Source organism: Anastrepha obliqua, chromosome 2 (genome assembly GCF_027943255.1).
Source record: "Anastrepha obliqua isolate idAnaObli1 chromosome 2, idAnaObli1_1.0, whole genome shotgun sequence".
Taxonomy (NCBI): Eukaryota; Metazoa; Arthropoda; class Insecta; order Diptera; family Tephritidae; genus Anastrepha; species Anastrepha obliqua.
Window position 1 is genome coordinate 25,948,007 of NC_072893.1, and position 72,089 is coordinate 26,020,095.

A 72,089-nucleotide genomic window follows, 5' to 3' on the forward strand; every position below is an offset into this window, starting at 1 on the left:
CGCCAAGATCATGTGATTTGACACCGTTGGACTTCTTTCTTTGGGGTTATTTGAAAGAAAAGGTGTACGTCGATAAGCCAGCAACAATTGAAGAGCTAAAGGATGAGATAATTCAGCGTCATCGAAAATTTGGACCATCCGATGGAGGTGTGCCGCCGACGGCCATTTGGCCGATATTTTGCTCTATACGTAATTGAGCTATACCAGTATTATCATAGCAAGGAGAAATGACAATAATTTCCTAAACAAGTTGTATTTTATTCAAAATCAACACCGGGCCTTGAAACTTAACCACCCTTTAGAAATCAGCTAATTTAGGATACGTATTGAAATAAAAATACCAGCTTTTAAATTACATTACTCGTTACGCGGGGTGGGAATAAAGGGAAGCGGCATAATGCAGATTTTCAAATTTTTTTAATATATGAGTCAAAAAGAATTTCCTGGGGTAGTTCATGAAATAATAAAATTTTCCATTTCTAACTTAGGGAAAATTAGTTGCCTACTTTTTATAAATTTTGAATATTTTTTGATTATTTCGCTTTTTAATTACAATTTTTAAAGGCTGGGACGAAGATTTTTGTTTACAATTTTCAAAGGTTGGGAAGAAGATTTGACCTTTTATTAGAGCAGAAAACTCGGCTGATTACTGCTTGACTAGAAGTTTAACTAATCATAGAGAAATCCAAATTTAGTGAGCAGGGGGTTGTTTAAAAAAACGTCTTAGAAGTCACTTTCCAAATGAGATACAGGGTTTGATTGAAAAGTAATAAGCCTTATTTTGTTTAAGCAGTTTTATTAAACCTTTTGTCTTATACAACTAATATTCTTCAAAATAGGACCCTTGAGCGTCAATACACCGCTGGTAGCGGTCCATTTTTTAAACTCATCTGCCGGAATCGCATTCAATTCGGCTGTGACAGTTTTTTGGATCGCCTCGATGGAGTCGAAACGCCTCCCCTACAGCTTTCGTTTCAGGCGCGGTAACAAGAAGAAGTCCGGAGGAGACAGGTCTGGGCTGTAGGGAGGGTGGAGAAGCACCGGAACTCCCATCTTGGCCAATGCAGAGGTGCAGAGGAAGGCGATGTGCGCCGGCGCATTGTCGTGATGAAGGGTCCAATTGTTGACGAGGTCGGGCCGAACCCGGGCGACGCGGTTTTTCAGCCGAAGGAGCACTTCTTTGTAAAATGCCGCAGTGCTTCCCGGAGGCCTAGATGTTCAAAAATTCACGAACCCGGTTCACATCTTTGTCTGTTTGCGTCGTCGAAGGCCTTCCAGATCACTGTTCGTCTTCTACGTCCTCCCGGCCTTCCTTGAACGACTTGTCCCACCGTTTTACCTAGGCACTGGACAGAGATTGGTCCCCGTAAGCCTCCTTGAGTAGCCCAATGGTTTCGGGACTCGTTTTGTTTAGCTTTAACGTTGCTCGAGTAACGTTGCTCCAAAGATCGCTGCATTTTCGCTACTGCAAAATCCTAACACATTTTTAAAACAGCTTTCACGCGCGGAGCGATTTTGACCGCACCGCTGTTGTCAGCGAACTGGGACCGGTTTCTAGTGGAAGGGGAAGGTCCAACGATCATTTTCCCCCACCAGCCGATTAGGTTGATCGCTTGGCAGACGCTCCGTCCGGGAAGGCTCATTACTTTTCAATCAAACCCTGTATGTTACAAAGTACTAAAATTTTCTTCATGTGAAGACGCGAATGCTAGCTGTCTAAAAGAAGAAACGGAATTGGCTCATGAGCCCTGTTTTTAACGATAACTTTCTACAAAAACCTACAAAAACAAAAATGTAACTAATCGCTGGTTTTTCAAAAACCTAACTCTCAAAAATCACTTCCTAAAGGTACTTTAGTTACGTTTGAACGCCCTTTAACTTCTCTGCTCAACAAAAATCTCCACAAAAAAAAAACCGCAGATTATCGAATGGACAAGCGGCACGAATCTATATTCAATACCCTACAATATCTTTCATCAAACCTTTGCTTTTGCTTACCTCACCACTACAGCGACATAGAGATTACGTACGTATTTACTTTCTCTTATGCTTTGCCGCTCCGGACTCAGCGAGCATTCACTGCTTAATGCGCTTAATAGATCACATTCAATGGTCAAATGTTAAATGAGAGTAAGAGAGAGAAGAGCGCTGCCTTCAGTGTTACCTGACTAAGTTTAATTCCGCGCCTCACATCTTACATAAACTCTTAAGTTTCGTCTTTCAAAATGGTTCGATTCAAGCTATTCTGGAACCAACTCCCAATAGAAACTAAATGCGCAGAGCCGGCTACTCGAATGCTGGATATTTTTTCTTTATTTCTGCTCCACACGCACCACCAAATGGAGTTTGATTCGTCTCATCATCGACTCAAACCTTTTTTACGCTTTTCGTTAAAATGTGACCTAAATCGTATGAAGGACTAAATATAATTAATTGCATCAGTCGAAAATGCCCCCTTCTATAGCTTAGGCATATAAAGTCCTAAATAATCAAAACAGAAGAGCTCTTGATTTCATAGCTGTCTCTAGATCTCTTGCCAAGCTCGACATTCAAGTAGTGCCCAAACAGAGATCTCGATTTCATAGCTGTCTCTAGATCTCTTTCCAAGCTCGACATTCAAGTAGTGCCCAAAAATAAGCGTTTTCCCCATTTCAGGTATTTTTCCCTCCCAAGGCTGATTTATCCAACAAATCCTATTTAAAAGTTACACTTACCTATCCTACTAAAACTGCTCGATCAGGACTTCCATTGTAGTTTACTCGTATATAAAAGGATTTCATCTGCCACTGTTCATACTAAAAAGCTAAAGCTTAATTCAAACCTTCGTTCGTTGCTCGTGTTACACTAATTAGACTGCTCGACCTTAGTGTCTAAACTATCCACCACTTGGCACACTCACCTCTTCACAGTTCGGCGAATATATTTTCCCTAAAGTCCAACTCTGGATGCGCCGAATGCGATGAACCGTGACTGTAGTCACGCGATTTCATTGAACTACGTGCCGAAGAAGAGAAACTAGCCGTGCGTCCACTACTACGCCGCATACGCCCCTCCACCACCGACATTTTAGATAACGGTTGTGTTGGATCGAGCTCGCCAAAAGCGCCCGCAATGAGATCGCTACCGTTAAGTGAATTAAAGCTGTCTCGCTTCGAGTTGCGATGCGAAGTAGAGCTTTGGCTGTGATGTGAAGATTTGCGGCTCAGTCGACGCGAGTACTGATACTGGTAGGCGGAAGTGGGCGTGATGGATGCTGCGCCGCCGCCGCCGCTGCTCGCATAAGGCACAGCATTGGCGGCACCCGGTGTATATTTGTCGAAGAAATCGGAGGGTACTTCCTCGTCCACATCGATGCCACTCTCACCCTCGTCGTCGCGTGGCAGCCGATGTGCTGCACTCTCTTCATTGAGCGTGGATGCGGCACTATAGCCATCATTCGTGCTACTAACACTGCCACCAGCACCGCTCGATTGTAGCGGGTCGCTGCAGATCAACGAGTTTGGTGTGCTATCTTTGGCTGTTGCCGTTGATGGTGTCGGCGTCGCTTGTGCGGATACATCATAATTGTACGGATCGACTTTGGGTTTCGGCGAACGCTGATAGATCTTATCAATATCGGGCAATTTACGCCGCTCGCCCACTGTCATGCGCACCGTCTCGCCATGTTGCTCACGCTCGATCATCTCCTGTATGTCCATGCTGCGTTCGCGCTCCAACATGTCGATTATCTCGAGATCGCGCTCCAACGTGCTAGCCGTGTCCATGTGTGAGAAACTACTGCAATCGCTAAATGATAAATCTTTGTTGGACAATAAGGGCTGACCACTGAGGCTCCACTTTTTGTGTTGCGTATAATTCACCGCATTTTGACCGCCGCCCGACACAATCATGCCACTCACTATGGAGGAATCTTCACCATCGCCAAAGTTGCTTGCACCACCGTCATCCTCCAGCAAACTACTGGCGCCATTGCAGTAGGTCGAGGAGGTCATGTTCGAGCAGGAATTATCCAATGAGCCAAGCGTCAATTTGCGCTCACCAACATTGCCGACACCGCCACCGCCACCGGCCACACTCTCACGTCGACTGCCGCTGCTCACACTGCCACTTTTTTGCGCTTGGCGCGCCTGCAGTTGACCAACATTGCCGACGCCTGCCAACGCTGACTTATTGCCTTTTCCACCATCCGATATTATCTTAATCTTCACATCATTCTTCTTCACACGCACATCCTTCGTCAATGTTTGCTTAACGTAGGCTTGCTGACCTGTCGCAACACCATTCGAAGTGTCTCTGCCCGCTAGCCGGCAGTTGTTGTGATGCTGCTGCTGCTGTTGTTGAAACTTGGCTGCTCTGTTGAGTTCGTGACGCGTCACCAGTGCAGTGCCGGTAATGCTGCCGCCGCCGTTCAAATACTCCTCGCCATTCACCAGTATCGAAGTGCCTTGGGTGGTATTTGTGTTGTCATCCTTCTCAATAGAACCCTCCCTGGAGCTGGGCGTGTTGGCACTGCCCGCTTGGCTGCCACAGCTGCGCGACTTGTGGAAACGTTTTGTTGTAAGACGAAAATAGCCGCGAATACGCTTCTGCTCATCTCTGTTGGATTCGAAAGCATAAAAACAGAAAGAGAAGAACGGAGATAAGTTAGTGTGTATGTACGTGGGTATGAGGATAGCAATGCGTATTTTTATAGCGAGACAACAGTTGAACGTAAATAGCAGGATTTAATTAAAATAAACATTCAACCAGGATCAGTGTAAATCCTCATGGCTCACTACTGATTACATAATTTCAGCCAAGCAGGTCGTAGTTAGTGATGCAATGTCCTTGTTTGCTTAATTGTCAGCCGAAGGGATGAAGTTTTGGAAGAAATAAACATTGAGAAATAAATCGCAGAGAGATTGAGGGTAGATAAATTGAGAGCAAAGTGAAGTAAATGAAAAAACTTAAGGGGTCCCGGTGGTCTAGAATTCTAAAAACATCATTTTTTTATCTCTATATTCCAAAAGTATAGACCTTGAAGAATATACTATAAAATTTTGGGACGGATATTCCCAGTATTTTCGAATCCACAGCCGTTTTAGCACGTAAAGTCAGATTCGACATGCAGCCACTCTTAAAACTTTAAACCCAAATATATACTTTTTTCTACCTGGTGTTGTTAAAAAAAAAACACAAAAATTACTCAACCCAATCGTCTAAAATTTTAATTTGAATCACCTTGAAAAAAAAACAACTCATTTGTATAAGTGAGGTATTTTATTTGGTTTGATTATTTACGATTTATTAAAACTATTTTTTGCCGCCATAGCCGAATGGGTTGGTGCGTGAATCCATTCGAAATTCACAGAGAGAACGTAGGTTCGAATCTCTGGGGGTGGTTGGGATAAAGTCAGGTGATCTGGGGGGCCAGTCGATGTCGTCGATTTTCGACACAAGACGTCCCGAAAAATTTCGTTGCAGAAATTCAATTGTTGCATTCGCAGTGTGGCATGGCGCACCGTCTTGTTGAAACCAGTAACCGTCTAAACCTTTCTCACGCATTTTCAGGCAGACATAATGAGCCAACATCCATCGATATTGGTTTCCATCGACCGTTTCATTTTCTCGGGTCCAATGGCCGAATGATGGTTTTTGCGCAAATGCCGGCCCAAAAAGTTACCTTCCCGGACATGCAATGGCGTTTCATGGATCTCGTGTGGATTCTCAGTTCCCCAAACGCGACAACTTTGTTCATTCACGCTGCCAGAGAGTTTAAAATGTGCCTCGTCAGTCATTAACATTTGCTTCCGAAAATTGGGTTCAGTGTCAACCATTCGAGCGACTGTTTGGCCATTCGAGCGACTGTCTGATTTTTATAATGTCAAAGTCAAAACCGCGCCATTTTTTCAATTTTTTTTTTTTTCTAGTACGGGACATACCTACTGATTAATAATTTTTTTGGTTTTCGAGTATAAATAGAAGAGAAAAAAGTACAACATCGTCCAGACCATATTTTTCGGGAGGGTCAACTTCAGCGCCATTTATAAAATTATTAAAATTTAAAAAAAAAAATTTTGGAGATGCTTTCCATTTCAATTCAACCGGGCTATTCGGGTCATGTTCTTCGATTTCGATGACACTTAAATATGTTGCTCTCTGGTCAAAATAATGAGACACGTATTTTTTTGTTCGCCCGAAAAAAAATTTTTTCAAGAGTTATCGGCAATTTTGTTTTTCGGCTCAAACTCGATTTTTTTTAATTATATAAGAAACAAAATTTTTTAAACGCCCATTACTTAGTCAAATATGAACCGATTTTAATAATTCTGGGTTCAAAATGATCGTAATTACTTACACGAGCGACTTCATGTAGAAAGAATTGCAAAAAAGTAGTTCAAATTTTTTTATTTAGCAAAACAGAAAAAAAATTGAAATTTTTTCGAAATTCAATATTTCAAAAAGTGTATTTTTGTTTTTTTTATAACTTTTTCCAAATCAAGAGGACACCTCAAACTTTAATTAAGCTGAATGCCCAGTAGCTAAAATGAGTTCTTATTTAGTAATGAGGTTTTGAGTAAAAAACCTGTTTCGCACTTTTTGTTTTTTGCAAAATAAAAAATTTTCAACTAATTTTTTGCAACTGTTTCTACATGAAATCGCTCATGTAAGTAATGACGATCATTTTGAACCCAAAATTATTAAAATCGGTCCATTTTTGACTACGTTATGAGCATTTAAAAAAAAAATGTCTTATATTATTAAAAAAAAATCGAGTTTGAGCCGAAAAACAAAATTACCGATAAAGCTTGAAAAAAACTTTTTTCGGGCGAACAAAAAAATACGTGTCTCATTATTTTGACGAGAGAGCAACATATTTCAGTTACATCGAAATCGAAGAACATGACCCGAATAGCCCGGTTGAATTGAAATGGAAAGAATCTGGAATATTTAATAATTTTTTTGGAATATTTAATAATTTTTTTGGAATATTACAAATTTTTTTTTTTTTGAATATTTAAACATTTTTTTCCATTTTTGTATGTAGAAGAAGTTAAATAAAAAGCCTAAAAAATTTAAATATCGTTTTTGATTTTTGTTATTGTAATATAAAAAAAAAATTCCTGCAAATACCCAAAATTTTCGAGCTCTAGGCCACCGGGACCCCTTAAGCAAAAATGCAGAGTGCCACAAATACATTTGTAGTTGTGTAGTAGTCGAAGGTTTTGGTGCATGACTACCATTCGGAAGAGCGTAGGTTCACATCTTCTTGCATGGAGCAGCAAAATGATAGAAACAGTTTTTTTAAATATCGGTTGCCCGTCGCCAGGCAATGGAAAACCTCCGAGTGTATTTCTGCTATGAAAACGCTCCTTATAAAAAAACCATTTGCCGTTCGGAGTCGGCTTAAAACTGTGGGTCCCTCCATTTGTGGCACAAAATCAAAACGCACACCACAAATAGGAGGAGGAGCTCGGCCAAACACCTAAGAGAAGTGTACGCGCCAATTATTTATTTACTTTTTATTGGAATATAAATAAAAAGGGTCTTTCAAAAGTGACGCCTAGTTGTCAGTTGTGAAAAATTTCTAGAAGGTACCTTTTCTTTGTGTTATCTTCGACATTTGTCAAGGAGACAGAAGTATTAAATTTATTAATTAAAAATTATTCAAATTGTTAAAAGTTCTCAATGCTTTTGGGATATATTTAGTGAGCCCTATTTCACGTTGTGGGCATAGAATCCGATAAGATTTCTAAATTACATCAATAAATCTTAAAACTCTTTGAAGCTTTCGTATTTTGGGAAACCAGTTATATGTTGCATGATCGACCTGGTTTCTGAACGAGGACAAACCGACGAAGCTCCTGCTATCAAACTAACAGGCGGCGCACTCACATAACCGCATCCACGTCAAATATGATTTCGAGGTTGTAAGAAACTTTGTTTCTCTAGGAACCAGCATTCAGCGGTCAGCCTTGGAATCCAACGGAAAATCTCGCTCGCCAACTAGTACAGTCCGGTCCTGACGAGCAAAACTAACACTTTATAAGGCTCTCAGCAAGCGCGTCCTATCGTATGGCTCAGAAGCTTGGACGAAGGCAACATCTGATGAGGCGTCCCTTGATGTGTTTAAGAGAAAGTTCGTGCGAAAAATATAAATATGAGCTTTAGGACGACATACTTATACATAGCGAAGCGAATAAAAATCCAACGACTTCGTTGGCTGGCTTACATTGTCCGAACGGCTGCAAACGCCTCGCTCTGAAAGTATTCGATGCGGTACCAGCTCGTGGTAGTAGAGGAAGTCCTTCTTTGCGCCTGGATGGACTTGGCTTCACTTGGAGTGACTGGCGCGCTTTGTTAAACTCGGCGAAAATCGCGTAAGATCAAGAAGAAAAAGAAGATGGCCAACGAAGACCGAGCCAACTTACTTATTGTTGTTTTTATTTTTTCCTTTTTTTAAGGGGTTAAGGGTCGTCAGAATTTTGAAAAAATTGGATTTGCTTATTTTTTGTATTTTCTTAAAGTATAATATCTTAAAAATATTGTGTGAAAATTTCAAGTGAATCCGGCAAATACTTTTCGAGTTTTTCAACAACTAAGGCGGTATTCTAGTCAAGAAATTTAAAAATATCGAAAAATTGTTTTTTTTTTTAAATTCGATAGTTTAAGTATTCAAAAATATCTCTCTTAAAGGATTTTTCAAAATTCGAATTATTTTCGAAGTTACAACTATTTTAGTGACAAGACAGCTAGACTGGTTTGAGTGGACGGCGAACTTTAACCGTGTTCTTCTCGAATCTACGTCTTTCGGCACGATATCTCAAGTTCTAATCAACCGATTTACGTGAAGTTTATCATGAATACTCTTTAAATATATCTCTATCGCATGAAGCGCGAAAAACTGGCAATTTCAATTTTTTAATATGTGTAAACAATTCGAGAAAGCGTAAAAATTAGGGGAAAATCGAGCTCAATTTTTGAGTAGCCGCCATTTTATGAAAACATTTTTTCCCCCTTTTTTTCTGCGTCATACGATAATGACATTCATATTAATTAAGAATTTGTCATCGATTTTTTTTTCAGATGACCACACGGGTAGAAATCGTGATGACGAGGACACTGCCTTTTGTTTTCCCCTTCCATTTCAAGGACGCATAATTCCATGAAAACTGTTTTTTTTTTAAATTCATTTTGTGTGCTCTTAATATATAAATAAATAAATGATTAGAAAAATGGATGGTAAAAATATCAATAGCTTTTTTTTATTCACCGTCAAAAAATGCTCGAAGTTCGGGCCTATAGACTACTAAGAAGAGCGCCCTCGGACCCCCGGAGCAGATAGCCAAACTTTAAACGCGTTTTTCTCAAAACTTTGTTTTTTGAAGTGATTATCACTGTAACTTAAAAACCGCGTGGTAGATTACAATAAAATGTATACTGCTTTTGAAAAACACAAAAAACTCGTGCCTGATAGAAAAAAAAATTTTATTTCAAAAATTTCAATTTTTTTTAACTATTAATTGTCGGTTTTTTTCTCGAAAATATGCAAAATATTTCCTGAAGCCGCCATATTAATAATTTTGACAAAAAAAAAACATAAAAAGCTTCGATCAGGCACAAGATTATCTATTAGTAAAACAAATTTCTTTTGTCCGATTGATTTTAGCTGAATCTCCAAGGACTTGTGATGATCACCGCAAGGGACTTCTGGAGAAACGGGCTCCACACAAACGGTGATAACTTTTACAATTATTAAGTTTTTTTTTTTAATTTGCTAAACTCAAGTCGAAACATGTTGTATTAATGCTATGTATTTATTTTTGTAAAATAAAGCAATTGACTAGCAAAAAAAAAAATGATTGAAAATCATCACTTTTTCGGGCCTCTGACTACCCCTAAACCCTTAATAAAAGCAACATTCTAATTTTAGTAAAAAAATATCTGAAGTGCATCTCTTTTCACTGTACACTATTTTAGTAGCTCCACTCAAATTTTTCTAAGATCAAATATTATTTTTGGGAATTGTGTACTTTTATTAGTCAGGCATTTCGCTTTAAAACTGCATCACCAGCTGTTTGCAATTCAGTAGTCCGAAAATTTGCTATCGTGCGTGGCACTTCACATTTACTTGTTTTTTCGAAAGAGGAAATATTTAGAAGTTAGGCAGCTGTTGAAAATTGCGGAAAATTTTTGCTACATATCATTCACTGTCACCCAAAGTAGCAGCAAGGATCATTACTCGGACCTGAGCTTTGGAATATAAGCTACGATGAAGTCCTTCGAATAGAAATGCCTGAGGATGTACATTTAGTGGGTAACGCAAATGTCATTGCAGCTGTAATAATCGCTCGAAACACTGACGAAGCCAAAAGGAAGTTAAATCAGGTGATGATCCGAGTTCAAACGTGGCTAGAAGACCATGGATTAAAGCAGGCCACAGAGAAAACAGAGCTAATCCTTCTAACCAATAGACGTATCCCATTAAAAGTAGATATACAAGTACTCGATGTCACTTTATCGACAAAAAGAGTGGTCAAGGAGTGGAATTAGACACGAGGCTAACTTACTGGGCGCACATAAATCAAGCTGCCACAAGAGCTGCCAAAGTAAGCGGCATGTTAAGTAAGCTCATGGCAAGCCGTGGAGGTCCAACGCAGAACAAGCGAAAACTTTTAATGGACACGACGAACTCGATTCTCTTATACGGATGCGAAATATGGGCAGATTCGCTAAGAGTGCAATGCCGGCGGAAAACTCTGCAATCTGTGGCACGCACCTGCGCTCTCGAAGTGGCTTCGTCATACAGAACAGTATCTGAAGCAGCGGTTTTAGTTATCAGCGGAACCGCCCCTACAGATCTTCTAACAGAAGAGCGCCAACGGAGATGGGAGGCAAAAATCTCAGAAATCCCAGTACCACGCATCTCCGATATTAGAGTTCAAACACGCACACTTTGGCCGGCAAGATGGAACTCTGAACGTTATGGTAGATGAACAGCGAGACTAATAACCGATCTACAAAAGTGAGTAGTCACGGTGAAGTTAACTATTACCTCACACAGTTTTTGTTCGGACATGGGTCCTTTCGCAAGTATTTGTGGCGAATGGGAAAAGTGAGCCTAACAAACTGCATGTATGGAGATACTGAGTTTGATAATGCGAGGCACACCTTCTTTAAATGCAAGAGCTGGAACATGAAGAGAACAGCTCTGCAACGAGCTATTGGTGAAATATATAAAAATCAAGGAGAATTTCGAGCCACGTCCAACTTATAAAGGGTGTTTTTTTAGAGGTTAGGTTTTCAAGTTAACACTACTTTTTTCGTAGATGGTCTTTTTGACAGCTGTCACTTGATTTATGCTCAGTTTGGTTTGCCATTTCATAATGAATAGACTTACACCTGAACAACGTTTGCAAATCGTGCAAATTTATTACGAAAATAATGGTTCGGTTCGCGCGACGCATCGAAGAAAATTTTGTTCAGCGATGAAGCTCACTTTTGGTTGAATGGGTATGTCAATAAGCAAAATTGTCGCATTTGGAGTGAACATAATCCACAAGCCATTGCTGAGACGCCGTTACATCCTCAAAAAGTCACTGTTTGGTGTGCTCTATGGGCAGAGGGAATCATTGGTCCATATTTCTTTAAAAATGAAGCCGGCCATAATGTTACAGTCAATGGAGAGCTCTATAGAGCCATGTTTAATGACTTTTTCGTGCGTGAATTGGACGATGTTGATGTGGACGACCTTTGGTTCCAACAAGACGGCGCTACATGCCATACAGCCAACGCAACAATCGATTTATTGAAGGAAACTTTTGGTGAGCGCATTATCTCGCGCCGTGGACCTGTGGCGTGGCCTCCATGGGATGGGTTCCTCATTCGTTAATCTCCACAGCGCGTCGTTGCTGATGGTGTTCGGCCAGAATAGCCTACAGCTGATGCGGAGGCATTTTTTGCCGAAAAATTGTAGCCTCTCTGTGATGGTGTTGGAGGCCAGCCAAGTTTCAGTTCCGTAGCTTCCGTGAGCTGAATATTTAGTGCGCCAGGAGATTTGCGAACTCACCCTTGCTTTGTTTAGCCTGCAGTTGACATCTTCATTTGCTTCATCATCCGTCGTGATAGTGCAGCCGAGGTAGCAGCAGCTTTCGACAAATTCCAACGAACACCCGTCAAACTTTATATGTCTTGTTTTTTTATGGTTGACTCTCGTAGCTTTCCTCTTAGCGATGTTGATTTCCACTCAGATAGTGCGCGCCAGCGTGACTAGTTAAACCAGACAAAGCCTCGGATAAACGATCTCAACTACGATGACGAGATTTGGCACACGTATCAGGACTCGAATATCACAATGGAACATTAGAACTCTCCGGAAGAAATAATCGAGAAAATGATGATAGACGAAGAAAAATGGAATGCCGTCGCAAATTTCGTGGAGGATATTATCCGAAAAAAAGAAGCGTAAAATGGAAAGTTATGCTGAAGAGCATTGAGCATAGGTTTCTCAAAACAGGCGACCCTGGACGCAAGGTGAGTAAGTAAGTGTCCTGCTTAGGACGCCGTCTTGGCCCTCTACCTCGGAGCAATGCGGAAGCAGTCCCGCTGTGGAGGGAAAAATCCAAGAGAAGAGGAGGGATATTTTCAGTGGAATCACCACACACGACGGATATGGTGCGATGACATTTTTAACCCAACCTCACCGCCACAAAAAAAAAACAAAAAAAAAAAAAAATAGCAGCAAGTGATTAATAGGATTCCAAAGTAAAGAATTCTATCACTGCGCGATATTCGGCGCTTTCAACTGTAAAAAAATATGCTGTCACCTCAACTTATGGCCTGTAAACGAAAAATAAATTGAAAAGATACATAAAATCCCTTGCACTCCTCCCAATTTAGCGCTGTCATAACAGTATCGGTGAATTGTTCACTAGACCAAAGCCGCATTACAGGAGTGGTCACTTCACTGTATGTGAAGAAATATGCTTCGGTCCCATCTCCTTTCGAATAGCTTTCGTTAAGTCCAGCTGAGTACTTAAATAATATTTGCCATATGAATTTGTGCGAAAGCCCTGGCCATATTGACTTCTGCATTATTAAATTAGCTAAAGTGGTATCGAATATTCAACAGGCTGTTGTGTGCCTCTTATTCGGTTTACGCTTCCACGCTTTCCTTGAATTTTATTTTTGTAATATTTCTTAGGGTGCGGAGTGGAATTTAACTTTGGCTTTTGTTTGCTTTTACTTCGAAATTTTTTGTCTTGGTTTTTTTCTTGTTTTTTTTTTTTTGGTTTCGGTAAACACAGCACCGTTCCTAATAACAGCGGCGAATTCGCTCTAAAACGGAAGGAGAAGTAAATCAAATAAAGCTGAGCATTATGAAATTGTGTTAAAATGATGCGTAAAGTGTGAGGCAGCGAGAAGGGAAAGAATGAAGAAATTCAATAAATATTGAGAGCACAGCTTGCGGATGGCAAAAATTGCCTATTTGAAAGAATATTTGGCGCTTTGATACAACAACAATTGCAAGTGAACATCTGCGTTTATGCAGGTAATGTGAAAAATATTGAAAGCGAGACTTATGAACCAGCGAGACAATCGCGATTGATACGCCATTTTAATATTTCATCCTTCATTTGAACACATACAAATTTTTTTTCTATGAGTCAATTTATTTTTGGTTTACAAACCATTTGACGTTGACATGACAGCGTATTTTCTATAGTTCAAGGAAACGAATATAGCGCACTGATAAAATTCTTTATTTTGGAAGCCTTATCAGCAAGAGAAATCCGCGAAGAAATATTTAAGGTCAGGTTAGGTTAGGTTAGCCAGGCAAGTTGTTTAAGGGGGTCTTCTGGTCTCGAGGCCCTGAAATGAAGGGTTTTTTTGGGGATTGATTGTGACAAATCCTGTGAATATTTAAAAAAAAAAAATTTTTTTATTTTAAAGGTACATGTCTTGGCTTTTAAAAAATGGTTTTGACTTTGAAAAATTTTAACACCCGCGACCTTGAAATGGCGCTGAAGACGTCCACCTCCAAACGAAACAGGTCTCCATTTTGGTCACGGTTTTTCCACCTGGGTAATCAGAAAGCAACAATTAGATATGCGTTGTCTTCAGAGTTGCCCTGGTTAAGTTTTCCCGTGACAGATTTTTTTTTTTAAATTCTTTTCAAAAGTTATGCAACAATTTGCAAAAAAAATTTTTTGAACTTTAAAAGGTTATAAAAATGGAATGAAAAAAAATTTCAAAAATCGTACACGGGGAAACTTAGCGGTAAGTTTTCCGAACCTTTTAAGACCAAAACCATTGAAATTGGAGTATAACTACTATGAAAAGTGTGACCAAAATGCCTAAAAAACACGATTTTCGGGGAAAAGCGTTTAAAGATAAAGTGTATGATAAAACGGCCGGAGGAGGGTACACTTCGGTGCCCAGAAAAATGTGAAAAAATGCGACTTTCAAAAAATCCTTTCTGTGGCGTATTCTCGCATACACATACAACAAAATTATGCAAAAAAAAAAAATCGATTTTTTTTTCGCTGGAGACCAGAAGACCCCCTTAAGGGGTTATATACAGTTAGAATTTTCAAAAAATCGATTTTTTTATTTCCTTTTCTTAGTCTGCATATATTTAAGAACACACAGAAAATTTAATATCGTTCCGGTGAATATTTTCGAAGCTCCAAGCAAATTTGAAAAGGCGTTTCAGAGTGAAAGTACAAGGCCGGAGCGCTTACCTGGAACGCTGTCAATTTTATGCAGCTGCCTATTGTAAATTTTTCCTTCTAATGTATTTAGAAAAAAAAAAACTTTCAAAAAATAAAATGAAAAAAAAAGATTTAAAAAAATAAAATGAAAAAAAAACTTTCAAAAAAAAAAATTTAAAAAAAAAAACTTTCAAAACATAAATTAAAGAAAAAAACTTTCAAAAAAAAAAATTAAAAAAATTTAATTAAAAAAAAAACCAAATTAAAAATTAAATTAAAAAAAAAAATTAAAAAAAAATTTTATTACGAAAAAAAACTTTCAAAAACTAAAATGAAAAAAACTTTCGAAAAATAAAATAAAAAAACAAACTTTAGAAAATAAAATTAAGAAAAAAAACTTTCAAAAAATAAAATTAAAAAAAAAACTTTCAGAAAATAAAATTAAAAATAAAACTTTCAAGCAATAAAAAAATAAACTTTCAAACAATAAAAATAACTGTACTTTCAAGCAATAAAAAAAAAATATTTTCAAGCAACAAAAAACAGTGCGTTATTGTTTTTTTTTATATCTGAAAAGGTACAGTTTTTTTTCTCTCCCCAAATCAACTGATTTGGAAAATCTCTCCCAAAATTGTTCCGGCCGGTTCGAAAACTATAGAAATCGCATAGCTGCTGGCATATTTAATGAAGGAAAGTCATCAATAATGCATTATATGAAGGCAATAGGAATTACACTTGGGCCCAACGCGCATTTATATGCCAAAAAAGAAGATGAGCAGCGCGTGAACATTACCGATCTCAGAGCGTGTGAGAGCACCCGAGATGGAAGAATGGCCCGCAGACAACATCAGCTCGAGTTATAAGAAGCAGCCCAAGCGCCGGAGGATTTGTTATATGGTCCTAGAATAGACAACTCCATGTAAGTTAAAAAAAAATTGTATCCTATGTAAAAGCGATTTTCTCAAAATGGTGTTTTCAAAGTCGGTGACCAGCATTACTCGAAAACGACTAAACCGATTAGTCTCAAATTTTAACACGAGCTTCTTAAATATTAGCTGTGCAACTAAGTTCTCGCTGTTTTTTTAATGAAAATACTTACAACTTTATTCTGAAAAAATGGTTACAAGTATTGCCCATCCCTGGCTACTACTTTTTCCCATCTTTCTGGTACATCTCGTATACCGTCGCGGTAAAACAGTTCATCTTTTGAGGCTATCCACGGATCAAGCCATTTTTTTATGTCTTCATATGAATGGAACTGCTGGTCAGCTAGACCATGTGCCATCGAGCGGAACAGGTGATAATCGGACGGCGGAATATCTGCAGAATATGGCGGGTGGGGGAGGATTTCCCAATTCAGTGTTTCCAGGTAGGTTTTAACGGGTTTGGCAACGTGAGATCGAGCGTTGTGATGCTGTAGAATCACTTTTTCATGCCTCTCCGCGTATTACGGCCGCTTCTCGCGCAGTGCTCGGCTCAATCGCATCAATTGAAGTCGATACCGATGATCCCCAGCGATGGTTTCGCTTGGTTTTAACAGTTCATAATAAATAACACCAACTTGGTCCCACCAAATACAGAGCATAACCTTCGCAGCGTGAATATTCGGCCGAGGCGACGACGTAGAAGCATGACCGGGCAGTCGTCATGACTTTCTTTTCTTTGGATTGCTGTAATGAATCCATTTTTCATCACCCGCCACAATGCGATGCGAGAAAACCCTTCCTTTTTTGCCGCTAGAGCAGTTGTTCACAGGCGAAAAAACACAGGCGACGTTCAACATCCCTTGGTTTTAACTCATAAGGAACCCAAGTCCCCTGTTTCTGAATCATTCCCAAAGCATGCAATCGCTTGGAAATGGATTGGCGGGTAAGTCCTAATACTGAAGCAAGCTCTTCTTGCGTTTAACACGGATCCTCATTGAGCAATGCCTCCAGCCTCCAATTCAGCGTCTTCGAAGGTTTTTGGCCTTCCTTCACGCGGACGGTTGTCAACATTAAAATCACCGTCTTTGAAGCTACGGAACCAATCTCGGCACGTTGTTTCATTTAAAGCGATGCTGCTTCATAAACTTTTTGTAGCTCTTGATGCGCTTCAGCCGCCGCTTTTTACGAATAAAAGAGGAAAATCAACATTTCCCGCAAATGACGATTATTCGGCACAAAATCAGACATTTTCACAAAACCAAAAGTATCTGATACCAAAACAAAATCACTAATGTGTCGAAGCAGTTTGCTTACCGTATGTCTAAGCTTGGTTTATGACGTTTAGGTTATGTTAGAATCCACTAGCACACACTGTTGGCGGCATCTATTGACAAACAGCAGGAACATAATTGCGCACCTAATATATTTTATAGTGATTAATTGAAGATTTTTTCTTAGCGATAACTCTTTTTTTTGTTATAAACAATTTAAGGCCGAAATTTTGGTCAAAACCCCATTTAGTTTTATGTTGAGCAACCGCCATTTGGTCAAAAAAAAAATTATTTTGCTTATTCCCTCGATTAATTACTAGATTTAACATTACTTTAACGAAATCTGTTTGGTTTTTTTAATTTCAGAGGATCCAGTTCAGAGATATAGTGGACACCGCTCTTTTTTGAGAGGAGCTCGCTGAGATCAGCTTTAGCTGCTTTCCATATAAATATACAGTATTTACTAATACTAAGTCTTGAACTACAGTTAAAAGATAACAAAATATGTGCGAAATTCTTTATATCAATAAATTCAAAAAATTTCGCAGAAAAAATGCTGGAAAATTCGCTTTTTTCGAGCTTCAAACTGTATGTAACCGCTTAAGACAAGACAATTAGTGGCTCCAGGGCCCATTGTGATGCCTGCATTTAATTTCTATCCTCTAACTAAGTTGCTTAAGTCACTTTGATCTTTTTAAGAAGCTAACCAGTTCCTCCAATGAGACATTTTGCAAATTTTCCAGGCCTTCAAAGAAATAATCGGCAAGATATTTCACACGGCTTCTTTGAAGTGCAGGACATACACAGAGCAGGTGAAGGTATTGTACCGACTAAATTTCTTCTTCATCTCCACACTTCTTGCAGAAGTCATTGTGAGGTACACTCATTCTACTGCCAAGGGCGCCAATAGTGCAGTGACTTGTTATAACCCCTGTGAGGACGCTAGTAGTTGACCTGTTGAATCCCAGCAGACATTTTGTTCTTTTAAGATTCAGTTTTGGCCAGAGCGCATTGGAGATACTACTGCTAGTGGTCAGAGACAAACTTCTATCTGGTTGCCGTGATTACGCTCAAGTACAGGGTGGCTGATGAAAGCCGCTACCGAATAAAAATTGAATAACTTTTTTTCTTTTTAAGTTATCTGTTCCATTTTTGTTTTAATTTGCAGATTGATCTTTAAAATTTATTAAAATGGATAACTGGGACACGCAAACAAGAATTTGGATAGTCCGCCGCTATCACGCACTGGAGTCCGTAGTTTTGGTACAGAGAGAGTACAGGCGGATGTTTGGCGGCGATCCCCCGAGCAGATGGACCATAATGAGACTGGTGAATAATTTTGCTGAGCAAGGAACAGTCGCAAGAAGGCCTTATCATCGAAACCCACCAGTTCGGACGGAGGAAACGATCGCTGCTGTAGCTGCAGCTATACAAAGCAATCCAAGGGTTTCAACAAGAAGCTTATCTGCTCAACTTGGTGTCAGCCGACAGTCTTTGCAAACAATAATGCACAAAGATTTAGACTTATTTCCCTACAAAATTCAAATGGTTAACAAACTGAATGCAGCAGACTTGCCGATTCGCTTGGAATTTTGCCAGAAGATCCTGCAAATGGCGGAAGAAGACCAAAACATGTTAAACTGCCTTTTCATGTCTGATGAGGCCCATTTCGATTTAAACGGCAATGTGAACAAACAAAATTGTCGAATATGGAGTACTTCTAACCCACAGATACTCCACGAGACGGAATTGCATCCTCTTCGCGTGACAGTGTGGTGTGCGGTTTCTTCACGCTGTATTGTCGGGCCTTATTTTTTTGAAGAAAATGGTCACACCGTTACGGTTACTGGAGACCGTTATTTGAAAATGCTGAAAGAATTTTTCTATCCAGAACTACGCCGAAAGAGAATTCCTTTCAACTCTGTGTGGTTTCAACAAGATGAGGCAACGTCTCACATAGCCCAGACTGTTATGACAGAGTTGCGACGAAAATTTCCCAATAAACTGATTTCAAGAAACTCCGAATTTCGTTGGCCCCCCAGGTCGCCTGACCTTACTGCACCTGACTTTTTCTTGTGGGGTTTATGTAAACAAGAAGTTTATAAAACAAAGCCAACAAATTTGGATGAACTAAAACAATCCATTCGGGCAACAATTGCGGCTATTCCTGTCGCAACTCTCAAAGCAGCAATGAACAACTTTTTACTAAGATGCCGCACTTGTGTCAACGAGCATGGGGGGCATTTAAATTCAATTATTTTTAAAACGAGTTAAGCTACATTTAATAAAATTTAATGACCTTCAACTTGAAAAAAAATAAATGAATTCCATACACTAAAAAAAAGTTATTTGAGTTTCTTAATGTAGCAAAATTCATCAGCCACCCTGTAAATCGCAGTATGCAGTTCGTTTAGAGGAATGTTTATGTCATCTACCACACTGTTTTGTTCTTGTTTAATATTCGAATTGTAACAATAAATTAACAACAAAACAAAAAAAAAACGTAACGGGAAAATTTTAGGCATCAAGAACAAAGAGTCAAAATAAGCTTTAGGTTTAATCTCTTAGACTTCGAGTTCATTGCAATATAATTCTCTCCAAATTGATTTGAACTCCCCAACTTCAATTTGCACCTCAATCTCTCTCTTTTATTTATGCATAAGATCCAAGGTGTACTATCTAGCAGACCGTTATTCGGCTCTGAGCGAATTTGACAGATATGCCGACCTCATTCGCTTTGTGTTTCACAAAATTTAGCTTTAACTTAGTGACACACAAATCGAATGACATAGATCCAACGTTCCCCTCAAAAAAATTTTTTCTTGCACCATATCTAACGAGCAAACCTGGTATCTATCATCCTTGCATAAAACCCATACAGTAATTGAACAATCAGCTATCAAATCAAAGTTTTCCAACTGGACGTTTCCTCTTTGCAGCCATTTAACTAATTATTTTGGTCATTAGTCGAATGTTTGCACAACAAAAAGCCCTCAGTACACTTTGCGCACTTTCGCAAATGGTTTTAAAGTCTCCTCCCGTCCTGTTATTTAACACACCTTCCTCCACACTTCTCCTTACCTGGGCAATATCTGCGAGGCGTAAATACATGGAAAAATTACGGTGGGTAGAAATGCAATCCACACAAACATTAAGTAGGTGAAGTCAAAGTGCTTCTGATTCTCGTAGGTCTCCACCATCGATAGGCGCGCGAAGCGTAAAATCATCAAAGGACACAAGCACACCACTTGTGCTGCGGCCATGCTGCCAAAGTTACGTTGTTTACGTTTCTCGCGATAGACATCCAACTCGGCGCTGTACAGGTCGTACGAGCGCGTCTTCGTGGCAGAGCAAGTGGCCGACAACACAGACGAGGTATGACCAACACCACTGCCGCTGCCACTGCCGCCATTGGTGTGAGTGGTGAGCGCCGAGCCGATGCCTGAGGTGGTAGTAATGGTAGCGCCGACGCTGCCACCCGCCGAAGAGGCCGATAAATTGCTGTGAATGAGAATAGAAATGGAAAAAGAAGGAATTTTTATTTATTTTTATTATTAGTTGAATGCTTAGTGCATATCTATGTATGTATGTGTATGTGCATGTATTTATGTGAGTATCAGCTGAAATGAACTATCACCTTATGTGGCTTTTATCACCACCTGGCTTCATAAAAATGTTATTAAATTTATTTAGTGAGCAAAGTTTAAATAACAATAACATTATCAGATGAGGAAGGCGCTCTTGGCGTTTATTGTAGTACAATTGTGTGGGTAAATAAAAGCCTCTGTTGATTGGAAGATGAATAGTCCAGCTGAGAGTACCTAGCAAATTGTGCACGCTTTGTTATTGTTGCGTGAATGGATGATTTAAAGTGATACTCGTAGAATGTGGGAAGCTTCATAAAAGTATAAGTCGTTTGCTGAGGCACGAAATCTTTGTTGGTGTGCGTCAGGTAATGAAGTCAAGCTCATACAGTTTTACGTAAATATAATTAGTAATTAATGTGGCAAAGTTAGATTGTGGGCGAGAAAATACTAAAGAAAATGTGCAAAAAAAAAAAAAGATGAGGGCGAACATATTCGAATTATGAATAAATTTAATTAATGATTCATTAAAAAGTGAATTACTGATTTAAGTTTTGTAAGCCATTTAACAGCTGGGAGATGATTTATTATATTTAGCAGGTGCTTTTTTTCACAACCTTTTTTACTTTTATTTTAATTTTTTTGCTATGAAGTGATTTATTAAATATAGCAGCTGTTTTTCCAGAGCGTTTTTTTTTATTTTAAATATATATTTTGTTACTATGAAGTGATTTATTATATTTAGCAGATGCCCTCATTCACTATTTTTTTAAGTAATTTTTTTTTAAATGAATGTAAGTTATTTTTATGATAATTAAGAACGCACTATAAAAGTAATTAAAAATAAATTTGGGGAGCAATTCTTGAAAGGCTGAACTGATGGCAATAACCAAGGCCCTCACACTGGTACAGTGTGTTGTAGTACCAGGAAATGAGTTTCAAGTAGACCAAAAATCACACTGAGTATAAGTATAAGTATAAGTATAAGTATAAGTATAAGTATAAGTATAAGTATAAGTATAAGTATAAGTATAAGTATAAGTATAAGTATAAGTATAAGTATAAGTATAAGTATAAGTATAAGTATAAGTATAAGTATAAGTATAAGTATAAGTATAAGTATAAGTATAAGTATAAGTATAAGTATAAGTATAAGTATAAGTATAAGTATAAGTATAAGTATAAGTATAAGTATAAGTATAAGTATAAGTATAAGTATAAGTATAAGTATAAGTATAAGTATAAGTATAAGTATAAGTATAAGTATAAGTATAAGTATAAGTATAAGTATAAGTATAAGTATAAGTATAAGTATAAGTATAAGTATAAGTATAAGTATAAGTATAAGTATAAGTATAAGTATAAGTATAAGTATAAGTATAAGTATAAGTATAAGTATAAGTATAAGTATAAGTATAAGTATAAGTATAAGTATAAGTATAAGTATAAGTATAAGTATAAGTATAAGTATAAGTATAAGTATAAGTATAAGTATAAGTATAAGTATAAGTATAAGTATAAGTATAAGTATAAGTATAAGTATAAGTATAAGTATAAGTATAAGTATAAGTATAAGTATAAGTATAAGTATAAGTATAAGTATAAGTATAAGTATAAGTATAAGTATAAGTATAAGTATAAGTATAAGTATAAGTATAAGTATAAGTATAAGTATAAGTATAAGTATAAGTATAAGTATAAGTATAAGTATAAGTATAAGTATAAGTATAAGTATAAGTATAAGTATAAGTATAAGTATAAGTATAAGTATAAGTATAAGTATAAGTATAAGTATAAGTATAAGTATAAGTATAAGTATAAGTATAAGTATAAGTATAAGTATAAGTATAAGTATAAGTATAAGTATAAGTATAAGTATAAGTATAAGTATAAGTATAAGTATAAGTAAAAATAAATACCGCTTAGCGTAACACTAATTTTTATTTGAAAAACTTTGCCTTCCTCTCCTTTTGCGCCGTTTAAAAAACTTTGCATTCCAGGCTTAAGGCAAAGTAAAATCCTCATTTGCCTCACAATTTCCTTTACTATTTTTAGTTTGCAATTGGAAGATGCCAAAAGGAAGCAAATTGCAGCAAATAACCACAGAAGTCTTTATTTCACCATTTATCTTTCATTATCGTTAAATTTGTTGCGCATGAAATAAAAATAAATAAAAGCGCAATAAGCAGCCAGCAGCAACGTAAGTAAACCTTCAGTAAATCGTACACGAGCCTCTGCATTTGCCAAGATTATCCCTCGTTTGCTAAAACACTGCACATCATTAACCGTTATTACAGTTTTTCCTGCCTCTATGTTTATATGTACGTGCGCAAGTAACGGTGCTTTTACAGACACATCAACATGCGGCTGTTTTTGTATAGTGGAATGTGCCGCTTGGGAGTCGGCAAGAAATATCCCTACAAGACAGCTGGCTATCATATAAGCACTCATATTATCATCATCACTATCTTCATCCAACTACACATTTTTGTTCTAGCCATAGGAAAGTTCTGATAGTTTCCCCTTGTCGGTGTGACATTCTGTCTCTCTTTTACCAATATTAATTTCTTATAACTGAAAAATATGTTTACTATGCTCTAAAGGCAAGGCAACTACTCATTTTCGTCATCAAAAAGTAATCAGCACAAACTCCTCAGTAACTCCTCATTTTCGTTAAAAAGTAATCAGACTGAGGAGTTTCGTTAAAATGTTTTATTTAGAAATTATAAAATTTATATTTTACGGAGGTCCGAGCTCACGAATTTTCAACTTTTAGCTAAGCATCTACTCATTCGGCTATGGCGATCTTACAACAACAACAACCAAATTTCACACTAGGACTTTTTTCAGAGCAGCCACATTATAAGCATACAAGTAAGTTGCCTTGGCGTTTTAACTTATATGAAATTGCTATTGATAAAAGAGAGATAGAATTCACACCGGACAGGGGAAAAGAATATCAAATGAAATATTTGATTGCGCCATTAAAAAATGTTGTATATGCTATTCTGATAATGCACATGTATTAGAGACTAATAAAATACTTGTAAATGTGTTGGAATTTTTGTCGAAAGTGCTCAGCACTGTAGGGATATTGATAACTTTTGACGGTATCAGTTTTTTTCCAATTTTTATTTTTTCATACACTAAAGCAGTATTTTGCGCTGATTTTTCCCTGATTCGCTGTACGGATTTGAATATAACTCGAAAATTACTATACAACTTTCAGAGATTACTGAAAATAGTCTCCGCTATTGATGAATAAAAATTAATATAAAAAAATCTAATAAAATGTTTGTCCATTTTTGATAAACAAGCAAAACTATTTTCCAAAAATTTTGAAAAGAAGCTTAAAAAACGTTTGCTAACACTCTTGATTAAAAAAATAAACAAATATTTTTCCGAAGAATTTTGAATTAAAAAATAAAAAAAATTCTTTCCCAAAAATTTTGAGTGAAAAAATTATTTTCAAACAAACGAGGTTGAGGCTTTTTATTTAAGTTCTTCCGAAAATTTTACATTTTTTTTAAATATCATATCTTATTTTAAAATTTTTTATTTTAAATTTAAAAAAGAAACATTTTTTAATGTTAAAAAGAACCCAACATATTTCAACAAAAAATTTTCCCAACAATTTTGAATTAAAAGATAAAAAATTGTTTCCAAAAATTTGTTAAAATTTTTTTTTTTATTAGCATCTTTTATTTTAAGATTTAAAAACGAAACAATTTTTCAGAGATTACTGAAAATAGTCTCATCTATTTATGAAAAAAAAATCTAAAAAACTCTTTGTGAAAAATGACAAACGAAATTATTTTCTAAAAATTTTTAATAAAAACATGAGACGTAAGACTTTCGCTAAAAATTTCGAATAAAGATATAATCAATAATTTTTTCGAAGAATTTTGAATTTGAACGAAAAAATTATTTTAAAAGAAACGAAGTCATCCAAAAAAATTTTTCCAAACTTCATTTTTGATTTCAAATTTTCAAAAATTCATTTATCAAAAACTTTTTTCCCCAACATTATTTCCCAACAATTTGTTTCCAACAATTTTAACCAAAAAAATTAAAAAAAAAATAATTTTTTTTTCAAAATAATTTTTTTTTTAAGTTTTTTCCGAACATTGTTTTCTTTTTTTATTCAAAACTAAAAATTGAAACAATTCTGAAAAATTATGTTATTTTTTATTTTTTTGTTTTAAATTTTTTTATTTCGAATTTAAAAAATAGCCGAAGATTTTTCATCAAAAATTTTAGCCAAACTTTTTGTTTGTAGTAAAAAAGTAGAAAAATTTTACAAAAATTTTTTCCTAAAAAATTCGTTTAATTCAAAAACTTGTTCAAAACTTTGAGAAAAATAACTTTTTTCAAAATTAAAAAACAAATTTCCAATAAACTTTTTCCAACAAATTTTTCCAAAAAAAAATTTTATAAAATTTTTATAAAATTTTTTTCCCCAAAATTGTTTTTCCCAAAAAAATTTTTACCCCAACAATTTTTTCCTCCAAAAAGTTTTTTTCAAAAATTTGAGAAAAATAACTTTTTTTTAAATAAAAAACAAATTTCCCAAAAAAATGTTTCCAAAATATTTAAAAAAATTTGTTTTTAAATTTTCATAAATTTTTTTTTTTTAAATTTTATTAAATTTTTGTCCCCAAAATGTTTTTTCTCAAAGAAATTTTTACACCAAAATTTTTTTTCAAAAATTAGAGAAAAATAACTTTTATTTTTAAATAAAAAAAAAAATTCCAAAAAAATTTTTCCAAAAAATGTTTATAAAATTTGTTTCCCAAAATTTCTCCAAACAATTTTTATAAAATTTTTTTTCCAAATTTTTTTTTTTACAAAAACTCTTTTCAAAAATTTGAGAAAAATTAAACAAAACTTAAAAGTGAAACATTTCTGAATTTTAAAAAGAACCGAAGATATTTCACTTTGAAAAATTCCGTATCAAAGTCTCAACATTTTTACAAAAAAATTTGTTCCCAAAAACTCTTTTCAAAAATTTGAGAAAAATTAAACAAAACTTAAAAGTGAAACATTTCTGAATGTTAAAAAGAACCCAAGATATTTCACTTTGAAAAACTCCGTACCAAAGTCTCAACATTGAAAACATTCCCAAATTATTACTTATTTTCGCAATTCTTTCAGATTGCTTCTTATTATACTCAAGCCTACTAATAAACCAATTTTCAAAAAATATTACTGCAATGTCCAAAATACTCTAATCACTTGACATAGAATCGCTCTGACGAACCCACCTTAAAAACTCAATAAAATACTAAATTCTTCTGTGATAAATGAGAGTATAAACACTTTAAAATAAAACCTGTTAAAGTCACATGTGTTTTTATGGGAAAAGTACATACACATATACATATACACACACACATAAATATTCTGAGTTATACGTACCGCTGGCGGTTCCTTATATCCGCGCGATGCTCAAACATCATTACAGCTAATGGTCCGTCAGGTGGCCGCAACTCCTGCGAAGTTCTTATGTAGAGATAAGCCAGCAGAACTGTGGGCGCACAATACCTGCAAAATTGTGATAAATTAGCAAAAAAGGACAGTCGTTAAAAAATAAAATAAAATTAAAAAAAAAAACATAGGAAACAAAGACAAGACTTGCAACTAAAGAAAAATAGAAGCAACGCAGTAAGAATAATTTATTCACACACAAAGTCCATGAAGACCTTGGCAAGTATTCCAAATCAAAGCGCCTTTGACACAAGGCATTCAAATACACATAAATATACAGTTAGTAGCAAGGGGAGATTAAGCGATAGACAGTGACTGCTGTTTTGCATTTTGAACACTTGTCCAAAGATTGGCGTCAGCAAGCCATGAGTTGCGCTGTGTTGCCAGTTTGCTTATGACTTGGCTTAGTCTGTGTGTGTAGTTGAGGATGTGGGAGCTTTCAAATGCGAGTCCATGCTATGCTAGCGCTCTTGCTTGGCATTTGAGTATTAAGTAAGAATTATGGTTATTTCTGGTGGCGACTCAATTTGAATTTTATTTACTTACGAGGCAAATTTCGATTGACTTAATGGTTTTGATTTGCTACTTGCAGGACATACTCGTATACAGATAATGGGAAAGTGGAAGTAAATAAATTTCACATAAATGACTGCATGAGACGGGAAATAATCGAAGAAATATTACAATTTTTTCGGTTCTTGAACAACTAGGAGTTCAAAATTTTACTTTGAAATGGAAAAAGCAGCTGCTTGTCTTTGGTTTCATGCACAAGGCTATTTTTTCAGGCTGTACTTTTCCATTTTTTGTTTTCTATCAACCATTAAATTGACTCCTGACTCTTAAAATGAACCTAGTCAGGCGCATAGTCCTGGTCAAGTTAAGGCTCGCTCTACATAAATAAGTTGCTGTAACTTTAATGAAAAATGTATTTTATTCTTAGTTACAGTCAATTGAGTTGCGTCTAATTGGAGTTAAGACACTCTTTTAATCCATCTTTTGATCTTCTATATTAGATTTTCAGTAAGTCTGTTAATTATTGGTCCTAACAGCACATCCTGTGGAGCTATGTTAAGAGCGAACTCGACTGAAGTTGGTGTTGAAATCCAATCGTTAGGCTGGAGGGAAGCGCACTTACATAGCTCAACATGCGAGTTAATGCTCGATTTTCACTTTCAACTTCTTGATTTGCTTGTGGGGACTCAACAGCAACTTTGATGTGCTTTAAATTATGACTAACAACTGAATTCGAACGACGTAAAGCAAGATTCGCGATCTGAGATTATTCTGGTCCACTATAATATTGAAAATATTTGCAAACAGACGTATTATACAAGGGCGGTTCAATAAGTACCCGTGTTTGATGGTAGAGGGCGTTCCTGAGAGAAGTTGATATTAGCATCGTGTGCTGTCATCTATTAAACGACAGCAAAACAAATTTCAGAGTGCTTGTTACGTTAGTTTGGATTTGGCAGCTATTCGAGTAAGACATAATTCGTGATTTTGGCTAAAATGGAAAAAGAGCAGCATCGTTCGGTAATTCACTTTTTGTTTTTGGATGGGAAAAAATACGAGGAAATAAAAGCAAAGTTTGATGCTATCTATGGGGATGCTTCACCATCTATGGCCACAGTGCAACGTGGGCGAACATCCGTTTATGACGCTCGGCAGTCCTGGTTACCGAGGAAATCATTCAAAAACTACACGACATGATTTTCGCTGATCGACGAACGAAAGTGCGCGAAGTAACAGAGACAAGAGGTGTGTCGAGCGGAACGGCAATTCATATTTTACATTATAAGTTGGCGATGGAAAAATTGTCGACCCGATGTGTCTAGCCACGTTTGCTCACAAGCAACAGCAAGCGGATGCGGCTGTTAACTTCGTGGCAGTGTTTGGAGCAATTTAAGAGAGATCCGAAAAAATTTTGGCGTCGAGTTGTCCCCGTTTATGAAACCTGGATTCGTCATTACACACCAGAAACTAAGCAACAATCAAAACAATGGATTTCTCTCGGTGAATCTGCTCCAAAGAAGGCGAATTGAGTCCCCAGGGAGGGAAAGGTCATGGCGACGATTTTTTATGATGCGAACGGCGTCATCCTTATGGATTTTTTAGAAAAATGAACAACGAAAACTTACTGGAAAATACTACAGTGAGTTATTAGACCGATTTTAAAAAAATTGAATGAGACATGGCCGCATTTGCCGAAAAAGAAGGTGCTGTTTCACCACGATAAGGCACCACATTTTTCCGGAGTTGTCGCCGATAAGCTGCTTGAATTGCGTTATGTCGCAGCCCCCTGTATTCAACCGGTCTGGCTCCCTGCGACTTTTTCTTGTTCCCTAACATGAAGAAATGGCTCGCGGGGAAAAAATTAGTTCAAACGAGGAAGTCATCGTCGAGACAGAGGCGTATTTTGGAGAGTTCGAAAAATCCCATTTTTAGTGGGGTTAAAAATGTCCTGGAGCGTTGGGAAAAGTGTATATTTTTAAAAGGGACTGTGTTGAAAAAAAAAAATTGAAAAAGTTGCGCCTCCATACCTTACACGTGTACTTATCGAATCCCCCCCCCCCCCCCCCCATACGAGCTCCGCTTTGTTTTCAAAGACTTGCAAAAAACAAATGTTTCCCAAAGTATTAAAAAAAATATTTTTTCCTAAAGCGATTTATAAATGTTGAAAAGAACCGAACGTATTTCACTTTTAAAACCTCTTTACCAAAATTTTCAAAATTGAATAAACCTCAAAATTAGTGATTTTTCAAATTAAGCTCGTTTGCTAGCCACGAAGCACAAAAAGTAAATAATTGAGAAGGTGCAGCATGACACTAAATTGGCTATGACTCAGGACTATGGCTTGACTTGATTCAGGACCATGATCAGGTCAACACATTAAATTACATTACTTACAAGAACGAGAATGGCAAAATAACGATGTCCAAATACCAGCACATCCAGTTTTGCGAGAGGTACTACAAGAAACTACTGTCTTCAAAATCTATTCAGCCCATCCAGTCATGTGAATGAGCACGCCGGCATGACTTAGTTACACGCGATATGCCGACCACCAGCCTCGATCTTAGCGAAATTATAAAAGCTATTGGCGCACCAAAAGCTACCAAGACCAAAAGCTATTCCGAAGGTGAGTGCACGATATCTACTAGAGGAGCTCAGAAAGGATACTCAGTGAACTTAAAGAAGGTGTTGTTACTCTGTTACCGAAAAAGGGCAATCTATCTGTGTACAAAAATTGGAAAGGCATTACGTTGCTGAGTATGGTGAATAAAATCATAGGTCATATAATCAACAAAAGACTATCCGACTATGCGGGCACTCAAACCTCGCAGATAAACGGCCCTAAACTCGAAGTAATAGATGAGTTCTGCTATCACAGAAGCGTAATCAACAAAATTGGCGACTCAGCAGCCGACATCCACAGTTGAATATCGAAGGGTCGCGCGTTGTGTTTAGTCTTTTGGACAGAATGTGGAGATCATCACATATATCCAGGTGCACTAAATTGAGGATCTTTGAATCTAATGTAAAATATGTTGTTCTTCATGGGTGTGAGACATGGAACACAACATTGCGTGATGCACAAGCACTTTAGGTATTTATCATTCACTGTCTGTTTTCTGGCCTGATACCATCCCTAACATCGACCTCTGGCCATTATTAAAGCAGATACCCGTTCATTATCGACGACGAAATTGGAAATAGATTGGTCACACACTGCGAAAACCACATGGGAACATCACAAAAGCAGCCCTAGACAGGAACCCGCAAGGCAGTTGGAGATGTTGTAGGCCATCTAACGCGTGGAGGCGACTAATGGAAGCAGAAACGCTACAAGCAGGTCGCACTTGGCGCCAAATCAGATTCTAAGCTTTAAATAAATATAATTTTTACCTATTAATTGAGGCACTTTGTTTCACCTAGGAACTATGGGAAAATATATATACAGATATACTTACATTAGCAGAAACAGGCCGCGCATGTATTCGTGCATATCATCCATTAAGTTGACAACGCATAAGCCAATTCCATCCAGTTTTGCCGCGTAATCCTGAAAGTAAATAAAAATCGTATATAGAAGAAGAAAATTAGCAAATGATTGGCAACAAATTGCTGGAAATATATATTAATAATTAAATAATGTCTAAAAGACTCATTAATCAAGCAGTGCGCACTTCTTCTCTTTATCCGCTCGGTTCTCAGATTTTTTAGCTCGGAAGGTTACTAAGCATAAGGAAATAATAATAAAATAACTACTTAGTCCTAATTTCAGATCCCTATCAAATCGCTAAAAATTGAATTACATCTTAATTTCTCTTCGATCTCAAAAAATTGTTTTCATCTATTGCAGGAAATGTCCACAATGAATGAAAGAATGAACGAATTAATGAAAATGTGGACTGCACTTCGTCCTAGTCTGTGAAGATGGTCATATTAAGGCTCGTAAATTTTTTTCTCTACTAACGGGTGATTTTTTAGCTATTATCTTTTTAAACAGTTGGTTTAAATATCTGACGCACGTTTCGTGTTTTGTTTCACTGTCAAACATCTTCAGTTTGGTCAACAACGTGGAAAATTTTGCGAAAGGATTTAGGTGTGAAGCCTTTCAAAATACAGCTGGCGCAAGAATTGAAGCCAAACGACCTACCGCAACGCAGAATTTTTGGTGAACGGGCTCTTGGAAAGTTGGCCGAAGATCCACTTTTTTATCGAAAAATTGTGTTCAGCGACGAAGCTCATTTTTGGATCAATCAGAATTGTCGATTTTGGAGTGAAGATCAGCCAGAAGAATTGCAAGAGCTTCCAATGTATCCAGCAAAGGTCACAGTTTGGTTGCGGTTTATGGGCTGGAGGTATCTTTGGACCGTACTTCTTCGAAGATGCTGCGAATCGTAACGTAACTGTGAATGCTGAGCGCTACCGTGAAATGATATCCAACTTTTTTTTGCCCAAAATGAAAGAGCTCGACTTGCATGACATGTGGTTTCAGCAAGACGGTGCCACATGCCACACAGCACGCGTAACAATGGACTTGTTGAGAGGCGAGTTCGGTGAACATTTTATTTCACGTTCGGGACCTGCCAATTAGCCACTCAGATCGTGCGATATAACGGCTTTAGATTATTTTCTTTTCCACTTAATAGAAAAAATTGTAAAAGTCCATGCGAAGATTTTCATCACTCAAAATAATTTTATTTCTTTAGTAAAAGAGTTTATCAAAAAGGTAATTATATTAATTTGAAAAATGAATTTTTCAAATCTGAGTTCAAAGTTTGAGGGTGAATTTAAAATAACGAAAATGGACTTTATTTTTTCGATTTGGCCCAGCCCGAAAAAAAAAAACATTTCAAAATTTTATGGAGAGAATTATAGTGGAACATTACTACTATATTTACTTCATGTTTTACTACTATGATTTTTTATTCTTCTTATGTTTCTTCTTCTTTATTACAGAATTAAATACTGTTCTTCAACAATATTTTTACAAGAGATACAACTTGTTTGGATCAAAAAAACACTAGTTATCGGTATAGCTGAATGTCCTACAATCATTCCAGCGATTGGAAGGGCGTCCGGGTGACCTCGTATTTGTCGGTTTCCCCATTATTACGAGTATAGATTTAGTTAACCTATTGTCGGGCAAGCGTAACGCGACATTTATCCATTGCCTTATTCGTCTTCGGCGCCGCCTAACAATCAGCCTTATCATAGAATCCGTCGTAGACTGTTTTTCGTAGAAACTAAGAAATTGTAATCATACAATTCGCATAACTCCGAACGCACATTCGAAATTCGTGAGTAGTATTCACTGAATACACTCGTAACGTCAAATCTTACAGTTTCGTACAATTTTTCTACGACAACGTTAGGCTAACGGACAAAAATTAGAACGAGTAATAAAAAGAAAATTTAAAATGAAACAAGCGAGAAAGCTGTAAAATGTAAGTCCTATATTAACTAAACTATAAACAAAAATGAATTTTTTAAGTATATGTACTTTTATTTGATTTTTACAGGTACAAAGTTGTAACAACATGGCAGCAGTATGCCACTTTGTTGGAGCTAATAAAGAAGAAGCCAGGGATTGCTCAGGGGTTCTCCAAATACTCAAAGGAAGAGATAGCCGAGTTTTGGCAAAATATTGCGAAGCAGCTTAACAGTATAGGCTCACCAACCAAAGATGTATCAAGCTGGAAAAGATAATAAAGGGCTGTATATAAGTACATTAACCGTTTGCACAACAAATTTTTATTTCAGGTGTGGTTAGATTGGAAGGCTTATATAAAGCGAAAGTTGTCCGAAAACAAGAGGGAGCAAACAACAACTGGCGGTGGCCGTTATAAACAGCACTACTTTAAATGAAATGGAAGAAGAAGTAATCAGACTGACCGCATTAGAGACCAGCACGCACGGTATCACAGGCGCAGTAAGTGTGGGACTACCTACTACTGTCGAAGCAGATAATAGTGGACCCGATCTGGACGTATCCATGCTGTCGGATAACTGCAGTCCCTCTTTCACGAGACGTGCACCAACTGTCCAAAAGGGAGTCGGTAGAAGTACTGCAGATCTTATTAAAGAGCAGCTAGCGCTTCAAAAGGATTTCCAAGCAAAGAGTCTGCAGCATTTTGAACAGAAAGATATGAAGCTAGACAATCTCGCTTCGACTATGTAGCGAATGTGTTCGGCACTTGAAAAAATGTGCGACCTGAAAGCAGCCGACCTGGAAGAAACGCGTAGAGAAGCTGCTGAGGAACTAGACATATCGAGTTGCATCATAATCACGCCCCTGCTCACACATCGTTGCTTGTGCGCGACTTTTTGGCCAACAACAACACACTAATGATGCCACAGCCACCGTACCCGTATTCTCCAGATCTGGCTCCCTGTGACTTTTTCTTGTTCCCGAAACAGAAGAGGCCCATGAAAGGACGGCGCACACTGGGGATTTTTGTACTGAGATGCGGAAAAAAGTATACATACCAAAAAATATTTACATTTTTACTACTAACGAAGTTGTATATATTTGTGTATGAAAAGAACATGTTTAGAAACATAATTTTTTAAAACTATTTTTTAAAAAAAAGTTTTTTTAAAATTTTAAAAAATAATGTTTTTTAAAATTCATAAATTTTATTTTTAAAAATATATGGAAAGAACATGATTTAAAACAATGTTTAAAAACTGTTTTAAAAAAATGTTGAAAATCAATGTTTTCTCCATATAGAAATATATAATATAATATACTACTGCGTTATTTGTAAAAATATGAAAATTTTTATATGGACTGCCGACAAGTGAATAAATAATGAACAAATATTTATTTTTAATGATGTCATACATACACAAATTATACACATTACATATTCATATAAAACATATTTTTTTGCAAATTTTATTCTTGTAAAAGCGCAATTACTTCCTTGCTTAAATCACTGTGCTTTTTCTTATTGAAAGAAGGTGTCAAATGTGATATCAACGGGTCTGATGTCACCATCATTCGGTGCATGATGTCTTGATTCGTGGCAATTCTGCTGCATTTTCTGGTGTGTCTGAGTCTATACTTTTTGTAGTCTTTGTTTCGACATTCCTGAGCCTCTTCAGACAATATACCCACAGGGAAAATACAATTTTCCATTATATCCTTACCGTGTATGAGAATTTTATGGAGAGTAGTTGGCATATTGTACCATTCATACAAAGTAACAAACTTTTTTGCTGTCTCCATACAAAAATCTCCAAATTTTGTTGGGTTCACTGGCTCACGTATGGTTATGGCTTCAAGAATAACAGCAAATCTTTTAATTAAATCTTCGTCCAAACCTGTTATTTCAGAAACTAAGATTGGATTGGCAAAGAATCTTCGTGACGTGTTTCCGGAATTTGTTGTGCCGGATCCTTGCTTGACAGTATCAAAAAAACCGGTTTTTTTGTTGTTCCCGTTATACATTTTAGATGCATACGTAAAATAATATTTATTAATATTTATTCTTTTGTACATACTTTATCCCAAAGTATGCTTGGTAGGTTGTTTTCACAAACTCTGTGATCTGTTTTCTTTGCTTTTGCGAACAAAATTTGCCACATATATAACAAAAACTGTTGCAATCGTTAACACAAGGTTTTCGTGACGAACTCATATTTTCGAGACAACAATTTCTTTAAAACTGAAAAATGACACTAACTGATAACTTCTGAGTCTAACAGCAGAAAGTGTTTTACCTAAATATGCAAACAGATAACGAAACCGTAGTTAGGTTTAATCAAATTAGTGCAACTGTAGGAGGGCACTTTAAATTTGTTTATTAATTTTTAATTTTGCGTTTATCTCAAGAACCAGAGTCAATTCAAAAAATGTAATTTCATACTCAATATATATAATGATGCTAATAGTGCTAATGAAAACCATAAACAAAATTATTGCCGCAGATTTTTTTTTTTTTTTTGTTGCCCTGTGTTATCATAGCCAAAAAAAAGGCAGTGGCGCCTGGTGGCATTAAAACTGAAAGAGACGCTATTAAGGAACACGTTGATACTAGTTTCTGACCGTAGGTAAATGTAGCTCAACTTGCAGATCCAAGAATATGAAGGAATATAATTTTTTTTTTGTTTTTGTAAAATTAATTATAAATAGATAATCAAATGCTTCACAGCCTTTGTTCTTATGGCTAAAATATATAAAAATATCGTATCCTAAATGAAAAATAAAAAATTCGAAGTCGGCTCAAGCAAAAGGAAAAAAAACCACCTTGGGCTTTGAAGTTTTTTCTTAGTCAGTTCAATACTATAAAACAATTATACTTTTCACATATCTATAAAAAAAAACTGTAAGTCGGAATTTAGTAATTCTTTTTGATTTTATTGTTGGTTCTATTCTGGAATTTAGAAATACCATTAAACATTGCGTAGGTGGTATGTTGGAAATTTGACTTTTTTCCGCAAAATCCCCAGTGTGCGGCGCTACTCTACGATTGACGAGATAAAGATGGCATCGAAGGAGGAGTGGACAAGATAAAAAAAATGATTTTTTGAAGTGCTTCGAAGATTAGAAAAAACGTTGGCACAAGTGCATAATATCTCATGGGGACTACTTTGAAGGGGACAAAATAGATATTAATGAATAAATAAATAATTTTTGAAAACAGAAAATTCGCGATACTTTTTGAACACACCTCGTACGTTTGGACATCGATATTTTATTGCTGAATTGGCAAGTTTTCACTTCTTTTTGTGTTTTCAATGAACACCAATTTTTTCATTGAAAATATAACATAAATTTATAGTATTTTAGGCTGCTTGCAATTTATTTTTCACCCTTTCCAAAACTTCTAGCCAAAGGAATATTATAATTTAGAATTTAGCACCACTCAATCTAAATTAAATTTCTCGATAATATTTTTTTGGTCAAATTTTCCCTGCTGAATTTGGCTTGTTTGTTGTATTTTTGTTTCTGGTCTGTAAGGTACTTTGTACTTTAATTTAATAAATAAATAAATATTTTATACTAGTAGCCTTAATTATATGAAAATGTGCTCTGGATAAAGCGAAAAAAGTGCATAAATTTTATCTCACTTTAAGAGAACACGAAAAACATGACATTTGGTGCACATGGACACACACACACACACACATGCTCTGTATAGATGGGTATATAAGTGAATGTGCTTTGCATGTAGAAAATTCCTTTTTCTAGAACATATGACTCGCGTACACATATATGTATGTATGTATGTGTGTACACTATGTTTGTGTACCCGCTTAATGGCCTCGCAAAGTATCTAATCAAATATTTACTCCCGCTGTAATTTTGTTCCAATTTTCTTAACCGCGATATTAGAAGTTAAAGCGCAGACTTTGGGACTGAGGGCGTAAACAAGTGGAGTGTTGAAATAGAGTTGAGTTAAGCTGCTGACATCGAAAGTGACATGTATGGACAAGTTGTTGATTCGTTGGTATAGGCAACATACCCATCGAATGCAATGTTTGGTATGTATTCCTCTGTGCCAATAGCTGGCAAATAGCGCCCAGTAGGAAAGTTTTTGAAAAAAAAACATCGAAAAAGTTACAAATAAAGAGTGGTTAAGTGTCAAGGGCCGGTGTTGATTTTGAATAAAATAAATTTTTTTTAAGAAATTATTGTCATTTTTCTTTATTATGATAATATTGGTATCGTTCAATTACGTATGAAACAAAATAACGGCCAAATGGACGTCGCGACCTCTGCGGCACACCTCCATCCGATGGTCCAAATTTTCGATGACGCTGAGGCGTAATTGAGGTTCTATGCCGTTAATGTGCCGAATTATCTCACCCTTTAGCTCTTGAATTGTTGCTGGCTTATCGACGTACATCTTTTCTTTCAAGTAACCCCAAAGAAAGAAGTTCAACGGTGTCAAATCGCAAGATTTTGGCGGCCAATTGACATCGCCGCGACGTGAGATTATTCGGCCATCAAATTTTTCGCGCAAAAGAGCCATTGTTTCCTTAGCTGTGTGACAAATGGCACCGTCATGTTGAAACCACATATCGTTCACATCCATATCTTCCAATTCGGGCCATAAAAAGTTCGTTATCATCTCATGATAGCAAACACTATTCACAGTAACTACCTGAACGGCCTCGTTTTCGAAAAAATACGGCCCAATGATGCCGCCGGCCCATAAACCGCACCAAACAGTCACTCTTTGTGGGTGCATTGATTTTTCGGCAATCACTCTTGGATTATCATTCGCCCAAGTGCGGCAATTCTGCTTATTGTCGAATCCACTGAGGTGAAAAAAAATCACGAAGTGCGCGATATGCATTTTGATTTGAACGCCCGTTTTCATAATAAGCCTGAATAACTTTAACGAGTTGCTCGATTGTGTGTCTTTCCATGGTTCAAATTGAGTTAGTCTGGAATTAAAAAATGTTAAATAAAATGCGGAAAAACGCTTGACGTTTAGGTTTGGTTTACATTCAACATCGGCCCTTGAAATTTAACCATCCTTTACACCGAAGTTGCGTCAATTAGCGAAATTAAGTATATAGTTTCTTCCCTCGTGTTCTTGATTACCCTCATTTTCTTTGCCTTTGCATAAGAGCGAAATGAAACATCTCTTCACTGGTTCATTCTATCCCGTACGCTTAGAAAGGCCAAGCCAATATTTAGGTTCAGTATTCATTTTAGGCTTACAACCTATTAGTGAGTGACGTAGAGTAATTCCAATTGCTTTCATCCTCAAAAATTCACAAAAAAAATAACATAATTTTTTTTGTTCTTGTTTTTTTAAGGAGGTTAAAATCAAAGTATCAGAAACATCATCAAAAGTGCCGTCGCACCAGTGGTATGTGGGGCATGCTCCCACTAAAACTATAACATTCCTCCTCCTTGGCTGATTTCCATCCTGGGACCGCGTTAGCTTATCTTCAAGGTGGAGCCGCGTTTATGTATACTGACACAACAGGTTCCTGCATCCTGATTCCGTTCCTTTGGAGTCTATGGAAACTTTTCACCATCGATATTATGCACTCCTCCCACTGCGTTCAAAAGCGGTTGCGCGGGAAATGAAACATCGCAGAATGTGCAATAATTCGTTACTCACTAACTATTGCCTTGTCTACTTTTATGCCACATAGGCGATACAGCTCCATCACATGGATGTCCACTGGTATCTTTCTAGCAACAACGTATATTGTGTCGTCTGTGAGTACGAACCACCTTACGCATACGGCTACAGGTATGTTGGGCTTAAGCCCATATCGGAGCTCGCGTACAACTCGATATAGTCCGCCACAGTTAGTCGTGTGTCGTTAGGCAGAATTCGTGCGAGTGGGGCATAGATAGCCGCTGCTTTACAATTAACTGCTGCCCGATGATACTTCAAGCTTAGTCTCGAGCCGAGTAAGACTCCGAGGTACTTTTTCGCCTCGTGTGAAAATACAATAATAAAATAAATAACAATTTTTTGCTTCTGTGCGCTTATAAGCACGACCTCCGTTTTCTGGGTTGCCAGCTTCAGGCCCGTATTACGGAACCCTTGCGGTACTCACCTCTGCTGCATCGTTACATTTTGCTTTCAGCTGATCTAACCGCTTGTCTACCTTATTGTGAAGTTTCCGTTCTGAGACCCCGTCGTACATGGCTTTTCTAGGTTTTGGACCCACGACCGATCCTTGAGGAACCCGACCAGTCATTTATGAGACTACAGATCTGGCATAGAATACTTCGAGTGCTTTCTTATCTTTTCTAGGCATCATGAGTAGTGGTAGAGTCCAACTAGCGCTTCCGTACCATTTTGTTGCCACATTCTCGTTACCAACTTGTTTACCGTTTACCAGTTATTTGCAGCACTATTATATCCAGTCTGTGTGGTTCAGGAACCTTATCAGGTTACTGACATCTACGCCAGACAGTTGTTCGAGATTCTCGAACACCGGTTTGCTTTAGGATGGGCATGATGAGAGCCCTGTTGAGTGTTAGTTTTGTTCGTTGAGAGAGGACTTTACTACTCACTTGCCTGCTTAGTCCAAAGTACACCAAAGTAGTTGTCCAAAATAGCACCCACCTTCCCAGTACGAATTCCGCAGATCAAAAACATTCAAGGTAGCTCATCTTCGTACAGGGTTGCTTAAAAATATATGTACGCATATTTGCTTGTGTCGCATGTTTGCTTGTGTATGACAGACAGCTCCAAATGGCTATTGGAAGCAGTCGCAGTTTTGGTTTGGCTGCCACCTACGTTGACATGTGGGTGACTCTTGAGTCGCGTAAATTATTTGAAATTGTTGTGCCAGAAAAGTTTGCCACTTATTCATTGAGCACAAGCGCTTTTCTTAGACTAACACATATGTACATATAAAAACATTAGGGTTGGTCAAATTATTCTCAAGATAATTGTAAATTTTGTTTCGTTGATTGCCAAGGCATAGGGGACCTTCGTAGTTAGTACCTTCTATCGGGCCAGACAGTCAATAAAGAACATTATTTATCCGTTTTCAAGCATTTGAGAGATGCTGTACGTCGCCAACGGCCGGATATGTGGACAAACAATTCGTGGATTTTGCATGATGATAATGCGCCATCGCACCGAGCCCAAATTCTGCTGGATTATTTGACCAAACACCAAGTACATACCTTCGTGCAAGCACCGTTTTCACCTGATATGGCCCCGTGCAAGTTCTTATTGTTTCGAAAGTTGAAGTTACCACTTCATGGAAAGAGATTTCAGTCAATAGAGGAGATCAAAGAGAATGCGACGAAGGAGCTGAAAGCCATCCCTTCATCGGCCCATCAGGGCTGCATGGAGGACTAGGTTAAACGTTGGCACATGTGTGTGTTGCTTCACACGGGTCATATTTTGAAGGAGATAAAATAAATTTGCCTGAAATTTAATTCTGTTTTGCTTTATTTAAACATTCCTTATACTTTCTGTTCATAGGGTATATTGCAGATGTTTCGATTTAAAGTTGTACGCTCATTGACAGAAGCCCCGTCGTGTATCCTTGACAAAATATACACAGAGATCTCTAAATAGCTATAGTCAAAGCTGAGCAGTGGAGAGCAGCAGAGCAAAATGAAATCAAAACATGCCAGCGAAGAAGAGAACTGCCAGTCTTTTAAAGAGCGACGTTTCTACAAGATGACTCAACCCCAGGACTAGAGCTAATAGTTTAATAACCTGAACTTATTGCAAGGCTTTGTGTTTAAGCAGATTCAATAAATAAAAAATTTATAGTTAAAAACAAATTATTTATTTATAAATAGAATGAAGCGCACCCAAATCTTTTACTAGATTCACATTGCGATTTTTAAATTTAACATAGCCTTCGTCTTTTTATAGGATAGCATAGGTTGACCTGGCTGGCTGACAGCCATCACATGGACCTATTGGTCCTTAGTGGTACCAAATGGCCCTTACGTGTTCTTGTAATAAGCCTGCGTCTTTTGCGTATCTAAGAAAGCTCTGAAGCTCTAATCCCGAGAGACAGTCTAACCTCTCATATTGTAGAGTTCTTAAACATTTCACTCGGGTTCTAACTAATACAGAGCAAGAGCATAGAAGGTGTTCTTGAGGTTCCCTCTCTTCTAGTTCATTGGAAAATTTGTAGCTATCATTGTTTGGAATTCCCATATTGTATGCGTGTGACCTGTCGCCTTTTTATAACTCTCCGTGATTAGCCGTAAGCAGCTGTTATTTGCCCGCAATTTGATCTCTAAGTCTCCAAAAGTCTCAGACTCTCTAATTACTGTAGTATATTTCAAGCTGAAATCTATGCCAAAACAAAAGCAGCTGACTTGGATATGGAAGTACCTCCTCTTAATACTCGCACAAACATTTTTGAATGAAAGCCAAATGGCTATGGATTGGATCGAGGGGAAAATCTACACCGAAGCTTGCACCTCTGTCTTCACTGACGGTTCCAAAATGGAATCGGGAGTCGGAGCAGGGGTTTTGTCCAAATCAACCAAGTTTTCAGTCTCCTTTTAACTGCTAAAATAGAAGTCTTTGCAATCCTGCTGGCGTGCAAAATGCTTAGTGAACGTGGGAGCGAGGTAGATATTAGCACTTTCTTCGATAGTCATACCGCGATCAAGGCTCTGACGTTGCCATGGTGCAGAAAGAAATTAGTAAACTCCAGTAAGGAGGAGATCAAATCTCTTGGGTGTGCAGGAAACATTTCTCTGATCTGGGCTCCAGAACATAGGAACATAGTAAAAATGAAATTGCCGATGAATTTGCCAAAAGGGGACTTAATTGGCCTCAGAGACCTCCTACCCAGTCATCGGCATCCCCCTGACAGTTGTTAAAGGGGAACTGTACAAATTATTTCTTAGGAAAGCGCAGAAAAGATGGAGTTCCATTTCTTCATGTGCTATTTCGAAAACTCTTTAGTCCCAGTACAATACACAAAGAGCTGAGAAAGTCCTTTGGACTCCTCGCCATTCACTTTCCGAACTCGTAGCTGTGTTTAACGTCACTGGACGATCGGCACACACTCGGAGAAACCGGCGCCAAAGTAAATCCCATCAATCTTCTCCATTATATCAACAGCTTTGGCTTTTACCTACCTACCAAATGGCTGCTGAAATGAGCAGGTCACTATTTACTGGATACCAGAACATAAAGGAATAGAAGGAAATGAGAGAGCCGATGAGCTCGCTAAGGCAGGTATTCGCTTACCGAGATTGACAGATTAGAAATAAAGTACACCCATCACTCTCTTTGTGAAAATAGAACTAAATGAGGAACTATCTCTGGAAACACAGTCGATATGGGAACACTCAACTTCGCACAAAACTGCCAAAACTCTGCTAAAGATTTGGAATACGAAAACTATAAACTTTACTTCATCACTCTTTAGAAAAGACTGTAAAATATTGCTTGGATTACTGATGGGAAAAATGAGATTAGTCCAGAACAACGCGTTCAACACATGCAGCGAAGCGAATGCTAGGGTACTTCGGAACAGCTATTTTGTCACTGCCCTGCTCTTTATAGGACTCCACGAATGTGCTTAGGATCAACATATTTTCCATCCTTCATGGATATTGCTGGCAAAAGGCTGAGAGGCTTATTAAAACTCGCAAAGACGTGCATGAATAATTACATAAAATGATATCTTCGACTTCAGATACATAGCACTGGCAACACAATGGGCCCTAGATCTTTTTAGAGATCGTACTGGCTGATTAGTCGTAAACTTAGGATCACTTCAGAATAGAAGAAAATGTCTTGGCTGCTCATTTCTTCTAAAAGCTTTACCTGGAGTTATGGATTGTTCTGATATTCTAAGGATACCTCTCGAGATTCCTACCCGGAGCTAACGTCATTCTGAATCTTCTATTTGAACATAAAAAAAATAAATGAATAATTGGTGCGTGCCGTTAGGCATTTGGCTTTGTGCGGTGCATCTTGGTGTTGTTCTATAAATGGAGAAACCTACAGTTTTAAAACGACTCCGGCAAATCCGTAGCTTTTCGATGTCAGAAATACACCCAGAAGTGGGTCATTGTCTGCCGAGGGGCAACCGCTAGTAGAAAAAATATTTTCATTTTGCGCTGTATCATGCGCCCGGGATTCGAACCAATGCACTCCTGAATAATAGTACCGTTCCAACTAATTCAGCTACTGTGGCGGCCGTAAATCCTATTATTAGACAAGGCTGTCTAATCTCACTGCTCCTTTTCGCCATCGTCCTGAATGAGGTTATATGCCAACTCACCACGCGCCCCAGAGGCATAACATGATTTATTACCAGCTAACTGGAGGATTTGGACTTTTCTGACGATATTTGTCTGCTGCCGCACAAGATGACTAAAATGCAAGCGAAGGTGGACGAACTAGTAATGCTGGAACGCAAAGTCGGGCTGGAATTAAACGTTGCAAAACCCAAGGCATTGAAAGTCAACCACGTAAGGATAGATGATAAGGAAGTGGAGTTCGTTAATAGCTTCTGCTACCTGGGGCGACTATAGCAGCGGGAGGCGTTGACAACAGATTGGGCGTTTACGGGATATTTGGGCAAACTTGCAAACTTCCGGAACCACCAAGGTTAGGATATTCAACGCATGTGTCGGCGCTGCTATATGAAGTTGAAACGTGGCTTGCTTCGAAAACGATCACGCAGAAACTTGAATGCTTCACCAACAAATGTTTAAGGATACTATGCAGAATATTCTGGCCTAACATACAGGGTCCGACACTCGAAATGTAACCAATTAAAAAGGCCATAAACTTAGTTTGGAAAATTATTTTTATCCATTTCAATGTAAAAAATGTGTGCAAATAATACAAAATTAAGAATCAATTTGCTTTTGCTCGATGTGACCACATTTGGCATTGACTATAGCCTTGAGATGGTCCAGAAACGAATCGCAGCTGCCCGAATGTGATATTTTGGTCCACGCGCGGACAATGACTGTTTTCAGCGCCTCGAGACTGGTGAATCTTTTACTTCGGACTTTGCTCCCAAAATGGCCCAAGGAGCATAATCCATCGGATTCGCGTCTGGTGAATTTGAGAGCCAATGTGTGGACGTTGCGAAGTTCGGAACGTTGTTGTTTAGCCATTATTAGTTCACTCGAGTTTGTGAGACGGTGCCGAGTCCTGTTGAAACGTCCATGGTCTGCCACCTAAATGTTTGTCTCTCCACGGCTTCAAAGCAACCTCCAGAATATTTTCCCGATAATATTTCGCATTTACCTTGACGCCAGACGCAATGAAAACGATTGGAGAGCGCCCATCTGCGGTTACAGTGGCCCAAACCATCACCTGTGGCGAGTGCTGCCTCCTGGTGGCCAATCGATGACTCAAATTCTCGTATGAACAGTCGGTCAAATAAACCCTATCGTTTTGGGAGTTTACGAATTGCTCAATTTGAAAATTTTTCCCATCAGAATGTTCGGGAATCGACCGCTTTCGGCCAAGCGAAGCAACTCCTTGGCTCTCTCAAGTTTTTCAGTTCTCTCGCCATTTGATTGGCACTTCGTCGGGGATTTCGCTCAAGTCGCTTCTGCACTTTTTGAACCATTTCACCTGACGATGTAGTCTTTTGATGAGACCTTCCATGACGTTTCGCGTTGCTACTAATATCATTGCCCGTGCATCAGCTGCGCGAGCGGTCTGAAGCCGGTTGTACTTCGATTTCCGAACCCTGTAATGAGTAACGAAGAACTCTGAAGACAAACGAACGAGGAACCCATCTTACTCCAACTAGCAAGCAAAGAGTGGAGTTGGATAGGCTACGCTTATCCCTTGTTGTTTGTTTTATGGTGCATATTTCATAAAAATTTCAAGTAACTGAGCTTTAAAGGCAGAATAGCATTCAACAACCTTTGTTGGCTTTAGCTTTCGTTTGCTTCACATTCAATAGGTACGTAAAGTAAATTTGTATTTTAGTGGAACTAAATTTGACTCGCCCTAATTCATACCAAAGCAAACAAATGGAATTTTGTAAAGCAGGTATTTTTGTGCCCGTTTGATTGCCCCCCACAGGCAATTGACATAAAAATCATGAAATCGTAAATTGACTTGGAAATTGCATTTTTATAAGCTAATTGTGGCAATAAGTAGGTTAGGCAGCAAATCAAATAAAAATTACACAATTAAATTGTTAAGTACAAGTCGTAAGGATACATGGAGAAGGAATGTGAGTGGCTTGCTCTCGTCCGTATCGGCCACAATTCCACTTCCTTTTTGATTGATTGGCATGTTGACGTTGCTTTATCAAAAGTCGAGTATTGCCGTAATTCAAGTTATTTGTTGGCACACAGATGTACATATGCACTCACACACCCACACATATAAGTATACAATAATTGGATAAGGACATTTGGAGCAGTAATTTCTATTGTTACTTAAAAATTGTCTGTCTGCTCCAAAAATGTCGAATTGCATGGCTCCACAGAGGCTTTGCTTTTGTGTGCAGGTAAGTGTGCATGTAAGAGGCCGCCGGTGTAGTCTGACAAGTACAGACGTGGCGCCATTGGCTTCAATGTGACACATAAAGATATGTCATCGTACCAAGCGACAGAGGCGTCAAATATCGGTGGTGCATAAAGTGCAAGAACACGCCTCCTGTCAAAGGTGGGGAACAAGAACAACAGATCTCTATGCCGCTCCCATTAAGGCGAGAGTTAAAACAGCTAACGTACAACATGTAGCACAGGTGTTACGACAGAATGATCAAACGCGATACGATTTGCATTACCGCCAGAAAACTCCCTACGCATATAAATGTCCGAGAAATAATAGATTTCTATGACAGGCAAGGAGCAAACCCATTAAAGGAGAAAAATGTTAGAGAATATAAGAAGACGAACCTATAGCATGAGGCTGACTACAAATAAAGTGACCTCAGACGTGGGTGAATAGAACTGGTCCACTTCATAGACGCCGTTATGAGCCCTCCCGAAGTAATGCAGAAAGTAGTTCTGAGAAGGGCGTCCCCCCAGAAGAGGAAGATGGATTGTTTTAGTGGCAGTAGACGACGGTCGATGTAAGTGCGAAGTCATTTTGAACTCTACCTCACACACCATAAGAAGCGTCAAAGCTGGTAAGCAAACTATAATGAGCCAGCCCACCTCAAAATTGACCTGCTTTGTAGGCAGTGAGGCTGAAATCAAGGGCATTGGGTGTGTACCGATTAATTTTGCACGTAGTCAAAGATCCCTACACAACCTTCGGCGGCACATCGTCAATTTGTATTGTGCCTCGAGTCATACAGGGTCCAGTACTCAAAGTGTAACCAACTTCAGACCGCTAGCGCAGCTGATGCACGGCAATCAGCTGTCTGTTAGTTGGCTAAACGACAGTCCAGAGTATACCTAGTTTACAGTGCGCGGAAGCATTTTGTCGAGAGTAAACGCGATAAAAGAAAATCAGTAATGAATTTCAAACGTAATAGTCGGATTGCATTATATTTGGCTGGAGAATCACAACCAGCGATTGTTCGTGAGCTCGAGCACCTTAAAGTAAATACAGTTTTTGTTACTTTACTTTACTTACTTTACTTGTTACTCGTTTCACTGATACTGGTAGCATCGCGAAACCTCATAGAGGTGGACATCAAAAGACTGCAACGTCACGTGAAATGATTCAAAAAGTGAAGAAGCGACTTTAGCGAAATCCCCGACGAAGTGTCAATCAAATGGCGAAAGAACTAAAAATGTCTGACCGTAGCATCCGCCACATATTGAAAAATGATCTCAAAGTCGAGCCTTACAAGACCCAAAAGGCGCATGATCTCACACCAAAGCAGCAACAGGTCAGACTTGAGAGAGCGAAGGAGATGCTTCGTTTGGCCGAAAGCGATCAATTTCCTTACTTTGTGTTTTCTGATGGGAAAGGTTTTCAAATTGAGCAATTCGTAAACTCCCAAAACGAAAGGGTTTATTTTACCGACTGTTCATACGAGAATTTGAGGCATCGATTGGCCACCAGGTGGTAGCACTCGCCACAGGTGATGGTTTGGGCCACTGTAACCGCAGATGGGCGCTCACCAATAGTTTTCATTGAGCCTGGCGTAAAGGTAAATGCGAAATATTATCGGGGAAGTGTTCTGGAGGTTGCTTTGAAGCCAAATATATCGGTGGCACACCATGGACGCTTCAACAGGTCTCGGCACCGTCTCACAAAGCTCGAGTGAACCAAGAATGGCTAAAAAGCAACGTTCCGAACTTCATAACGTCCACACAATGGCTCGCAATTTCACCAGACGCGAGTCCGATGGATTATTCTTTTTGGGCCACTTTGCACTCCAAGTCCGAACTAAAAGATTCACCAGACTCGAGGCGCGCAAAAAGCCATTGTCTGCGAGTGGGCCGAAATGCCTGCAAGTCTCATTCGGGCAGCTTGCGATTCATTTCTACGCCATCTCAAGGCCATAGTCAAGGCAAAAGGTCGTCATATCGAGCAAAAGTAAATTGATTCTTAATTTTGTATTATTTCCACGCCTTTTTTATTTTAATATGATAGGATCGGATAATGAGTAAAATATGGAGATGAGTGTAAACTATTCTCCTCCAGAATGTTATCAACTCAATCGCTCAGGTATTATTCCTTGACAATATAATATTTACTTTTAGATGACAGGCAATGCGCTCAAATCTTCAATTAGTTGATGTTATTAGTTTAAAAATAACCAATACTCGCACAATAACCACACGTGAACCGCAGTCGCTGAATAATAAATCAGACTGAGCGAGATTTCTCGTTCACATAGCACCTGCTCGCCATATTGTTTTTGTTATTGTTACTTGATATCGAAGTATGATATGTACTTAAATGGCACCCACTGATTTAGTGATTTAGTAGCATTTGCTGTCGAGCAGTCAAGCAGTTAAGCAAACACGAACACACAACTCGTGATGTCTCTGTCAAACTCATTAGAATGTAATAAAAAATGCAATACTTCGCTTATTTTTAAATAAAATAACACTAATCATTATTACACACACACAGTCAAACAGACATCTAAAATATTTTACATTTCTACGCATCTACTACTTTTGCCCACAATCGCTGGTTTTTTCATATTAATCGATAAGCTAAAGGGCAATAATCGCCTGCTACTCAAGCTACACGATTTTTTTTTGCGCTTTATTTATTATTATAAATTATATATTGGCCACTTCAACATGCCTCTACATACACATATACACGTATTTATATACACGACACATATAGCCTGACTGTTGGAAAAGAAATTCCTGGAAACTTCTCGCACTAAAGAATGTCAATAGATTTGAAAAACAAGAGGGTGGTTACATTTAAAGGCCGATGTTGAATGTGAACCACACCTAACCGTCAAGTTTTTTTTGCATTTCAATTGAAACTTTTCAATCTCGGACTAACTCAATTTGAACCATGGAAAGATACATAATCGAGCAACGCCTTAAAGTTATTCAGGTTTATTAAGAAAACGGGTGTTCAAATCAAAATGCATATCGCGCACTTCGTGATTTTTTTTTCACCTCAGTGGATTCGTCAATAAGCAGAATTGCCGCACTTGGGCGAATGATAATCCAAGAGTGATTGCCGAAAAACCAATGCACCCACAAAGAATGACTGTTTGGTGCGGTTTATGGGCCGGCGGCATCATTGGGCCGTATTTTTTCCAAAATGAGGCCGGTCAGGCAGTTATTGTGAATAGTGTTTGCTATCGTGAGATGATAACGAACTTTTTATGGCCCGAATTGGAAGATATGGATGTGGACGATATGTGGTTTCAACAGGACGGTGTCACTTGTCACACAGCTAAGGAAACAATGACTCTTTTGCGCGAAAAATTTGATGGCCCAATAATCTCACGTCGCGGCGATGTCAATTGGCCGCCAAGATCATGTGATTTGACACCGTAGGACTTCTTTCTTTGGGGTTGTTTGAAAGAAGAGGTGTACGTCGATAACCCAGCAACAATTGAAGAGCTAAGGGGTGAGATAATTCGGCACATTAATGGTATAAAATCTCAATTATGCCTCAGCGTCATCGAAAATTTGGACCATCGGATGGAGGTGTGCCATTTGGCCGATATTTTATTCCGCACGTAATTGAGCCATACGTAATTGAGCCATACCAATATTATCATAATAAAGAGAAATGATAATAATTATTGTAAAAAAAAAATTGTATTTCATTCAAAATCAACACCGGCCCTTGAAACTTAACTACCTATTCTGTTTGCTTTTTGCTTCGCTGCAGAGCATAGGGTCAGAGTAAAACTTTTCCAATTTGTACGATTCCCGGATATATTTTTCACTTGCTGCCAGCTCATTGTGCTTTGTTCACGGCTTTGTATTCCTCTTCGTTGCAGCGTCGCCAAGAGCGCCTAGGACTGCCTCTTCTGCGCTGTCCTTGGGGGTTCCAGTCCAGCGCTTGTCTGCTGATTTCAGAGCCCCCTTTCCGTAGGGTATGGCCAAGCCATCCACATTTACGTTTTCTTTCTTCAGGCTTTTGATAGCAGGGTCGATGCAATTCGGTGTTAGATATCCAGTTGTCTGGCCACCAGATACGTAGAATGCGTCTCAAGCAGCGGTTCACGAACACTTGAAGCTTCTGTACATTTTGCGCAGACAGACTTCATATTTCACAGGCATAGAGCAGAACTGATTGGATTAGAGTTGAAAATCCGTATTTTTGTTGTAATGCGGATTTGCTAGGACTGCCACACCGGGCGAAGATTCGCAAATGCACCGCTTGCTTTTTGCAATCTTGTAGATAAATCCTTTTTGCATTCGCTTGTTTTTTGCTATTTACTTTTTGTTTTTTTTTTTTGTATTCCTTGATATCCCTTGTCAAATTAACAATAAATAGTTTGTACATGAAATTATTTATATAGTGAGCAATCTTGTGCAATTTTTCGAATTTCATACCAGTAACATCTTAATTGGTATTCCGCGTGTGTTGATCGCATCCAGGTTGTTCGTGGTCGTCCTCTTCTTCTAGAGCCTTGTGGATTCCATTCTGGGGCCATCTTTGCGATGTCATTGTCTTCTTTGCGTAAGGTGTGCCCAATCCAACGCCATTTCCTTTCTTTGATATCAGCTGCGATGGGCTTGCACATTGAAATATTTAAAAGATTTTCCTTGGTGATAACTCTTGGCCAAAATATGCGGTGGATAATGCGCAGACATCTGTTGATAAATGTTTTTGGCTATTGCTTATGGTATCTGTAATTTCCCATGTTTCGCACGTATAAAGTAACAGTTGTTTGATGCTTGTATTGAAAATTCGCAATTTTGTTTTTGTGCTAATATGTCTTGATGACCAGATTCGATTCATCCTGTGGAAGGCGTGGCGAGCTTTGTTTATGTGGGAACTTACATTAGCTTCCGCTCCACCATTTTTTGACGTTATGCTGCCAAGGTAGCAGAAGTTTTCGGTGTCCTCAATTGTATCCAGCGTGTCACCCACTTCAAGCGTCAGTGCGTCCTGGTTTGGAGTTTCGATACGTAATATAAGCTTCGTTTTTTTTTTAAGGGGGTGGTAGGGTTTAGCGCTAAAAAAAAACACTTTTTTTTGGAATTTTTTACAGAAATATGGCTTAAGATACTTTAATAAAATCAGTTGCATGTTATTGTACATCTTTTCAATAAGTTTTTAAAAAATAGTAATAATAAAATAGTGACAAATAAGCCCATGACAGAGTTTTTTTGGAGATATGTTTTTCGAGAGGTGCTCTGCGGTGCCAATCGCCATTCGTCGTAGAATCATCTGAAACTAAAAAAGTCGAATTTTTCAGTTAAAGTATGACGTAATGCTCCCCCCCCCCCCCCCCCCCCCATTAATAAACATTTTTTTTTTCATTTTTGTAGTTTTGGTGGCAAAAAAACGTAAAACGAGCATTTTTGGCGAAAAATTTCGCCATATTTGTAAGTGAAAAACAACCTTAAAAAAAAAATAAAAAAAACAGTGGGAGGGGGGGGGGAGGTATTTTTAATTTAGAAAACGTGTGCCAAATTTGAAAAGAATCGGTTGAATAGTTTCGGAGTTGTGATTGGCACCGACTTTTAAGAAGTCGTTTCGGGAAAAACGCGTTTGAAAAAATGACTCTGAAAAATTATCGATGCTCCGCATTCGAGGTAGAGTGCCTACAAAGGCTATAACTTTGAGAGTTCTGCTCCGATCCACTTAAAATTTTGACACAACATTCTTGAAATGATTTACTATAAGATGAGTGAAGAAAAAAATTTCGATTTTGTGACCCTACCCCCCCCCCCCCCCCCCCCCCCCAAGGTGTCAAAAGCGCGCTGAAAATCCACAAAGAGTAGGTACAGTGGCGACCGCCATTCTGCTGACTGCTCTATAATTATACGCAGCGTGTTAATATGATCTACACACGATCTTTTGGGACGAAAACCATTCTGTTCGGTGCGCAATATGTTGTTGAGAACTGGGGCGATTCTCTCGAGGATGACAAATGCCAAGATCTTTATTATGGCATTTAAAAGAGTTATGCCCTTCTTCGGAATTGATGTAATTATGCCCTCTTTCCAGTCGACAGACACCATCCCAGTCTGTTGACCAGATTTGAAGTAGGAGGGGACGGAGTAGTGGGGCTATTTCATCAGCACCGAATTTTAATAACTCAGGTGGTATACCATTCGAGGCAGCAGCTTTGTTGTTTTTAAGCTTGTGCATTGCGGTTTTAATGTCCGTGCTAGATGGGGGCTCAGTCGAGATATCCCTGTTGGGATTCCGTCGTCTATTGCTGGGGACGGCGTCTGCTTCTTCAACGCTTTCGCGAGTTTCATAATGCTTTCTCCACTCGGTAAGCTGTTCCTCCACGGTGGTTAGAGTGTTCCCATCTATATCTTTTAGTGGTGGTATGTGGGGTTTCACATTTACTAGTTTGTTGATGGCAACATATACACCTTTTTCGTCATTTTTCTATGCAGCCTTTTCAGCGGCGCTGGCAATCTTGTAACGTGAAGCGAGATTCACTTTCGTATAGGATCGTGGGTACTTTGGAGCTGATTTTTAATATCCCGTCTTTTTTGAACAATTTGCCAGGTGCTTTCACGTAACCACGGCTTATTTTGTTGCCTTACAAAGCCCAATGACGACTTAGCCGCTGAAGTACATGCTGTTGCCACATCATTCCATGTATATTCAGCTCCAATGTTCTCGAGATTGGTGCTCAAATACCTTCGGTATTCTTTAAGACTTTCTGGATTTTTGAGTTTTGCAAGATTGAATTTGCGGCGCACAATACAACGGTTGTTGAGAGCTGCTGGACGAAAAGGCCCTTTAGCAACTACAAGGTTGTGGTCGCTATAAACGTCAGCTCCTCTTAGTGATCTCACATCCAAAAGTGGGTTGTGAAACCTCCGGTTGATAAGGACGTGGTCTATTTGGTTTCGCGTTGGACCATCTGGAGATTGTTAGGTATACTTGTGTATATCGTTGTGTGGAAATCTAGAGCCACCAATAAACATGTTGTGAGTGGTACAGAACTCCACCTAACGCTCGCCAATTCCGTTTCTTACACTACCAAGACCATGACAGCCCGTAATCGTTTGGAGCCCTTCATTATTATGACCGATTTTTGCATTGAAATCGCCAAGTACTATGTGTCTGTCTCCTGTTGGTATTTTCGTCATGACGCTTTCTAGTTGGCAGTATTTATTTACTTTTACGCTCTTGAAAATTATTAAATTTTTGCAATAAAAAGCTGATTTGCATCCTTTAAAAGGCTTTATTCTTACATTTGTTTTTCCCCCCTTAGGCCGAAAGGTGATTTATTTTATTAAAAAAAAAAACACATCAGTGCCCCGCATAGCTCTGTCGCTCATTGTACACATCCACACACAGGAAGATGAACTAGGGCAAAAGACAAATATGTATTGGAAATAAAAAAAGATACTTTTGTATATGGCGAGCTTGGCGTTGTAAATCTTCCATTCGCCTTATCGCCAGCCCCCCGTTCTTAACACCCATTTCCCATTCACAAGCTGCCACACGTTTACGCGAAGTTTATGCGTTGCGGTTACTCCAGTGGAAGTCAGCGAATTTTAATTTGTTATTTATGAATGTTTATATCTTTTCCGGCTAAGAAGATGTGCACGTGTAAGTGTGTGTGTGCAAGAAGAGCTGCAAATGCGCAAGTATTCCAACGGCCATTTATCAAGCGACCGACCGACCTACTGCGGTGCCCAACTTTTTCAAAAGAAATTCAAGATTTTATGAACTTTTTTTTTTTGCTTTTGTTTTCACGCAACAAAGAAGGGTGTTCCAAAGTGAAAGTTGGCGAAATTATATGAGCCATTTAACAAGCACGACTTCGCAAGTTGGATGTGTAATTACTTCAATTATTTATTTCTTGCTGTACGAAGAGGGGCCAGTATCTTAAATGGCTAGTTCTGTAGTTACTATTTTGGTATAGTGGCTGGGCCTAAACTAGTGAAAAACGAATGCATGGTGGTGCGTATTGGGTTAAGCTGGCTAAATGGTTTTGCTGTGAAGTTGGAAATCGAGTTAAATTTTAACGAAATTAGAAAAAGAGTTTCAAAGTCAGTCTAAAAATTGTTATATTTGTAGTTTAAAGTACATCCACAAGGTAGCACAAAATTAGTCACCCTGTCGAATTATTTATAATTTTTGTAAATGGCGTCGTGCCTCAAACAAGTTTTTTGTATCTACAGTTTTTTTATCTAACAAAATCTAGAGAACGAGGAATCCAAAGAGCTATGCCAAGCAGCTAAAAACCAGGCAAAAGCTGAGGTAGTTAAAGCCAAAGAGAAAGCATTTAAGGGGGTGGTAGGGTTTAGCGCTAAAAAAAAACACTTTTTTTTTAATTTTTTACAGAAATATGGCTTAAGATAATTTAATAAAATCAGTTGCATGTTATTGTACATCTTTTCAATAAGTTTTTAAAAAATATTAATAATAAAATATTGACAAATAAGCCCATGACAGAGTTTTTTTGGAGATATGTTTTTCGAGAGGTGCTCTGCGGTGCCAATCGGCATTCGTCGTAGAATCATCTGAAACTAAAAAAGTCGAATTTTTCAGTTAAAGTATGACGTAATGCTCCCCCCTACATTAATAAAAATTTTTTTTTTTTCATTTTTGTAGTTTTGGTGGCAAAAAAACGTAAAACGAGCATTTTTGGCGAAAAATTTCGCCATATTTGTAAGTGAAAAACAACCTTAAAAAAAAAAAATAAAAAAACAGTGTGGGGGGGAGGTATTTTTGATTTAGAAAACGTGTGCCAAATTTGAAAAGAATCGGTTGAATAGTTTCGGAGTTGTGATTGGCACCGACTTTTAAGAAGTCGTTTCGGGAAAAACGCGTTTGAAAAAATGACTCTGAAAAATTGTCTATGCTCCGCATTCGAGGTAGAGTGCCTACAAAGGCTATAACGTTCCACTTAAAATTTTGACACAACATTCTTGAAATGATTTACTATAAGATGAGTGAAGAAAAAACATTTCGATTTTGTGAAATAACACCAAACCAATGCGGATTCGTAGCCGGAAAGTCGACAACAGATGCGATACAGGCAATTAGAGAACTTACGGAGAAATACCGCAGTAGAATGAAAAATTTGCATATGGCTTTTGTAGATGTACAGAAGGCCTTCGATAGGGTACCTAGGCAATTAGTATGGCTGTGTTTAAGAGTCAAGGTATTACCGGAACAATACACCAACCTGATTCAAAGCATGTAATATCTAGTGGTTTGGCAAGTATGTACACTTGGCGGATCAACGCAAAAGCTCTCAGTGATGGACGGTGTGCATCAAAGTTCAGCACTCAGCCCGTTGAGTTTTAACATTTTTATGGATTATCTGACAGCTAAAGTTCAGGTTGAACTGTCATGGAATATCCTTCACGCGGACGATATAGTCTTAACTAATGAGGACCTCGCTTGCCTGGAGAGCGCTGAACACTTGGAATGAAATATTGACAAGCAACGGAATGCGCATAAATGTGAAGAAAACCGAGTACCTGCATCCACCGTTTGGAGAAGAGGACACAGGCCAACGAAGGGTGCCCTGCATTAATAGGCAACCAATAACAGTAGCAACAAGTTTCAAGTACCTTGGACTGATCCTAAGCGAAAATGGAAACACAAATGGAAATGCAATATTAGACAACGCAAGCCAAGCACAACCAGAAGATGGGCGTGGCGGAAATTAAAATGCATCGCTGGGCTACAGGAATAACGCAAAAGTGAAAAACACCATGCCAAAGCGAAATACGACAAGGAGACTCGCTGAGCCCAATACTCTTCAATGCAATAATGAACCAAATAATAAAAGAAGTCAAGTCATTAGATGGGTATCGCCTTAATAACATGAGCATACCAATTTCATGTTATGCAGATGATGCCATATTAATTGCGGACTCTGAAGACAATTTGCAAAGATTACTACATAAGTTTGTAGTTACAGCCAAACAGGTGTAATATGGAGGTCTGCAGAGAAAAAACAAAAAGTTTAGTAGTTGCCAAGAATGCGATCAACAGCAAACTTGAAATAGAAAGGACGATGATAGAGCAAGTTATGAAATTTAAATACCTGGGGATAGAAATATCCAGTAACCGCGACATTATTAAGGAAGTCAGAGAGAGATGTATGCAGGGCGCACGTATTGCAGGTTGCATTAGGGATGTTGTATGGTGGAACAAATATATGACCACTGAAAGCAAGACGCGTATATACAAGACTGTAATAAGACCAATCCTGACCTATGGCGCCGAAGCACGAGCTGAAAACGCAAAAACAAAACAGCTACTGCGTACAGCTGAAATCCATCGTAGGAAAAACACGTCTTGACTGCATTAAAAACGAGATCATTCGTGACGAAACTGGCGTTAATGACGTAGTGAAGTTTATAAGCACAAGAAGACGAGCTTGGACGACGATAGAATTATCCGACAGAATTATCCGAATAGCGAGGGACTATATACCATATGGAAAGCGCGGACCTGGAAGACCACCAAAGAGATGGCTCGAAAGCTGGATTTCAACATCAGCGGAAAGATAATAACACTTCGTCATTTTGAATAATAATACTTTGTAATTGTGTGAAGAAAAACAGGTGAAAGGCTATAATCAAAGAAGAAGAAGAAGAATAAGAAAAAAATCAAAGTACGAGAAGAAATGAAAATTGCATCAATCTTGAAGAAAATGAAAGAAGGCAGGCTAGGAAGGTACGGACACGTAATGCGTATAGAGAAAAGCAACATCGTCGAACTCGCCATGAACATAACTGAACCAACAAGAACTAGAGGAAGATCTAAATGAACCTGGCTAAATACTATACAAAGTAACATAAGAGAGCAGCACCACTCAGGGCAGAAGAACGTGGCGCATGAGGGCAAAGAGAGATAGATAGAGAGAGAGAAAGAGAGTAAACAAGCTATTCAAAAGCAAAATTGTATTAGACAGTATACAAAAAAAAAAATATAATTTATAATTATAATTTTCAAACTTATTGAAATTTAAAAATAACCACTATTATCCCATTTACCAGGAAAAGGGTTCTAAGTACACCCACCCTGGGAATAAACGGAATAGACGTACCTGTAAAGGAATATGTAGATTAAATATCTAGGAATTGTCTTGGATAGAAAACTCACTTGGCAGGCCCACCGCAACTCAGTAATAAAAAGAGGAACGAAAAACCTTTGAACAACAAAACAACTCTTGCGTACATCCTGGAGTATGAACCCTAAAATGACCTTTTGGATCTACACCCAAATGGTAAGACCCATTGTAAAGGGTCGTTAAGTTTCAAGGGCCTATGTTGAATGTGAGCCTCACCTAAACGTCAACGACACCGTTGGACTTCTTTCTTTGGGGTTATTTGAAAAAAAAGGTGTACGTCGATAAGCCAGCGACAATTTAAGAGCTAAAGGATGAGATAATTCGGCACATTGATGGCGTAGAACCTCAATTATGCCTCAGCGTCATCGAAAATTTGGACGATCGGATGAAGGTGTGCCGCCCAGGCCGCGGTAGCCATTTGGCGGATATTTTATTCTACACGTAATTGAACTATACCAATATTCTCATAATAAAGAGAAATGACAATAATTTCCTAAAAAAATTTTATTTTATTCAAAATCAACACCGGCCTTTGAAACTTAACCACCCTTTACATCTGTCTATCGCGCCTGCCTCGTATTTTGAAGAATTTGATTTTGAAGTACTTTTAAAAAATTTTAAATTTGATTTGACGTGATCCGATATCGACATCCTAACTAATGAAGAATTTTTTAATTTGTTTGTTTTAGATAACTACAAGGGTTGGAATCATGTCAACCATGGAGCACCGTTTTTTATGTAGCCCCCACTCCGCCGGCCTGTAATTCCACGATTTTTTTATTTATTTTTTATTAATTCTTTTTTAATCTTTTCCGATGTTAATAAAAACCATAACAAAAAATGGATAGTAAAAATGTTTTTCATTTTTTTTATCTTAGTTTTAAAAATACTTAAAAATAAAAGTGTCTAGACCAGAATCCCCCCTAATTTGTTGTTTTCTGGTCGCACTATACAAATATGAAAATCCAAGTATTTTCAGACCGTCAAAACAGCTTAAATAAATCATGTTTTTCATCATTTTTTTTTTCTCCCTTCGCCCCATACCAACTTTTGGTAACACTAGAGACCCCCACTAGAGAGTAGAGACCAGCTCTGGGTTGCAAGAGATCAGTGCCAAATTAACACAAGCTAAAAAGCTTTTCATGGACTAGGTTATGTCGCCCGAATGGATACAAAGGCTCCGGCTCTGTGAGTATTCGATGCGGTACCAGCTGGTGATAGCAGAGGAAGAGTAAGTCCTCCTCTACATTGGAAAGATCAGATGGAGGAGAACTTGGCTTCACTTGGTGTTTCCAGCTGGCGCCGGTTAGCAACAAGAGAAAGAAACGACTGGCGCGCTTTGTTGAACTCAGCCAAAATTGCCTTAGGAGTTATCGCTCCAATCAGGAAGAAGAAACACCTTTTAGAAGTATCGCTCAGTAGCATTGCGTGGAGTTCGAACGAGAACTACTACCTTCTCTGTATGCGTTGCTTACCGTTCTGCACTCTTTCTCAACCTCTTCGTTTTCCTACGTGGTTTTTAATGTTCGCGGTTGCCAAAGCGCGTACGCTATCCATGTATGTAACTTGGTAATTAAATGTAAAAGCTTTCCATTCCTCAAACAAGTTTTATTGCGGTAAGTCCTTGTGAATTTTATTGTAAAACATTTACTTTGTGTGTAAGCATTTAAGTACAGACACACACACAAGCGCACGCAAATACTTGAGTATGTTTTTTTTAAGAATTCCAGTAAGCCTTAGGCTAATAGAGTTATTTACTCTTAGATACCGTGGAAAATTTAAAATTTCTTGTTAAACCACTTTCTTCATAACGCGGTAAGCCCTTCAAAGCGGTTTGCCCACCCTTGTGCGAGTTAGAGAATTTAGAGAATTTTGGGTGCACGAAAGGATAACAAAGAGAGATAAGATAGACCATAAAATGGCCAAAAAGGGGAAAAAGTGAGAAACTGCCTAGGCTCGCACAGAATTGCGCTTCAAAAGTATTTACGAAAAAATTTAAGAAATTAGTCATACAATTTTGTTTTTGAATAGCTTTTTTACTAAATAAAGAGAAGAAAAAAAATAATTTTGAGAGTTGGAAATCTTTATTTTGGTCTTTACACGCTCCGTTGCTTGTCTGTTTGTGTATTTTCTTACTTTTGTCTGCACCTGAATGCCACCGCACAGGATTGTCTCAAGTCTCACTCTGCAAGTGGCAACTGCGTACAGTCCACTTATGAGGCTGATGCACCTGAAAGAATGGTGCTCCTTTACAGGCGAGTACAAATACAGCAACTAAATTTTTTTGAGAAAATAAAATTAAAAATCAATAAACCTGAAAGCTAAACAAATAACACGGTGTGACAAAAAACAAAAAATTAAATATACTTTTATGGAGACCTAGCACGATTTGTGGCTATAGAAAAACTAAAAAAAATGGTATTGGAGAAATTTCCAATACACCCCCAAAATCTCATTTTATGGCCATAAAACCGTTTTTCAGTAGGTTGATGTGAACAATCCCTCCTAACTTCGCCAATTTCCCTCCGATTTCGAATTTGTTTTTTTAGTTCGAAAGAACAAAAACAAGCCTTTTTGACAGTGTGTTGACATTTTTTCTGAAATGACAACTGACGAGACTGTAGACGGAAGTATTCGGAATTTTTTTATTTTTTCTCTATTTTTTCAACTTTGACATCATTTTTGCGATATTATCCGATATTGAGGATGTTTTTTAGTAGACTACTGTTATAGTGAATTTAATTCTGCGTCGAATGAGCTATATTTGACTGTAATTGAATTAAAATTCATAGAGTTGTGCGAGTTGTGCGAGTTTTAAGATTTTATTTTTTTTACTAATTTTATAGCAAGTGTCAGTATAAACACATCATCAGTACGAAACAGTACAGGTTTAAAATTTTAAAAGATGTCGGGAAAAACTAATCTTCATTTCAAAAATGTTTGCTAGACCTGCTCCGTTTATAAGAGTCATCACAATTTTAGGGATCCTTGTCGGGCCTCAGATTCGAAAACTCTTGCGAGATGAGAAATTTACGACTAAGCTCAGTGCAGTGGAAAGACGGGCATGGGAAAGTTTTAAATCATTGTGTGAGAAGTTCCTTGGAAATAAAAAGAGCTCTGATTATGTTGAAGTCGTCAAAGAGTTTTTGAGTGCGTACGAAAAAATGGAATGCAATATGTCCATCAAGATACACTTTCTGCACTCACATTTGAATTTTTTCCCGGAAAACTTGGGCCAGATGAGCGATGAACAGGGTGAAAGATTTCACCAGGAGATAGGAGTCATCGAAAAACGTTTTCAAGGGAAGAACTCCATCAACATGCTTGCTGATTACTGTTGGTCCTTGAAACGTAAAACAAGTGATGACTCTTATAAACGGAGCAGGTCTAGCAAACATTTTTGAAATGAAGATTAGTTTTTCCCGACATCTTTTAAAATTTTAAACCTGTACTGTTTCGTACTGATGATGTGTTTATACTGACACTTGCTATAAAATTAGTAAAAAAAATAAAATCTTAAAACTCGCACAACTCGCACAACTCTATGAATTTTAATTCAATTACAGTCAAATATAGCTCATTCGACGCAGAATTAAATTCACTATAACAGTAGTCTACTAAAAAACATCCTCAATATCGGATAATATCGCAAAAATGATGTCAAAGTTGAAAAAATAGAGAAAAAATAAAAAAATTCCGAATACTTCCGTCTACAGTCTCGTCAGTTGTCATTTCAGAAAAAATGTCAACACACTGTCAAAAAGGCTTGTTTTTGTTCTTTCGAACTAAAAAAACAAATTCGAAATCGGAGGGAAATTGGCGAAGTTAGGAGGGATTGTTCACATCAACCTACTGAAAAACGGTTTTATGGCCATAAAATGAGATTTTGGGGGTGTATTGGAAATTTCTCCTATACCATGTTTCTTAGTTTTACTATACCTACAAGTTGTACTAGGTCTCTATAAAAGTATAATTTCACTGTCGCACAGTGTAATTGCATTTAACTTCTTTTTTTACATTAAAAAATATACAAATAGAAAACTAGTAGGTACGCAATTAAGTTCTCGCTGTTTTTTTGATGAAAATACAACTTTATTCTGAAAAAATGTTTACAAGTCAATGATTGAAAGTATTGCGCCCATCGTTGGCTACTACTTTTTCCCATCTTTCTGGTAGATCTCGTATACTGTCGCCGTAAAACTGTTCATCTCTTGAGGCCATCCGCGGATCAAGCCATTTTTTGATGTCTTCATATGAATGGAACTACTGGTCAGCTAGGCCATGTGCCATCGATCGGAATATGGCAGGTGGGGTAGGACTTCCCATTTCAGTGTTTCCAGGTAGGTTTTAACGGGTTTGGCAATGTGAGGCCGAGCGTTGGCAACAATTGAAGACGATACCGAGCCCCAGTGATTGTGTTGCTTGATTTTAACAGTTCATAATAAATAACACCAACTTGGTCCCACCATATACAGAGCATAACCTTCGCAACGTGAATATTTGGGCAGTCCCCATGACTTTCTTTTCTTTGGGTTGCTGTAATGAATCCATTATTCATCAGCCGTCATGATGCGATGAAGAAAACCCTTCCGTTTTTGCCGCTGGAGCAGTTGTTGACAGGCAGGTGACCTTCAACATCCCTTGGTTTTAAATCATAAGGAACCCAAGTCCCCTGTTTCAGAATCATTCGCAAAGCACGCAATCGCTTGGAAATGGATTGGAGGGTAACTCCTTATACTGAAGCAAGCTCTTATTGCGTTTGACATGGATCCTCATTGAGCAGCGCCTCCAATTCAGCGTCTTCGAAGGTTTTTGGCCTTCCTTCACGCGGACGGTCGTCAACATTAAAATCTCCGTCTTCGAAGCGACAGAACCAATCTCGGCACGTTGTTTCACTTAAAGCAGCAACTCCATAAACTTCTTAACTTCTTCTAGCTCTCGATGCGCTTCAGCCGCCTTTGTTTCGAATGAAAGAGGAAAATCAACACTTCGCGCAAATGACGATTATTCGGCACAAAATCAGACATTTTCACAAAACCAAAAGTAAATGATACCAAAACAAAATCACTAATGTGTCGAAGCAGTTTCTTCACCATATGTCTAAGCTTGGTTTATGACGCTTAGGTTATGTTAGAATCCACTAGCGCCCACTGCCTGCGGCATCTATTGACAAACAGCGGGAACTTAGTTGCGCACCTAATATTTGAATATAAAATAAGCTGGGTTAAGGGGATCGGGCCATCTGGAACGGCGAAAAAAGTTGTTTTTGAGGTATTTTTTTTAAAGAAAGAAAAACAACTCAGCTGATTAATATTTTGCATATATTTGGACAAACATTTCAGCTGTATTTCGTATTTCTTTCACTTCAAAAATAGCTAAATGACGAAGTTATCCCGGGTGCCACGTAGCGCGCTGTGACAGGAGTATCCAGTTGGCGGGCATGATACGTCCACGAGTCTCATCTAAAACATGCAATTAAGTCTGTTTCTTAATTGTTAGCCTTTTCTGTCGTCAATGAACCTCGAGAACAACAAAACAACTTTTGACAAAATTTTTTTTTGTTTTGCTTGTAAAAGCTGAAAATCGATTTTTGGAGGTAATTTTCGCGATATTCTATCAATAATATCAGTCCAAACAGTTACTTTCTACTATTTTTGGAGGTTCACATAGAATGGTACCTAAAAAGCTACAAAAAAAGCCATGAATCCCGTCGATAGGTCGAATATTGCTTTTTTAATCCTGCCCACCAGCTTCAAAAACCTGGTTTTGAGATAAAGCGCTTTGAAGTTTTCGGAAGACGATAAGTTATGTACAGAACACTTACAACTATGAATGGCTAATCAGCTATTCCTGGACCATAAAGACATCCTTCCGCCTTCTCGAGAAGCTCATTCTGTTCAGTTTTTTCTGCTCTTCGAGCAATTCGAGCTTCTTTAGTGCAATTGCTGTGACTTTGCTCTGCGCGTTCGATTCCGCTTTCGTCCGTTTTGTCGGCAAAAATTTTGCACTGTTGTCCGATTTTCAAGTCAAGAAGTCTCATCAACGTCAAAACAGCCGTGCAACCTTCGTTAAAAATGTCTGCAGCAATAAACGCAGCAATTTGGACAACTTTTGGGCCCGAATTCAAATGTTTTGGAGGCGTTAAAAGATTCTTTAGCATGTTGAGTTGTCCCCCGATACACCGTACCAGGAGATTGTCTTTCGAAAGATTTTCATAGATCGGAAGAATGTGCTTTTCCACATCTGGTCTTATAACACACGGCGGGTGGGTGAAAGTTGCTAGCTTTCGCATAGCGACCCCCGACCCCCGCTAAATTTGGACGGCCCATCCACCCATGCCAGTGGCACACCCCCTGGAACTCCCCTGGGGGTTCCCCATACAATCATTTCAAAATATCACCATTTTTGGCCTTTGCATGAGAAAAGAAACTAAAAAGTTCGACCCAAATTGGGGGACATCAGAATTCGTTTTAGAGGTATGGTTCCTTCGGCAAAGTTTCTTATTTTGATCCCTAGAATATGATTTTCACAGAGCAATGGGCGATTTTTTTGCCTCCCCACAAATCGACCCGGCCTAGGATACATGCTTTCGTACGAGACATACTACAGCAACAAATGTCAAATTTTTATCAACCGACTGAATATGCATGTTTCAAAAGCTTGACAAATGAATCGCGAAACAACAACATTCGAAAAAGCATCGTAATGTTCTTTTCTTTTTTTTCGAAAAAATGACACGACTATCCATTACACCTGCGGCAGCACTCGCTACCACTCAACTAGAGCAAATTCGAAACGCTATAACTTCTACAATTTTGGAGCTACGTCGCTAAAATTTTGTCCACATCTTCTACAATAGTTAACTAATTAAACAAAATAATCAAAAAAATCGATTTTTTTATCGCTCCAGATGTCCCGACCCCCTTAAGGCGACATTTGCAAACAAGAAAATTGTTCAGTCATTACATCGGGAAGTGTCATCGTCAATGTATTTAGACTGCAAATGTCATCAGGACAAGAAACCAATTCAAACTGGATGGTCTCACTAAGGCATTCAATATATCAGCCTTTATATCAGCTGTGGTAATGGTGGCGTAAGGGGCAAAGTTGAAGAAGAGCTCGTTTTAACTTTCCATATGGAATTAAAATCACTTTGCTATATACGCCATAAGCCACATAGTCCTTTATATAGTGACTTAAGCGAAAGAATAATTGTATTTAAACCTCTAATTTTATTCTGCAATTTATATCTTTCAACAATAAATGGAATGATTAATGACTGCTTCCGCTGAGCGATACCTCAATTACTCATTTCTGAGAAATATTTGTACAAATATAATTCAAAATATTTTACTAAACTCACACACACATACGCATGCATGCGCTTGTATATGTGCCTCCCATTACACTTGGCTGCTGGTTAATGTATGCCAGCACTTTCACGCATTTTTGAGTGCGAAACACTTCCACCAAAATATGTTGGCTTCAAAAAAGAGCTAAAAAAGCATAAATTACCATTTTGCTACATTCTTCATGGCCCACGGCCCCATGGATAGCAGACGTCTAGGAGCAGCTGACAAAGCATAGATGGAAAGATAAAATACATAGCGACAACCCAGCTGAGAAAGATATATAATCGGTTCAGGAAAAACAGTTCCCTGCAGGGAAATTCACTGACTCCTAATCAATACTACTTCTAGGCATACCCAGAATGTATTAAAAGAAAATATTTTTATTTCTTACATTTTCTATGAGAATGAACTATGAAAAGTATGTCCGCCAATTTTCAAGTTAATCCAGCCAATATTCAATGAAATATGCGACTTTGAAGAGTGGACTGAAATTGGTCATATGGAATTTGCTCATTTCTCAAAATGCCACCTTGCAAATCGGTGACCACGATCACTCAAAATGCGTCTTTTTGGGAGAAATCTTCTTGAAGCATTGTGAATTTTTTAACAAAAATTTGTTTAAACACAAAAAACAAAAAAAAAAAAAAATCTGTATTATTTACTGAATATAAGAATTTTGGTTTCGACTAGCCACCATTTTTGTAAATATTTTTGTAAGCCTTCACTTAAAGACTACTTGTAGATTATGCTAAATCTGTGTCAGTAAAAAATAACCCGCTTTTTTCTTGTAACTTCAAAATATATTTCCTTCTGCTTTTTGCTGCATAATAGTCCCACTCAAGGACTATCATGCCAATGGTTAGTGTCGTTCGAAACCTTCCCGTAAGCGCGACCAAACAAAAATGAGTGAGAAGTACGCGAAGCGTTTCGAGGCTGTATTTTTATGCACGCTTTCGAAAGGGCCGAATTTATATTACGCCAAAAGTAATCAAGAAATCAAAAAAGTTTGTTGTGATATGAAATCAGCGGTATAAAGTGTACAAAAATCTTGATGGCTTTTCCGAGCGCGGCTTGAAGCGAGTGACGATAAAAAAGCAAGATAAAGTGATCGTCCAACTTTTTAAGTGGGGCCCTTCTTTCCGACCATGTCAAGCACGCACAATTCTTGCTAAAAAGGGAATAGATGTGAGTAGCAACACCACCGAACGTCGACTGAAGGAGGCGAACATATCCAACCGTCCTATATCTTCCAAAACCTCTGCTCTCAGAAAAACACATTGAGAAAGAACAAAACGGTGTCGCGAAAAATGAAAACGCATCTCACCGGACCAGGTTCGCAAAATCTGGTCCTCTTTGTCGACGAGCTATGCAAAAAGCTGGTTCAAAGCATAAAGAAAATGCCGGACTATACTCGACAACGATGATATGAAGACTCATCATACGAGGACAGTGGTAGTAAAACGGTGCTGGTCACTAATTAGGACAATCCTTCAAAACAACAACAATGTGTATCATTGAATTTTGGTGATTGAAATAAGGATGCGTGTAAGAATAGTGCAGCCATCGGCGAATCGTTTCCTATTGAGGATGGAAGATTCGAAGAAAGCCCGCGTTACACCTTTTATTCGGTGTTTAACCGAACTTCCTCACCCATATGAATTGTGCGTCTAGATGCTTTTTCTCACATGGAATGAAGATGAACATTGAGCCGATTACGGAGATTATGACGATTGCGGAATTTTTCGAGATTACGTTCGGCACACACGAAATAAAATTTTAATCCAAGCGATGTCCAAGCGTATTCATCTTTACCCGCACAGTGACACTGGTAAGAAACATTTATTTGGTTATGGAAATAATCAAAAATATGTTCTTCAGTAAGAAGCCTAAATGCAAAGAAAGTATCTCAGTTTCAACTTATTCTTATAGCGATCGTCAACCCCTAAAAATATCAAACTGAATAAAAGTTTCCACATATTTAGAAAATGCCGGTTTATATCTCTAGAATGTTCCGATACAGAAAGTGGATTATTTGATGGCGACAGTGAATTTTTAAGCAGACAAATTAATTCACAAAGCAGTGAGAATAACAGTATTATTATCGAGAGTGTTGATGAGTAAATTTCCGATAAAGGCAATGTAGATCAATCAAGTGACAGTGATAGCGAAAATATTCCAAACATACGTACGAGACGATGCATGCGATTCCCTTCTAGTTCTGAAGACAAAAGTGGAAGTAACGTACCAAATCAGCAAATGGAAATTGCATCAGATGAAACTATTGGGACAAGAATGGAAGAAGGAGGTGTTGCTGGAAGGTTAGTGTTGCAGAGTGCTTTGAAAAATGAACACGAGCATAGTGCGTCCCTATTACTGATTGACAACCATATTTTGGAGCATATAAGAATTGTAACAGCGTTAGAAGCGGCTCCTGTTTTGGGGGACAACTGGACAATTACGCAAGCCTATGTATGATAGAAATTGTAACCAACAAACTGTAAACAATTAAGTGTTTAGTTATTTGACAATATCAATAAATCGATTATATGGTTCAACTTTTTTTGTCATTTTTACGAGCCCTGCCATTTTGATTTATACCAAAAATATTTCTTAATATTTCTAAATCCTTTTTCTGGTTTTTACGATAAAAAATCTTTAAAAAAAAATGTTTGGCGAAAATATATTTCTAGTTTTTAATTTTTGAGAAATTTTTTTTTTGGCATTTTTGAAAATCAAAATTGTTTTATTAACAGCTGGGATTATTCGAAGTACGAGTATTTCCCGCAAGCTTTATAATGACATCCCCATAACTTTCAGAGTTACATGCAAATACATACAGAGAGTCAGCGAAAAATACGATGTAGCTTCTTATTCTTATATACTTATACTTATACTTATACTTATACTTATACTTATACTTATACTTATACTTATACTTATACTTATACTTATACTTATACTTATACTTATACTTATACTTATACTTATACTTATACTTATACTTATACTTATACTTATACTTATACTTATACTTATACTTATACTTATACTTATACTTATACTTATACTTATACTTATACTTATACTTATACTTATACTTATACTTATACTTATACTTATACTTATACTTATACTTATACTTATACTTATACTTATACTTATACTTATACTTATACTTATACTTATACTTATACTTATACTTATACTTATACTTATACTTATACTTATACTTATACTTATACTTATACTTATACTTATACTTATACTTATACTTATACTTATACTTATACTTATACTTATACTTATACTTATACTTATACTTATACTTATACTTATACTTATACTTATACTTATACTTATACTTATACTTATACTAAATATATAAATAGGCTCCACTGCTTTAGAGTTTCCTTACCGGGAATCCTTTTTTTCTACGCAAGTTACTAAATTGACTTCAGTACTTTTCCACAAGTTTGTGTAGTTGCGTTAGCTTTGTGACATCAGATGCCTGCAGAAGCCAGCTAAAACTTACACGTACACGCTTTAAAACGTGAAGTAATCATCACGCCAGTGCGCACAGTGTGAGATTTTGCTAATTGAAAGGGACTGAATGTAAAAATTCCAACTGAATAACGAATCTTCAAACCGAGTTTGGGGTAATTTGACAATTCGGTATTATTATTATTATGAGACGACTTAGCGCTGCTTACCTAAAAGATCTATTGTGTCTGCTTCTCTTATTCAGACTATTTCACTGAGCCCAACTTCTTTCGCCACCGGCAACTTGGCTAACTTTCTGAGTCTGAAAGCACTTTTTTTCTTCCTTTCTCGGCATGGAGTTGTCTACCTCCTAGCGTTCGCAGGTGGCGGATCAGGGTAGGCTCGGCATCATACAGGGTAAGTGGGAAATAAAGTACCACTCGCGGACTAAAAACGACGAGCATCTTTTTTTTTGTCACCATCAAAGCTGCTGACACAGCAATGTTATTTCCGCGAAGGCTGAAAAACTTCCCCTCGTTTGGAACCGTCGCCCACTCTGGAACCGCGTTCGCATTACTTCAGAGTGGTGTCCAGGCCCCGCTTTTTTAGCCAGACAACTTTTTCCGCAAAACTTCTGCTTATCTCCCACGTTTTCTCGCTACTTAGCATCTTGGCGATTGCGTTTTCAGTGGTTATGTGACCGACTGCTTTCAGCGTTATCTTCGGTGGTATCCCCGTATATGCATGTGGGGTGTTCGCGTTTCCTTTTTTGAACAAAAACCCGTTTGGAGGTGCGTATAGTTCAGATATCACCAAGCTAGGGTAGGAAGACTAGGAGTTAGAGGAGCCTTCATGTCCTTACATTATAAATTCTCGGTAGTGTGACAAATCAGCTGAAACTCGCTGATATTTAAGTAGTTGCTTTCAAATTCCATAAACACAATTTTATTCTTAAAACCCCCGCTGCAGTTTTAAGTAGATGAAATGAACGTCTATCCAAAACAGCTCAGTAAAAGTTTAGTAAAAAAAATGTACAAAAAAAGCAATATATATCGACATCCTATGAGGCGTCCTTTGGAATGTTCGAGAGAAAGATTCTGCGGACGATTTTTGGACCTTTGCATGTTGGCGACGGCCAATATCGCCAGCGATGGATCGATGCGCTGTATGAGCTTTAGACGGCATAGCGCATACGAAACATAGCGCAGCGAATAAAGATCCAGCGGCTACGCTGGCTGAGTCATGTCGTCCGAATGGATACAAACGCTCCGGCTCTGAAAGTATTCGATGTAGTGCCAGCTGGTGATAGCAGAGGAAGAGGAAGGCCTCCTCTGCGTTGGAAAGATCAGGTGGAGAAAGACTTGGGTTCACTTGGTGTGTCCAACTTGCGCAAGTTAGCATGAGGAAGAAACGACTCGCGCGCTTTGTTAAACTCGACCAAAATCGGTAAGCGGTTATCGCAACAACCAAGAAGAAGAAGAATATATACTGAAAAAGGAGATAGGCCTCTAGAGACAATTTCCTGTAGGACATAGTAGCATCTTGAAGCAGATATCCCCTTCCTTCCCTGTTCTTCGCACTGATATCTGCATCCGCAAACTGGGTTTGAAGAGTAATGTTTCCGAGCAGGCAAGATGGGAGAGTCGGCACGGATATAGGTACCTCTGCTTTCACTGACGGATCCAAATGGAATCTTCAGTGGGAGCGGGGGTTTCTCTAAATAGATCAATATTTTAGTCTTCTTTAAACTGCCGGAAACGAGCAGCGTTTCTCAACCAGAGGTCTTCGCGATCCTGCAAGCAAGCAAAATGCTTCGGGACCGCTATTGGGAGGGAGACATTAAAAGGGAGACGATCAAGGCCCTGTCGTCGCCGTAAGGCAGGTCTCTTTTGGTGAAGGAGAAACTCAAAAGTCTCGGACGTGCGGGAAACATTTCTCTTATCTGGGTTCCTGGACACAGGGAAATGAAATCGCCCATGAGCTTGCCAGGAAAGGGTTGACAGAACCGGTTTCAGTTGTCCCCTTCTCAGACATCTGTGTCCCCTTGGCCGTTGTTAAAGGGAAACTACACAATTTCTTTCTAAAAAAAAGCGCAAGACAGACGGAGGTCTGTCTCATCGTGTGCTATTTCAAAAACACTATGGCCTCAATACGATATAAACAGAATGCTTAAGGTGATGGGAATCCGCCGCCATTCAACTTCCAAACTCATTGTGGTGTTCACTGGCCACGGGGTGATCGGTATTCATGCGGTGAAGCTTGCAACTCCGGAAGCTGTGGGGATGCTGCAGAGAAAGAGACTGTTGAACACTTTCTCTGCAAATGTCCGGCTCTGGTGGCTAAGCGCTTGACATTTCTTAGCGTGCCCTTTGGGGATGGCTTGAGGATATTCTCCAGACTAGATCCCCTTTCTCTCCCCCACTACATAAACAGCACTGGATGGCTGTAGAGGGCTTTCTCTTCCCAAAACTTTTCTTTGCACAGGTAGTGGTCCACATTATGGTATCAAAACGGCACGTAAGTGCTACTTGAAGTGTGCCTGGGGTACTCTTGCCATCTTACCTACCTACCTCATACTGAAAAAAGTGCATTTTATAGAGCCGTCACTACAGTACATTGGATTATATCTACCTCCGTTGAAGTAGTTCTTGGCGGGCTCGAGAGAAAGCTCCTGCGGAAAATTCATGAACCTTTGCAAGTTGACAGTAGACGAATATCAAAGGTGCCGGAACGATGCGCTAGATAAGCCTTAGGGTGACATAGTTACAGTAGCAATAAATTTCTTGACATGGACACAAATGCGCTCGTTCTGTACTAGTATTCAATGCGGAACCTGCTGATGGTAGCAGAGGAAATCCTTCCTTTTCCTTCCATCTTTTTCCTCTTTAAGCATCGAACTATCTCACAAACTATGACTGCAATTCTATTCAGTCCCAATGGATTGGCAAATTTTTACACTGTGCCTTCTCGACATCCTTTGACTTTGGTGGATTGTTACATATAAATACATAAGACGCTATCTGACTCCGGAGGTTATGTTGCTCGTTTTTCCTGTGAGTTGGTAGCTGCTCGCCGTTCGGTAAATGATAATTTTTGCCACTTTGTCAATGGTTGTACAATCACACATACACGCATAAACACACGACCAGAGGTGAGACTTATCACCAGCAAAGATTGTCGGCAGCTTCGCGAAAATAAAGGGTGATTAATTTGGATATAGTAAAAAACATGGATCACAGGTCGCTAATAAGCACACGGAAAATTTCATTAACTGAACGCTGGGTTGCATAGTACAGCTAGGGAATTTGTGCAAAGATTCGCCAAATAATAATAAATAAAAATTACGCGACAATTTGACACGAGTCAGAGAAAATCTAATCTAAAATAAGATCCAAATAAATCACGCGTTACTAAGGAGATTTATTTTTGTTTTTCAAACGAACGTGCGTAAGCGGACTCAAGTAGCAGACGGGGGATATACGCACGTAAATAAACAGCAGCTAAAAGGAAGTGCATTAATTCCACTTCATAATGGCGTTTTAACATTTTAAAAGCGTTCGTTGTAAAAATATTCGAAGTGGTGGGATGAGTATGGCAACTCTGTACAAGAGTAGCAGACAGCCAGTAGCAGCTGAAAGAAGTAGCAAAATGTGGCTGATTGCGATTATTAGATGCGCTGCTTAACACTAGGAAAAGCCGCTTTTGATGAGCTTAAGGCTACAATAAGTGGAGAAAGAGTTTGCTTACAAATAAAGCCGGCCAGCATAACCACACGCACGTGGATACGAGTTTACAAGTATATAATGACTTGGCATGCAACACAGCGTGGAATTAAATTAAGCTGCTGTTAAAATTTTCTTTCTACTTTGACTTAGTAATACAAAGAAATTTACACCAAAAGAAAAGAGAGAGAAATGTTTTTAAATTATAGCGCAGGGACTTATTGGCAAGTTGTGGCAATTTATTTGCTTCTTATTTAGCTATGAATTTATTATTTAAATTTTGTTATGAAAGTTAAATCCAAGCTGCATGCATTGTGGAAATTATAAAAATTTTTTTTTTAATTTTAAAATTTACATTTTTTTTTTTAATTTAAAATTTAAAATATTTTTTTAATTCGTTCTAAAATTTTTTTTTGTACTTTGCAAAATGTTGAAATTTTGATAAAAACTAAACAAAAAAAATTAAAAACAAATTAAAAAAAAATCCTTTTAAGTTTAAAATTTTAAAATATATTTTAATAACTTCAAAAACTTTTTTTTAATTAATTAAAAAAAATTCTTTTTAATTTTAAAATTTTAAATGATTTTTTAATTCTTTCAAAACCTTTTTTTTATCAAAATTTCAATTATTTTTCAGAATTTGTAGAAAATTTTCAGTTATGCAGTTTGTAGCCCAATGACTTTTAATATAGTAAAGTCGAAGCTCGAAGTGGCTCAAAAATACCGTTAATATTTGACATAAAAAAAATATATTATCAAAATTTAAAATTTTTTTTTTATTTGTTCAAAATTTTTGAAATTTTGATGAAAACTAAACAAAAAAAAATTAAAAACAAATTGAAAAAAAAAATTCTTTTTAATTTTAAAATTTTAAAATAATTTTTAATTTTTTCAAAAACTTTTGTTTTACTGAATTACAAAAACAATTTTTTTCAATTTTATAATTTTAAAATATTATATGCCAATGACTTTTAATATAATAAAGTCGAAGCTCGAAGTGGCTTAAAAATACCGTTAATATTTGACATAAAAAAAAGTTTAAATTTTTCATTTTTTAACTCTACCAAAAAAGATTTTTTTTTACTTTTCATTAAATAGAAAAGTCGAGGCTCGAATTGACTCAAAAATGCCGTTAATATTTGATATACATTTTTTTTCAATTTAAAAATTTTTTTTATTACTTTTCATCAAAATTTCAAACTTTTTTTCAGAATTCGTAGAAAATTTGGGTTATGCAGTTTATAGCCCAATGACTTTTGGGTCGAGGCTTAAAGTGGCTCAAAAGTACCGTTAATATATGACATAAATATTTTTTTTTTATTTTCAAAGTTTTTTTAATTCTTTCAACAAAATTTTTTTTTTAATTTTCATCAAAATTTCAAACTTTTTTCAAACTTCGTAGAAAATTTGCGGCTATGCATTTATTATCCCAATGACTTTTGGTATAATAAAGTCGATTTTGAAGTGGCTCAAAAATACCTTTAATATTTGACATAAATTTTTTTTTTTTTTAATTTTAAAATGTTAAGTGTTTTAATTCTTTCAAGAAACTTTTTTTTCCATCAAAATTTCAAATTTTCTTCCACTTCGTAGAAAATTTTGGGTTATGTAGTTTATAGCCCAATGAATTTTGGTATAATAAAGTCGAGACTTGAAGTGGCTCAAAAATACCGTTAATATTTGACATAAAAAGAATTTTTTTTATTTTAAAATTTTGTTTAATTCTTTCAAAAAAGATTTTTTTTCTATTTTTCATCAATATTTCAAACCTTTTTTCAGAATTCGTTGGGATACAAAAAAAGTTTAAAATTTTTCTTCTATTTTTTATTCTTTAAACAAATTTTTTTTTCATCAAAATTTTAAACTTTTTTTTCGGAATTCATAGAAAATTTTCGGTTATGCAGCTTGCAGCCCAATGAATTTTGGTATAATAAAGTCTTGAAGTGGCTCAAAAATACCGTTAATATTTGACATACAAATAATTTTTCTTTAATTGTAACGTTTTAAAAATTTTTTAATTCTTT

The 72,089-nt window shown here is 37.7% G+C and overlaps 1 protein-coding gene and 1 pseudogene across 1 annotated transcript; one reads left to right on the forward strand and one right to left on the reverse strand.

The window, feature by feature from the left end:
* Window positions 1-2,684: 2,684 nt before the first annotated feature.
* Window positions 2,685-30,205, reverse strand: LOC129238057 (uncharacterized). The gene is made up of 5 exons (XM_054873098.1): window positions 30,199-30,205; window positions 29,933-30,086; window positions 25,893-26,018; window positions 19,972-20,391; window positions 2,685-4,596 (listed from the first exon to the last, which is right to left on the reverse strand). Exons 1-5 carry the CDS (start codon window positions 30,203-30,205, stop codon window positions 2,904-2,906), a joined length of 2,400 nt encoding a protein of 799 aa, XP_054729073.1. The 3' UTR covers window positions 2,685-2,903.
* Window positions 30,206-31,511: 1,306 nt separating this feature from the next.
* On the forward strand, window positions 31,512-32,649 carry LOC129238058 (uncharacterized; annotated as a pseudogene).
* The last annotated feature ends 39,440 nt before the right edge of the window (window positions 32,650-72,089 follow it).

Coding starts and splice junctions, on each gene's coding strand:
- LOC129238057 (XM_054873098.1), bottom strand. Junction 26,019..29,932: donor CGCGGCCTGTTTCTGCTAAT/GTAAGTATATCT, acceptor ACAATTTTGCAG/GTATTGTGCGCCCACAGTTC. Junction 4,597..19,971: donor GCCTCGCAGATATTGCCCAG/GTAAGGAGAAGT, acceptor CGAATCCAACAG/AGATGAGCAGAAGCGTATTC.